This window comes from Zingiber officinale, chromosome 1A (genome assembly GCF_018446385.1).
Source record: "Zingiber officinale cultivar Zhangliang chromosome 1A, Zo_v1.1, whole genome shotgun sequence".
Classification (NCBI taxonomy): domain Eukaryota; kingdom Viridiplantae; phylum Streptophyta; class Magnoliopsida; order Zingiberales; family Zingiberaceae; genus Zingiber; species Zingiber officinale.
The window spans coordinates 41094012-41166100 of record NC_055987.1 but is presented as its reverse complement, the minus strand read 5'-3'; the positions used below and the strand labels follow the sequence as shown (position 1 = coordinate 41166100).

At 37.3% G+C, this 72089-nt stretch overlaps 3 protein-coding genes and 1 long non-coding RNA gene across 6 annotated transcripts; 1 reads left to right on the top strand and 3 right to left on the bottom strand.

Moving 5' to 3' along the window:
* Positions 1–24308: 24308 nt before the first annotated feature.
* On the bottom strand, positions 24309–25692 carry LOC122002613 (expansin-A16-like). Its single transcript, XM_042557843.1, has 3 exons — positions 25444–25692; positions 25021–25357; positions 24309–24796 (listed from the first exon to the last, which is right to left on the bottom strand). The coding sequence occupies exons 1-3, from the start codon at positions 25595–25597 to the stop codon at positions 24481–24483; spliced, it is 807 nt and encodes a 268-aa protein (XP_042413777.1). The 5' UTR covers positions 25598–25692; the 3' UTR covers positions 24309–24480.
* Positions 25693–26965: 1273 nt separating this feature from the next.
* LOC122023591 (RNA polymerase I-specific transcription initiation factor RRN3-like) lies at positions 26966–32646 on the bottom strand. 3 transcript variants are annotated; one of them, XM_042581792.1, is made up of 16 exons: positions 32434–32646; positions 32073–32216; positions 31477–31581; positions 31324–31395; positions 31160–31231; positions 30840–31079; positions 30664–30774; positions 30478–30579; positions 30277–30393; positions 29614–29682; positions 29385–29491; positions 28972–29055; positions 28798–28894; positions 28100–28222; positions 27652–27836; positions 26966–27530 (listed from the first exon to the last, which is right to left on the bottom strand). In XM_042581792.1, the coding sequence occupies exons 2-16, from the start codon at positions 32184–32186 to the stop codon at positions 27194–27196; spliced, it is 1935 nt and encodes a 644-aa protein (XP_042437726.1). In that variant the 5' UTR covers positions 32187–32216; positions 32434–32646; the 3' UTR covers positions 26966–27193. The 3 variants fall into 3 exon arrangements, with proteins under 3 accessions (XP_042437726.1, XP_042437717.1, XP_042437735.1); XM_042581783.1 differs by having other exon boundaries at positions 32073–32312; positions 32434–32628; XM_042581801.1 differs by lacking the exon at positions 32073–32216.
* Positions 32647–34767: 2121 nt separating this feature from the next.
* Positions 34768–37374, bottom strand: LOC121997664 (CMP-sialic acid transporter 2-like). The gene is made up of 10 exons (XM_042552203.1): positions 37315–37374; positions 36878–36930; positions 36188–36259; positions 36060–36108; positions 35919–35960; positions 35621–35742; positions 35458–35517; positions 35332–35380; positions 34987–35081; positions 34768–34825 (listed from the first exon to the last, which is right to left on the bottom strand). The coding sequence occupies exons 1-10, from the start codon at positions 37372–37374 to the stop codon at positions 34768–34770; spliced, it is 660 nt and encodes a 219-aa protein (XP_042408137.1).
* A 10128-nt stretch (positions 37375–47502) lies between these two features.
* LOC122002598 lies at positions 47503–48515 on the top strand. The gene is made up of 3 exons (XR_006117685.1): positions 47503–48086; positions 48186–48252; positions 48450–48515. It is a non-coding gene; the product is annotated as an uncharacterized LOC122002598 (long non-coding RNA).
* Positions 48516–72089: the final 23574 nt, after the last annotated feature.

The window sequence follows — 72089 nt, the reverse complement described above, 5'->3', positions numbered from 1 at the left end:
GTTGATTATAGAAGGAAACTGTGTCCTAGAGATACTAGGTTGATAATGTCCTCAAGAGGAGCTCATAAGGATTGTCATGTTAAACCCTGCAGATGGACTTAGTCCGACATGATAATAAAGATGAGTGGTACTACTCTTGGACTAAGATATTAATTAAATGAGTTGTCAGTAACTCACTTAATTAGTGGACATTCGATATCTTAAACACAGGGAGACTAACATGCTCATAATAAGAAGGAGCCCAAAAATGTAATTTGGGATTGGTGCGGTAGTTCAATAATAGTTCTCTAGTGGAATGAATTATTATTGATAAAATTAAGTTGTGTGTTCACGGGATGCTTAATTTTATCGGGAGACCAAAACCAATTCCTCCTCTCGGTCCCTATCGTAGCCTCTTATTTATAGAGTTCTATACCCACCTATACCCACCTTCTATACCCACACAATAGGGGCCGGCCAAGCTAGCTTGGGAACAAGCTAGGGCCGGCCTAGGTATAAAATTGGGTGGCCGGCCCTAGCTTGAACCCAAGCTAGTGGGGGCCGGCCAAATTAAATTTAAAAGGGATTTTAATTTTAGTTTTTATTATGTGGAAGAATTAATTTATTAAAGAGAATTAAAATTAAAATATCTCTCTTGTAAAAGATCTACAAAAGATTAAAGAAAGAGATTAGATCTCTTTCCTTATTTGTAGATTGGAGAGTTATTTTATTTTCTCTTTAAAAATTATCCACATGTTGATAAAATTAAAATTATAGAAATTTCTTTTTATCAACCATGAAGAGATTTTTAAAGAGAAATTTTATTTTTAAAATTTCCGGAAACAAATTAGGAAGTTTTAATTGTTGATTAAAACTTGTCCAATTTGCTCTCCAATGATGTGGCCGGCCATTGAAGTTTAATTTGGAAAATTTGTTTTATTTTTCTAAATTAAATCATGTCAAGGAAATTGAGGAAATTTTATTGTAATTAAATTTCCTAATTTGCCTAGGCCAAGGAATATAAAAGAAGGGGTGAGGGTGCCTTCATGAGATACAACCTCTATTATTTTCTCTCCCTCTTTTGGTTCCTTGGTGTGGCCGGCCATCCTTTCCCTCTCTTCTTCTTGTGGTGGCCGAACCCTTCTCTTTCCTTGGAGCTCTTGTGGTGGCCGGATACTACTTGAAGAAGAAGAAGAAGAAGGAGAGGAAGCGAGCATCTCTTGGAGCTTGGTTAGTGTTTTGATTTTTTTCCTTGGTGAAGCTTTTTCTTTTGTGGCCGAACCTAGCTAGGAGGAGAAGAAGGTGGTTGGTGGTTTCTCATCTCGGAAGATCATTGCCCACACAACGTCCGAGGTTAGAAGAGGAATACGGTAGAAGATCAAGAGGTTTTTCTTAAAGGTATAACTAGTAATTTTTCTTTCCGCATCATACTAGTTATTTTTGGAAATAATACTAAATACAAGAGGCATATGATTCTAGAGTTTCGAATTTGTTTTCGATATAGTGTTCTTTTGTTTTTCTTTTCCTTATGATTTGATTGTTCTTTTCGGTTAACCTAAAGTTATTTTAGGAAATTAAATATTAGCTTTCTATAAAAGGTTTTGTCTAGTCGGTGGTGGTTGCTCCCATATCCAAGAAGGTCATGTGCCTCGCCACATCAGTACTGGGAACCGATTATGGAAATTAATATTTAATGGAATTAATAACTTAAGGTGACTTGGGTCGAACGTGTTAAGTTCCGTAGGAGATCCAAGTCAAAACCTAAAAGAACAAATAGATTAAGTTTTGGATCAAACGTGTTAAGTTCTGCAGGCGATCCAAAATTTAATTTAAAAGAACACATGGTAGCTAGGAAAAGGTTCAGACCTTTGTACAAAATTTTTGTACAGTGGAACCTCTAGGTTTTCCGAGTAGCATCCAACAATTGGTATCAAAGCTAGGGTTTTGCCTCTGTGTATTTGGTATTAGTTTAATTATGCACATGTCATACATAATTTAGGCAGGATAATAATAGGATGTGCTAACTTTGTGGATGCAGGATCCAACTATTATGGCTTATAGTTTTATGTGTGTGATTGGACCCTTGGACATGTCAAGGGCATTTATATGTGTGCATGATTGTATTATAAAATACAGCAGGAGCTGTATTTAGTTTTATTAGGATTTTATTTTTGATCTAGATACATGTACATTCCTTTTATGGAATATAGAATCAAAATTGTAAAATTCTATTTATGTCGCGGATCGAATCTTGCAAAGTGTGGAACCTTCTAAGGACTAGAGGCGCAGCGAAACAAGGAGCAAGATGGATGCGACAGCTAGACCCGGTGGCGGTGGCCAAATATGGCAGCAGCTTGGGATGACAACACACGAAGGACAACTAGAGATAAAAGCCATAATAGTTGAAAATTAGATTTTCTATTTATTGCTTTTATATTGTGCTGTTAGTTTACAAGTTTAGTAGGCTAGCATAGTTAAAATTCCTCATTAATAAATAACTAAGTGGGAGAGGGATTTTAAGTAAATCCCATGGTCTCCATTACTGGTTTGTAAGTGATGCAAACAAGCTTGCGCGTTGGCTCTGAGTGCCTTCCTCCATAACGGATGAGCTAGTTTGCAGATCACTAGAACAGACTTCCATTTTTGGATGACTATAGGAAGTTAATTAAGAGCGTGTGATCTTCCCCAACGGAAGGGGCATAATCTTATTAATGGACTTAGTGTCAAGTAATGGTATACACTTAGACACATCTAATAGTATCCTCCCATCGGAGTCATTATTATTTGTGTGACCAAATGAAACCAACTATTAATTTGTCATAAAACTAGGTTGACAAGATAATAAAATTAAAGGGTTAAAACCCCTCTTACAAATGATTGATTTTGTATACGTCCACACTAACGTGGCATACAAAATTAACGGTGTTTGAGATAATTTTATTTGTCATAAAGTTACGTTGACAAGATAGTTAATGTGTAAGACCCTCCTCTTACAAATGTTGATTTTGTATACGTCCACACTAACGTGGCATGCAAAATTTACAGTGTTTTGAGGTGTTGGTAAATTTAAATAGTATTGTTAGAGGAATCAATATTATTTTAAATTTAGAAGTCTTGACCAAATATTTGATTAAAGATAGACCAACTATTAATTTTATTCGTCATAAAGTAAGGTTGACGAGATAATAAAATTAAAATTTCCTCTTTGAATTTGTATACGTCCACACTAATGTGGCATACAAAATTCATGGGGATTTTTAAGGAGTTGGTCTTAAGCAAATATTTTTGTGATTCTTAGGATGATGGTCAATCCCTAGCTGATATACTTTAGGATAGACTTATTGGTCTCAATTATAATTGATTGGAAATAGGACTTGGACATTAAGGTAGACTGTCTTCTTAGAACTAAGAACAATTTAGGTGTATTTAATTCATTAGTTGAAACATGTCTAGTGGTGTTATCTACCAGAACCTGGAGTGTAGATACAAGATGCCATTAATTATGTCTGCAATTCATTGCAGGGTTCTAGGAAACCCGACAACTAAATGAAAGGTAAATCACCGTCCACATGGGCACTACTGTAAAAGTGGTAGCTGTTGCAGTGGGAGATGTTTATCTTTTGATAAGAATAAAATATGGATTTTAAGTAATTGTCTTTACGTACCAAGTTTAGAAAGAACCTGATTTCAGTTTCTAAACTATTATAGATATTGTGTCTATTTTGATAACAAAGTTGTTATCAAGAAAAATAGGAAAGTTATCTATTCTGGTATGATGGTTGACAATTTATAATCCAAAAACTCCCACAATGCAACAAATGGAAATTAGTAACACATTTTCTAATTTTAAGAGAAAGCAACCTTCGGAAATGAATCAATTATATCTTTGGCATCTAAAGCTAGGTTATACTTGAGTAGGATTCATTGGTAGCTGATGAACTTTTGGGTTCATTGGTAGTGGAAATCTTTCCAACCTGCGAGTCTTACTTGGAAGAAAAATAACCAAGAAGTTTTTAAGTCCAAGGGGTATGGAGTCAAAGATATGTTGAAATCGGTTCATTCTGATTTGTGTGATCCTATGACTATCCAGACAAGAGGTAGTATTGAATATTTTGTCTAATTTATAGACAACTATTCAAGATAAAAATAAATTTACTTAATGTACCACAAGACTAAGTACTTTGATTAGTTCAAAGAGTACAAGGTTGATGCGGAGGAATAAAGTAAAAAGTCACTATGGAAGATCGTAGTGGCAAGTACCTCTTGAGAGATTTTAGGAGTCACTTATCAGAAGTTGGATTTCAATCCCAACTAACTGCATCTGGTACACCCCAATAGAATGGTGTAGTAGAAAGAAGATAAAGGACTCTTATGGAATAATTAGATAGATGATGAATTATTCAGAAAATTACCAAATTTATTTTAAGGATAAACTCTAAAAAACGAAAGTGAACATAGTGTCTTCCAAGTCATAACTCTCTACTCATATAGAATTGTTGAATAGGCATAAGCCTATTTTGAAGCATATTCGGATTCGGGTAATCCAGCACATATGTTAAAGAGAGATAATGATAAGTTGGATAGGAGTTCACTTGTTTGTAAGTTATCCTAGATAAACAAAAGTAGGTTTATAGTCTTAAAAATCAAAAGGTCATTGATAGCATCAATGACTGATTTTTAGAAAAGGACTATATAATGAACCACGTGCTCATAAGAAAATTTGTTCTTAAGGAAATAATAAAAGACATGTCTAATCTAGTACCAACTGTACAAGATGAGATACCACAAGAAAACTGCATCACGTATCACAAATGATACACAATTGCAGATAGTGCCTCGTCGTAGTGGGAGGGTTGTTAGGCAACCTTAAAAGATTCATGTTTTAGGAGAGTTTATGGACTCGATCCCTGGAGGACATGAACCTGATCTCCGGACATATGACGAAGCACTCCAAGATAAAGATGCAGCATCTTGGCAAAGAGTAATGAATAAAAGAATTAGAATATATGTATTCTAATAAAATCTGGAAGCTTATAGAACCACCAAATGGTATAAAAGCCTTTGGGTGTAAAAAGGTCTATATTAGGAAAAGAGGGATAGACAGGAAGGTAGAAACTCTCAAAGCAAGGCTAGATGAAAAAGGAAACTTTTTCACTGGTAGTCATGCTTAAGTCTATCCGGATTCTTTTATCTATTTGGCAAGTGGATGTCAAGACAGCATTCCTTAATGGAAGTCTTGAAGAAAACATCCATATAAAGCAACCAGAAGGGTTCATTGCAAAGGGCTAAGAGCATCTTGTGTGTAAGCTTAATCAGTCTATGGACTGAGGCAAAGCTTCAAGGTTTTGGAACATCCGGTTTATCAAAGTAATCCAGATCTATGGATTTAGTAACCGGATAAGTCTTGTGTATACAAAAGTTGTGATGGAAACGTGGTGGTATTTCTTGTACTATACTTAGATAACATTTTTGGTAGTTGGAAACAATATCAAAATGTTGTCAGAAGTAAGGGTATGGTTGTCCAAACAATTCGATATAAAGGACTTGGGAGAATGTATATATTCTTGAGATCAAAGTAATAAGGGATCGCAAGAAAAGAATATTTTACTTATCCCAAGCTTCATACATCGGAAAAATCCTTGCTCGTTTTAAGCATACAAAACTCCAAGAAAGGTTTCTTACCTTTTCAGGATGGAGTAACTTTATCTAAAGATATGTCTCTGTAGACATCAAAGGAGATAAAGGAAATAAAGGCGGTTCTTCTACTACTGTTGGAAGCCTAATGTATGCTATGCACGAGATCAGAAATCTGTTTTGCCAAGGGCATAGTTAGCAGATATCAAAGTAACCCTGGACAAGGACAGTGGACTACAGTAAAGCATATATTGTAGTACCTTAGAGGCACTAGAGATTATATGCTAGCTTACAAGGCAGTTAATTTAGTCCTTGTGGGTTGCACGGATTTTGACTTCCAATCGGATAAGGACAATAATAAGTCAACCTCAGGGTTTTGTGTTTACTTTAGGAGGTAAAGTCATAACTATGGAAGAGTGATAAGCATAGGTGTTTTTTCTGGACTCCACCATAGAAGCTTAGTATATGGCAAGCCTCTGAGGAAGCCATAAAAGCTGAATGACTTAATTATCTCAAGATAGACTTAGATATGATTTCTGGTTTGTCCAAAGATTATTACAATTTATTGTAATAATATTGGAGCAGTAGCAAACTCGAAGAAACCATAAGTCTATAAAGGCAAGTAAACACAATAGAGCGCAAGTACCACCCAATACGAGAAATCGTATAAATGAGGAGAAGTTGTTGCTACCTAGATTGCATCAGGTGATGACCTATAGATCCTTCCACCGAGGTCCTTAAGGCAAGAGCTTTTGATGGACATGTTGAAGGGTTAGGAATCAGATGTATGGCAGCAGATATAGCAGCTTAGTCTTTTAGTATAAGTGGGAGATTGTTAGAGTGTATACTAAAAGCCTAGCTTTTGGTATAAACATTTATCTAGAAATAAGAATCACATTGGTCAAATGTCTACATTTATGATAAATATAGTTGTTCAATTAATTTATATTGTAGATAACATGGTGTGTGGTGTCACACACAGAGGATCATGTTATCAGTATCTTATAAATTATAAACAGTAGCTCACGACCATAATAGAAAGGAACAAACCATTGGAAGGTCGTAGTGTAATTAGGTATCAGTTTATCTTGACTGTATAATTGCACAAGTACACTCAGAGTGTATTGAGTAGGATCATTTGAGGTCGTTTCTTTTATACTGACTTTATAAAGAAACAAAGACCTCGGTTATTATGGAAGTGTGTGCTCTTAATCCTAATATAATAACAAGCACATATATTTGATATTTATTTCTTTAATTTATCAATGGGTGAGATTTAGTTCGATAAATCAATAAGCCCTATAAGTTGGGAAATGGTATCACTTATAGTGTGTGTTGTTGATTATAGAAGGAAACTGTGTCCTAGAGATACTAGGTTGATAATGTCCTCAAGAGGAGCTCATAAGGATTGTCATGTTAAACCCTGCAGGTGGACTTAGTCCGACATGATAATAAGGATGAGTGGTACTACTCTTGGACTAAGATATTAATTAAATGAGTTGTCAGTAACTCACTTAATTAGTGGACATTCGATATCTTAAACACAGGGAGACTAACATGCTCATAATAAGAAGGAGCCCAAAAATGTAATTTGGAATTGGTGCGGTAGTTCAATAATAGTTCTCTAGTGGAATGAATTATTATTGATAAAATTAAGTTGTGTGTTCGGGGCGAACACGGGATGCTTAATTTTATCGGGAGACCAAAACCAATTCCTCCTCTCGGTCCCTATCGTAGCCTCTTATTTATAGAGTTCTATACCCACCTATACCCACCTTCTATACCCACCAATAAGGGGCCGGCCAAGCTAGCTTGGGAACCAAGCTAGGGCCGTCCTAGGTATAAAATTGGGTGGCCGGCCCTAGCTTGAACCCAAGCTAGTGGGGGCCGGCCAAATTAAATTTAAAAGGGATTTTAATTTTAGTTTTTATTATGTGGAAGAATTAATTTATCAAAGAGAATTAAAATTAAAATATCTCTCTTGTAAAAGATCTACAAAAGATTAAAGAAAGAGATTATATCTCTTTCCTTATTTGTAGATTGGAGAGTTATTTTATTTTCTCTTTAAAAATTATCCACATGTTGATAAAATTAAAATTATAGAAATTTCTTTTTATCAACCATGAAGAGATTTTTAAAGAGAAATTTTATTTTTAAAATTTCCGGAAACAAATTAGGAAGTTTTAATTGTTGATTAAAACTTGTCCAATTTGCTCTCCAATGATGTGGCCGGCCATTGAAGTTTAATTTGGAAAATTTGTTTTATTTTTCTAAATTAAATCATGTTAAGGAAATTGAGGAAATTTTATTGTAATTAAATTTCCTAATTTGCCTAGGCCAAGGAATATAAAAGAATGGGTGAGGGTGCCTTCATGAGATACAACCTCTATTATTTTCTCTCCCTCTTTTGGTTCCTTGGTGTGGCCGGCCATCCTTTCCCTCTCTTCTTCTTGTGGTGGCCGAACCCTTCTCTTTCCTTGGAGCTCTTGTGGTGGCCGGATACTACTTGAAGAAGAAGAAGAAGAAGAAGAAGGAGAGGAAGCGAGCATCTCTTGGAGCTTGGTTAGTGTTTTGATTTTCTTCCTTGGTGAAGCTTTTTCTTTTGTGGCCGAACCTAGCTAGGAGGAGAAGAAGGTGGTTGGTGGTTTCTCATCTCGGAAGATCGTTGCCCACACAACGTCCGAGGTTAGAAGAGGAATACGGTAGAAGATCAAGAGGTTTTTCTTAAAGGTATAACTAGTAATTTTTCTTTCCGCATCATACTAGTTATTTTTGGAAATAATACTAAATACAAGAGGCATATGATTCTAGAGTTTCGAATTTGTTTTCGATATAGTGTTCTTTTGTTTTTCTTTTCCTTGTGATTTGATTGTTCTTTTCGGTTAACATAAAGTTATTTTAGGAAATTAAATATTAGCTTTCTATAAAAGGTTTTGTCTAGTCGGTGGTGGTTGCTCCCATATCCAAGAAGGTCATGTGTCTCGCCACGTCAGTACTGGGAACCGATTATGGAAATTAATATTTAATGGAATTAATAACTTAAGGTGACTTGGGTCGAACGTGTTAAGTTCCGCAGGAGATCCAAGTCAAAACCTAAAAGAACAAATAGATTAAGTTTTGGATCAAACGTGTTAAGTTCCGCAGGCGATCCAAAATTTAATTTAAAAGAACACATGGTAGCTAGGAAAAGGTTTAGACCTTTGTACAAAATTTTTGTACAGTGGAACCTCTAGGTTTTCCGAGTAGCATCCAACACAGGTGGTAGTTTTGAGAGCATGAAACAACAATTAAATAAAGCGGTAACCACTCACATTGATCTCCCGAAGAAGTCGTCGAAGAACCGCCGAAGACGTCGCTACTATTGTCGCCGAGAAGATCACCTCACGGAACCTTCTCGAACTCTTCCACGAACCAAATCCCAGCCTCTGGGTGTTCCCTCTGCTCGCCGATCTCCTCACAAAGCTCTCTGATCACCTCCACAGCGCTCGCTCGCTCTTCTCCCCGATGCGCTCCACACACTGATCACGATTGCTCTTGGACGTCATCTTATATAGCTAGCAAAACATCGGTTACCAACCGATGCTTTGATGGCTAGCTTTCAATGGAGGAAGATGAAGGATCGGCACCCCTTCATCTTCCCGACGTTGCAACTGATGCAACATCTAACATCTCCCACTCGTCCAAGTCAATCCATATGGTCACATAGACCATGTCAGTCACATAGACTACAAGGTGATCATGTCACGAAGACTAGAGCGAAATTAGTCACAAAGACTAAATAAGTCATGTAGACTTTATGAGGATCAAGTCACGAAGACCAGAGCAAAATTTAGTCACAAAGACCAAATAAGTCACAAAGACTTTATGAGGATCAAGTCACGAAGACCAGAGCAAAATTTAGTCACAAAGACCAAATAAGAACATCCATTCCATACATTAGGAAAAATGGTTCGTGCGACAGCAAGCACAGTGAGCATTCAATTGCTAAGAAGATTGTCACACTTTACTTAGCTGCTCCATAGAACAAATCAGAGACATAAATGTCCATAGAATGAATCAAAGACATAAATGGCTTGCCTTTACCCCAGATTAAATTATTTACATCATCATGAACATCTCTAATCCCTCATATTGACCATATGTCAAGAGCATGTTCAACATCTCCAATCAAACAAATTATTCACAATTACATTTTATGTATTGAACTAAAAACGTAACTGGTACCAGTGAATAAATGTCACAGATGTAAATCAATCTTAATATTCCTTTTTAGCTAGAATCCATTCATTCTAATCAGTCGCTTTCCTAGTTATGCTCCATAAACCGAATCATCCATAGCTAATAGGAAACATGCTAAAGTAGCAGACACTGATCAGAACTTCAAGTAGACAGCTAAATAGTCACTTAGGGTAAAATCGAGATTAACTTATAATCTCAAGGGTCTCACATAGTAGAGAAGCAGAGATCCATTCTCCTACTACCCTTCTTGTCGCCATAGCACATGTGGTATGAATCACATGCTACGATATTATTCTCTTTTCCAAAAAGAGCGCATGTTTTTTCCAAAATTTAACATCGTACAGATTTCGATCTAAACATTCCCAATGTCTAATCCTGAATTCAACATATGAATTCTAATATAGCCTCAAGCAGATTCAGTAAATGGTGGGTGCATTTACTTCAATTATTACACAAATGATCTCATCCTGACACAAATATCAAGGCGACATTAACTTATAGGTATGTCTCTATTCACAGGTACATAAGCTGTCCCATAAGCAACGGTCTTACCCCTATTTGTACTTAAAAATAGAGATGATTGTCCATGTAAGTAGACCAATCTTAATCTGCCAACATGCTTATCGAGACTTTTATTCGAATGTAACAAAGACATATACACTGAATAAATCATGGCCTTTTTCATTTATCAAAATGTCTTTACAATTGTTACATTCTTCGAAGTCCCAAAGACTTCATATGCCTATGAAATGACTCTTTAGTCAATGGCTTAGTAAAAGGATCAGCAGCATATTCCGTGTAGGGATGTACTCAAGAATAACCTTTTTCTTGTCAACAAATCCCTTACAAAATTATACTTAATTTCTATATGCTTGCCTTTGCTGTGATATTTGAGATCCTTGGAAAAAACTATTGCAGCTTGACTGCCACAGTACACTGTAACAGGACTCTCACTATCCTCAGCAATCTTCAGATGCTTCAGGAATCTTCTCAGCCAGACAGTCTCTTGCACAGCCGCTGCACAAGCCACATACTCAGCTTCCATTGTAGACAAAGCTACACAAGCCTGCTTCTTGTTGTTTCATGAGATGACGCCATCATTTAGCAAGAAGACATAGCCAGATGTGGATTTTCTGTCATCAAGATCCCCTGCCCAATCTACATCTGAGTAGCCACTTAGGCTCATATCTGATCCTTGGAAACAGAGGCAATAATCAGCTGTTCCTTTAAGATATCTGAATATCCTCTTCACCGCTTTCCAGTGTCTCGATCCTGGGTTTGACTGGAAACAACTAATTAAGCCAACAACATAGCTTATATCGGGACGAGTACATAACATAGTGTACATCAAACTACCAACAACACTAGCATATGGTTTCTTCTTCATTTCGGTTATTTCCTCAGGAGTCTTAGGATACATACTTTTGCTCAAGACAGTACCTTTCGCAATAGGCGTTTGTTCAATGTTACAATCTGACATATTGAAGTGTTGTAGCATCTTAGTCATATAAGCTTCTTGGGACAAACCCAAAAGCCTTTTTGATCGGTCTCTAACGATCTTCACTCCTAAGATGTACTCTGCTTCTCCCATATCTATTATGTCAAATTGTGATGAAAGCCAACTTTTGACTTCTATCACACACTTTATGTCGCTTCCAGATATTAGCATATCATCAACATATAATAATAAAATGGCAAGCTTTCCTTTTTCCTTTCTTAGGTAAACACAATGATCCTCATTGATCATTTCGAAACCATAAGATAATATTACTTCATTAAATCTTATGTTCCATTATCTTGATGCTTGCTTTAGCCCATATATAAACTTCTGAAGTCTACATACTTTTTTCTCTTGGCCTTCAGCAACATAACTTTCTGGTTGTACCATATAGATTTCTTCGTCAAGATTATCATTAAAGAAAGTCATTTTTTACATCCATCTGATGTAATTCCATGTCATATTGTGCTACTATAGCTAGGATAACACGTATTGACACAAACTTTACAACTGGAGAGAATGTCTCTTCAAAGTCAATACCCTCCATTTGGGTATATCCTATTGGTGCAGCGGAGACCGGCAAGAGGGGGGGAATTGCCTGAAACTAAAAGTAACCCTCCTCAAAGCTTTTCAACTCTTAAAATAAAGCAACAATAATAAAACTAATAGCAGAAATAAAAGGAGACAGCAATTAACCTGGTTACAACCAAGAGGGTTGTTAATCCAGGGCAGTAAGAAAGGCGCAGTAAGAAACTCCTTCTTTGAAGGCGGAGAAGCCTTGTACACTTTGAGAGCACAGAAGTTGCTTAAACAGTAATTACAGAGTTGAATCTCGTATCAATTCGTTGATATCTAAAGCTGCCCGAGACCCTCTTTATATAGGGGTTCTCGAGCTTATCAGATCATCTGATCCTTCGGGATCAGGTTTGACTCGAGAGGGATCGGTCGACCGAACCTGCTGTACCTGCCCAGTCTTCCGTCAGGTGCAGTCTCTGAGGATGAGCTTTTGTTCGGTCGACCGATCCTTATGTTCGGTCGACCAATCGGCCAACGGTCTTCCAACTGAGTTGGCCCGATCATCTTGCTCGACTAAGTCTCTAGATTTACTTCGGTTCGGTCGACCGATCAGGAGGTTCGGTCGACCGATCAGCTTCACCAACGGTCAGCTTCTGACGTGGCATTCGACGTGTCTGCTGCAGTTGGCTTCGGTTAATGAAGGGTTCGGTCGATTGATCAATAGGTTCGGTCGACCGAACCGTTGACAAGTCAACTTCCAGTTGACTTGCTCCGGTTCGGCTCCTTAGGTGATTGCGGCCATCCGGAATAGGGCTCACCCGAACCCAGTTCCCGGCCTTCTCCTCGAGCAGGCTTCCGTCCGGCTTCTAAACCCTCGAACGTCGCGCACATTCTTCTCGCTCCACCGGAGTAATCTTCCACAGCTCTCTCGTCCTTCGGACGCACTGAGCCCATCGGCTCTCTTCCCATGTCGTCCTTCTCGCTAGTTGCGTCTTTCGCTCGATTTCCGCTCGACTTCCTGCGCTCCTAAGTTCCTGCACACTCAGACACAGGGTTCAGACAAAACGCAGGACATAACTAACTTGGTTGATCACATCAAAACTACGACGGGGTCCAACATATCCTTTTACAACCAATCGAGCTTTGTATCGATTAATCAATCCATATGCTTTCCTCTTTACTTTGAGAATCCACTTATTCCCAATAGCCCTTCGACTCGGAGGAAGATCGACTAAATCCCAAACTTGATTCTTTCTCATTTACTCCATTTCTTCATACATTGCAATTTTCCATTCTTTTCTAACTGAGCTTCCTCAACTGTTCGAGGTTCCTCATCGTCAACTGGGAGAACCATCAATGCCTCATTCTTAATATCAAACCTTCTCCGAGGAATAATCTGATGACTACTTCTTCGAAGGTTAGACTGTTGAGAAACTGACTCATTCAGTGGCAAATTACTCCCACTCGGTTGACTAGATTCAGGTATCTCCTGATCTGTTGATAAAGGAACATTATCCTCCTCCTCTATCTCATATAGAGGAATTATCTTATCAACTTCACCTCGTGTTGGGAACTCAGTTTCTAGAAAAGTAGCATTTCTTGACACTATTTCAGAGATGGTTCCATCTTGTCGCTCACCAATAAAAACATAACCCTTAGAAGTCTCAGAGTACCTTATAAAGATACACTTCTTACCTCTGTGTCATAATTTTCCATATTCGTGAGTTTTATCATGAACGTAGGCAGCTGACCCCCAAGGTCTCAGATTACTCAAATCCAACTTTCTGTCTGTCCAACGTTCATGTGGGGTAGATGGAACTGACTTCGAAGGCACTTTGTTAAGTATATAGGCCGCAACTAATAATGTATCTCCTCAATAGGAGATTGGCAAATTAGCCTGCGCCATCATAGACCTAACCATTTCAAGAAGAGTCATATTTCTTCTTTCAGCAATCCCATTTTGCTGTGGAGTTCCAGGGACAGTTAACTGTCTAATAATCTCTTTCTCATTACACATTATCTTGAACTGATCAGACAAGTATTCTCCTCCACGGTCAGTGCGCAAGGTTTTAACCTTACGTTCCAATTGATTCTCAACTTCGTTCAAGTAACGAATAAAGCAATCTAATGCTTCAGATTTGTGAAAAATCAAATACACATGACCAAAACGTGTGAAGTCATCGATAAATGTAATGAAATAAGAACTCCCATTTCTAGCCTTCATATTCATTGGATCACAAATATCCGAATGAATTAATTGCAATGGTGATTCAGCCCTAATAGCCTTACCAAATGGTTTTCTAGTCGTCTTTCCCGCAAGACAATGCTCACATATAGACAAGTTAATCTTAGCATGAGTGCCTAATAGGCCCTCCTTAGCTAATCTATTCATTCGTTCTTCTCCTATATGTCCCAATCTAGCATGTCAAATTTCATCATTAACATCAACATTACTAGTAAGAGCAATATTTGAAAAATAACCATCATTATTATTTGGTTCTACATCAAGAACCATAAAATCATTTGTTACAAAATCATACCCAATTAACACAGAGTTAATTCGAAGTTCCACACAACGGCTATAAAAATTTACATTGTAACCTAAATCAAGAAGACAAATAATGGAAACCAGATTCCGTCAAATCTCAGGAGCGTACAGGACATCATGTAGAAACAAGGTGCCTCCACCACATAGGTTGAGCTTACAAGTATCAATTCCTTTGACTTCAATTCTTGCATTGTTTCCTACATATATTCATTTGTTGCTAGCTGGTACCCGACGGTACTCCACATATATAGCTCGATCACGAGCTACGTGGTTCGTTGCTCCTGAATCTACAATCCACAAAGGATACAAATCAGCTAACAACACTGTACTTGCAACATATTGCTCGTGGAAAGAAGACAAAAATGGATCTACCTTTTTAGACTCAGTACAATCCCGAGCAAAATGGTCCTTCTTGCCACAGTTGAAGTAAGTCAACCTGCTCTTAGGTTTTTGTCCATATTTCTTTCCTTTCTTCTTGATTTGTTTTTTCGCAACAACAGCATTAGCCTCCTTTCCTTTCCCCTTTCCTTTCTTAAACCACTTGTTCTTATTCTTGGAACCAGAACCTTCAGCTACAAAAGCTTGACCCGAAATCCTTGCAAATTCAATCCTCTCCGCCTCAAGTTCCACATGGCGTGAGACATCAGTGAAAGTCTTGATACTCTCACTATGGGTCAGGTTCTGTTTCATCGTTTTCCAAGAATCAAGAAGGGAACGGATAACTGCCTGAACCTGTTGTTCATCGGTCAACATATAACCAGCAGTCTTAAGCTCTCGAATCATGTTACTCATCTCCCTGAGATGTTGGGCCATGGTAACATTCGAGCGCTTTTTACAACTATCAAACTTGATAGTTAGCTGACGGAGCTTACTCAGACTGACTCCACTGTACTTCTCTCTAAGGGCTACCCAGACTGCATGAGCCGATGGTAATGGCTCATATTCAAACACCAGGTCATCCACCATTGAACTAATCAATATTCCCTTAGCAATGGAGTCCTTCCTTTTCCATGCCTTATAGGCATCAAGGTCACGTCTGTGCTGTGCTGTAGAACCATCAACCGGTTCCTCCAAGAATTGATTTACAGCCTCTAGAACTTCTTGTTCCTCAAGAACATATTATATCTTGAGGTGCTAGATTTTGTAGTTATCCCCATATAATTTCTCACCCTTATTGAGTTCATCTATGATGTTTTTAGTTGCCATGATCTACATAAATAAAAAAATTATTTATTATTTCAGTGTAATTCATATATGTGAAACTATTTATTGACTCGGTGTAAATTAGAGTTACTTTACAAAATCAAGTGATAACATTGTTTCCACTCATCATTTGTATGTTCTAATCTAATCAACACTGATCAATTATATTACACATATCCCAACTAATAAACGAATCATTTAATATGAATGAATTATATTTATATGAACTAATTATATCATGAAATGAACTAATCATATCATGAAATGAATTAATCATTTCCAAGTTAGTTAACATATAACATAACTTTTCATTATTTAATTCTGTTCGTACAAAGCGACAAAAATTATTACATGACTCAAAAACCAGACAAGCTGACACTGTTCGTACATAACGACAGTAAACAGAACACTAATAAACTAGATATGCCAGCACTGCTCCCACTAGGACAAATACTAGTGTAGCAGTCAACACTGTCCCTATTAACCTGGACTTATTTAGGATAATCTCAGATGGGGCAGCTTCAGGATTCTCTATCAGATTCATTTCTGGATCTTCCTCGAGCATCTCCTGGTCATCTTCAGACTCTTCAGGCTCTTCTTCACCCATATGGTGAAGTAGTTCCTTACACAGTATTGAATATGTGGCACGTCCTTCATGACGCCCCCATACATAGTCTGCTATTATCCTGGGATACTCTGGTAATGAATGCATTAATGCCCAGATCCTATAACTGTCCAGGACTGGAAACTCTTCTTGCTCAAGTTTCCAAAATAGTCTATCCAGCCGTTTAACATGTCCGTCGACTCCATAAGCAGACTTATACTCTATCTCCTGAATCTCCTCTCGGAAATGGTTTCGTCACACTTCGCGACGAGTCAATGTGGTAATCGTCCGTGCCATCTGAAAAATTGAATTTAAATAAGTTAGTACAAAATCGACTAACCAGTACAAAACCAGTTTAATTCAATTTATACAGGCATACCATCATTATAAATTAAGAAAAATAAATCTTCTCGATTTTCAGGAGTTTAAGTCGACTGACCCATTAGACCGGTCAATCAGGAGTCCGGATGTTAAATTTAGTCTATTGTCCTTATTAGAATTAATCTAATTGGACCTATGTTCTGTTATCATTTAAGTCAATTTGAGTCAACCTCAGACTTATTGATCAAACTTAGATTCGTTTGATTCGTCCAATTGCCCATTGGATTAAGTCTGACTCATTAGAACAAATCTAATATTTCTGATCAAATGTGACACAACGGAACTAATTCGATCATATTTGATCAACCCAACTTCTGTAATCAAGATCACCCTAATTAATTCAATAATAAACCGAGCTAATTAAACCAACAAATAATTTGAACCAGCTTTAGGTATCATTGAATCAATTTGATCTGCTTAAATCAATTAATAATTTAAACCATACATGAATTTGATCGGCCAAATTGGTCTGGTTCCATTTTTAATAAATTGAACTATAAATTAATGAAATATTTTTTATTAATTAATAAAACATTTCTATATGTATTTAATTAATTAATAAAAATATTTAATTAAATTTTTGTTAGGCCACTACATGTTAATTAAACTTTAAACATGCAAGTGGTGTATAACATGCAAGCAACCACGTGTAGAGAAAAAAAACTACATGTACTATACTTCACTGTTCATTCCTTTTTTTTTTCAAATCTTGAATTGATTCAGCGAGTTTTTTCTTACTGTGATTCGAAAAAAAATGGGCATACTGTGCACTACGATTTTGAATCAATTGAAATTCATTTCAATCGATTCAATTAAATCGAATCGATTAATGAATCGATTCATGCACAGTGTTGAATCGATTCAACACTGTGCTTCGTCAAAAACGCTGATCATCTCGCCATTTTGAATCGATTGGATTACAATTTCAATCGATTCAATCCAATTGAATCGATTAGTTAATCGATTCAATTGATGAACAATATCATCTTCTTCGCGACAGAAGAAGAAAAAAGCGAGTTTTTTTACGTCGATTTCCATGCTTTCAAACTCACATTGATCTCCCGAAGAAATCGTTGAAGAACCGCCGGAGACGTCGCTACTGCTGTCGCCGAGAAGATCACCTCACGTAACCTTCTCGAACTCTTCCACGAACCAAATCCCAGCCTCTGGGTGTTCCCTCTGCTCGCCGATCTCCTCGCAAAGCTCTCTGATCACCTCCACAGCGCTCACTCGCTCTTCTCCCCGATGCGCTCCACACACTAATCACGATTGCTCTTGGACGCCATCTTATATAGCTAGCAAAACATCGATTACCAACCGATGCTTTGATGGCTAGCTTTCAATGGAGAAAGATGAAGGATCGACACCCCTTCATCTTCCCGACGTTGCTGTTAAAAGAAGAAGAGGTAGAGAGCGAGAGCGAGAAATAACATGAGAACAATAAAATCTATTGTTCATTGATATTTGCCCTAAGGACAATACAATATATAGGGTTTAAACAAGTACTCGGTCAATTAACCAATTAGCAAATAATAGAATAATTCTAAAAATTATTCTGAGAATTATTCTATTATTAGAATAATCCTAATACTTAATTTGATTTGATTTGGTAATTTGATTCGGTTAAGCTAGGTAATTTCTCTTTTATCTCTATTACCCCCCGACAAACTTAACGGGAGATCTTTAACGTTGAGTTTGCTTGCTAACTTGTTGAAACGGTGTCTGGATAATGGCTTAGTAAATATATCAGCAATTTGATCTTCAGCAGAGATATAAGAGACAGATAACTGTTGAGTTGCCACACGTTCACGAACAAAATGAAAGTCAATTTCTACATGTTTTGTACGAGCATGGAAGACCGGATTTGCTGAGAGATATGTTGCTCCAATATTATCACACCAAATTTTTGGTGGAATATTTGATGTAAGATGAAGTTCAGAGAGAAGTGATTGAAGCCAAATAATCTCAGACGTTGTATTTGCTATAGCTTTATATTCTGCCTCAATGCTTGGACGAGATACCGTAGGTTGCTTTTTCGAATTCCATGAGATAAGATTTCATCCAAGAAATATCGCATATTCACTAGTAGAGCGTCTATCTTCAGGAGAACTAGCCCAATCCGCATCACTATAAGCATGTAAATCTCGAGACGATTGGCGATGTAGAAGAAGACCATGTAGAATAGTACATTTGAGATAACGAAGTATTCTTTTTACATTATCCCAATTTTGTTCAGTTGGAGCATGCATGAATTGACAAGCACGATTTACTGCAAAAGTAATATCAGGGCGTGTGATAGTGACATATTGTAAGACTCCAACAATGCTTCGATAAATCTGTGGATCAGACAGAGCAGGAGAAGATGAAGATAGAGAGTTGTTTACAGCAATTGGTGTAGAGACCGGACGTGCCCCATCCATTTTAGCTCTTTGAAGAAGTCCAGTAATGTATTTGCTCTGAGAGAGAAGATAGTCATCCTCATGTGGAATAAGCTCAATGCCAAGAAAAAAACGAGCAAAGCCCAAATCTCGAGTAGGAAATTCTTGATTGAGTAGACTTAATAAAATTGTGATACCCTTGTGATTATTACCGGTTATCAGAATGTCATCCACATAAATAAGAAAAAATATCATAAATCCATCATTATTTTTGTAAAATAAAGACGAGTCAGTCTTCGATCCAGTAAATCCTTGAGTTTGTAAGCAATTAGATAATCGATGAAACCATGCACGAGGAGCTTGTCGAAGACCGTATAATGATTTCTTAAGTTGACAAACATGAGATGGCAATTGTGGATGAATAAACCTAGGTGGTTGCTCCATAAAGACAGTTTCCTCAAGATGACCATGGAGAAACGCATTTGAAATGTCTAATTGTCGTACGGGCCAATTAGAACTAAAAGCTATTGATAATAATAGTCTGACAGATATAATTTTGATGACTGAGATAAAAGTGTCATTGAAGTCAATACCTAGTTGTTGACTAAATCCTTTGGCTACGAGTCGAGCTTTGTGTCGTTCAAGAGAACCATCAGCTCGATGCTTAAGACGAAATACCCATTTAGAGCCCACCACATTCATGGAGGGAGTACGCGAAACTAGGTTCCATGTTCCATTGCGAAGAAGTGCATCAAATTCTATAGCCATTGCATTATGCCAATTTGGATCCTTGTTTGCCTGTGTAAAACAAGTCGGTTCAATAGACTTTGAAGAAACCAATAAAGCTCGAGGAAGAGGATGTCGAGTTGTTATTTGAGGGCATCGTGCATATATGTCACTTAAGGGAAGCATGCGACGAGGACGGCCATCATATGAATCACTTGTTGACGAGGAAGAGGAAGTAGTTTGGCATGGTGATTCCGATGATGGACTTGTATTACTTGACGATCCAGAGCTAGAGAGTATATTATCCATAACTGGCGAGGCTTCCGAGATTGGACATGGAATAGGTTCCACAGCATTATTCCTCTCATCAGTATGCCCTGGTCTCAATGGAGTAGCCACTCGGGTCAATTCTGGTGATCTAGGAGAATTTGTAGAGAATTCTGGAGCAGAACCCAGGATGCCATCTCTTCTCACATTTCCAGTGTGTTTAATTGGACGAGCAACCTGTGGTAATTCAGACGGGATATTAGGTGGTGGTAAGAAGGTACCACTGGTTGAGGATGGAGTTGTTGTTGTGGCTGCAAAAGGAAACAGAGATTCATCAAAAATAACATGCCGAGATATATATATGTGCCCTGTCGGTATATGTAGGCAACGGTACCCATGGTGCAAATTACTATAACCAAGGAAAACACACTGTTGAGAACGAGGATCAAGTTTATGTTTGGAGTAAGGTCGTAACCATGGATAACATGCACAACCGAAGATACGTAAGAAGGTATAGTCAGGAGACTGATTATGGAGTTTTTCCATAGGGCATTTATGGTGAAGCAATGGAGTAGGTAGACGATTAATAAGATAAACAGCAGTTTGAACCGCGTCATCCAAAAATTTGAGTGGAACTGATGCATGATTGAAAAGAGCTAAGGCAGTTTCGATTATATGACGATGTTTCATTTCTGCAGAGCCATTTTATTCGGGAGTGTGAGGACATGAGACTCGATGAAGAATGCCCAAAGAGCCCAGATAACGATGAAGCGCTTGATATTCTCCACCCCAATCAGAGTGTAGAGAAAGTATTTTTCGGTCAAAGAAACGTTCTACGTGTCTTTGGAATTGACAAAAGATATCAAAAAGATCAGATTTCCATTTCATGAAAAATATCCAAGTAAACTTGCTAAAGTCATCAATAAAAATCACATAATAAAGGAAACCTTGATTTGAAAAAATAGGAGTAGGGCCCCAAACATCAGAGTAAATAAGTTCTAAAGGAAAACTAGACATATGAGAAGAAGAAACAAAGGGCAATTTATGACTTTTTGCTTTCAAACATGCTTCACAAGAATGAGATGAGGATGATAAAGATGTCGGTAGGCCAAACCGATTGATGATTTCTTGAACAAGACGTAGAGATGGATGACCAAGTCATGCATGCCATGAGGTTTTATTTGTGCGTTCTCCAACTAGAGCTTTGGCGGATGTAGGTTGAAGATAGTAAAGACCATCTCTAATTTCTCCTCTAAGCAGGGTGGTTTTGGTTGTGGGATCCTTCACAAGACAATAGTGAGGGTGAAATTTAAAAAACACATTATTATCAAGAGCAAATTGACGGACTGAAAGTAAATTTTTAGTGATGGAAGGAACATGAAGTGTATTGCGCATGGAAAAGAGTCGACCAGATGAATGAAAAAATATGTTTCCAAGGTGAGCAATTTGCAAACCTGAACCGTTGCCTACTTGTACAGTATCAGGACCATGATAGGAGGAGGCCTCTGTAAGAATGTCATAATCTGATGTAACGTGATGAGTTACTCCAAAATCTGGATGTCATCCTGAGACTGAAGAATTTGTCGTAGGTACATAAGGGTTGCTTGCAAGAGAAAATTCCCCTGGGTGATATAATGAAGTTGAGGTTGATGCTTGAGATGTGGATGCAAAACCTCCAGTAAAATTTGGATCATATCTCTTATAACATTGATGAGCAAAGTGACCAATCTTGAAACAAATCTGACAACGTCCTCGTCCTCGGCCTTGACCTCGTCCTTGTCCTCGACTTTGTCCTCGTCCTTGTCCTTGTCCTTGTCCTCGACCTCCTTGATTTCCTTGGTGGATAGTACTATCAGTCTTGCATGCCGTAAGAGCAATAGAATCTAAAACCCTTTGAGATTGTAATTGTAGAAGTATCTCATGTGAAGAGAGCAAGCCATGAAGGGTATCAAGTGACACTTGATCGATGCGAGTAGTTATGCTAGGAATAAAGCTATCATATTGAGGCCCCAATCCTGCAAGAACATGTATTAATAAATCTGGATCTGAAATTGGATTGCTAATCGCAGCTAAATTATTGACAATGGTTTTGATTGATTGCATATATACATTGATGGATTTGTCTCCTCGGTGCACCGATTGTAACTGCATGCGAAGTTGAAGAACACGTGCTTAAGACTGTGAAGCAAAGGTTCGAGCAAGAGTTTCCCATATTTGGCGAGAGCTAACAAGCCCTACAATCGCAGGAACTATAGGATCACTAATTGTTGAAATCAGCCATGTCATAATTAGTTGATCCTTCTTATTCCATATAGTATAGCCTGAATCATCTTCTTGCGGTTTAAGAGAAGTGCCGTCAATAATTCCGAGTAAATCATGAACACGAAGTAGCGAAATAAATTGCATCTTCCAAAGCATATAATTATCATTGGTGAGTTTGATGGGTAAATAAGACATGACATTTAGGGGTAAGGAAGAGAATTGTGTCGCAAAATTTGTTTCTGTGGTGGAAGATGGAGAAGAAAGTTCTGACATTATAAAAGGAATGAGCTATGTAATGCAAACTTATCTGTGGTGAAGAAGAGAACAAATATGCGTTGTGACCAATGTGAACAGCCGGAGCTTCTTGTGGCAGAAAACCAGGACAAGCAGCAAATAGATAGCCGGAGCTTCTCTTCTGGGATGGTGGATGATGGACACTCCAGAGATTGGCAGAAACTCCAGAGATCAACAGCTTGAGGAGGAGCGAAATCACATCACCTCTGGGATGTGGCTGTTGCTGGCTTGTTGGGATCCGCGGCGTTCGACGACATGGTTCTTGGCATGAACAGCACGCTGGATTGTTGTTGAAGAATAAAAGCGGCAGCAGCTTCTCTAATGGATTGCTGTTGAAAACCAAAATCGGCGGCAGCAGAAAAACAAAGAAGGATAATAGAGATTCTAGGTGTTTGTGCCAGAGAAAAGCTAATAAAGGAAAGAAGGCGAATACGTGGTATGCTTTTGTGGAGAGAGAAAACAAAGGTTAAGATAAAAAAAAAAGGTTGGTTTTAGATCTCTGTTTGAGAGGAGGGAAAAAGATAGGGCTCTGATACCATGTTAAAAGAAGAAGAGGTAGAGAGCGAGAAATAACATGAGAACAATAAAATCTATTATTCATTGATATTTGCCCTAAGGACAATACAATATATAGGGTTTAAACAAGTATTCAGTCAATTAACCAATTAACAAATAATAGAATAATTCTAAAAATTATTCTGAGAATTATTCTAATAATTATAACAGAATTATTAGAATAATCTTAATACTTAATTTGATTTGATTTGGTAATTTGATCCGGTTAATTTAGGTAATTTCTCTTTTATCTCTATTAGTTGCAACTGATGCAACATCTAATAGTGGCCACTGAGATATTGGAATAGAGGATGGCGTTAGAGGTTCTTTGTCGCTGATAGATGAGTCGATAGTAGCTCTTCTTGCTTTATTCGAAAATATGGTTAATGGTTGAGGAGCTAAAAATAAAAAAGGCAGAGAAGACATCCCAAATTGGTTGTTCATAGCTGACCAATATTGGCGTGAATACATACCAAATGGTGTTGGGGGTGTTACTCTGAACGAAAAATTTTAAGAACTTTAGAAATTTGAAAATTTTGAAGACCTTGTGTGGCATAAGAAATATTTTAAAAATTTGAATAATATTTCGTGTGAGAGAAAAATTAAGGATATTAGACATCATGATTTGAAAGAATGCGAATACTTTGCGAAGATATATTTTCTTTTGTATTTGAAGAATTTAAAAAATTTGTAAAAAAAATATTAAAATTTTCGTCCATCTCGAATATAAATAGAGAGTGAAAAGATGAAATAAATAAAGAAGAAAGAGATGAATAAAAAAAATAAGAATTCGTGATGTATTTATAGAATTTTTTAATTAAAAAAAATTGAACATTTAACAACGATTATCAAATTAGCCGTGTTTAACTTCTTATTTTCTTTAACGTTCAATACCTTCTTCAACATATCTCTCATGCCACATCACCAATGGGAATTCTAACTGGAGATGTTCTACGGAGTAGCTTCGTAAACATGGAGCCACTCCTTCGTTAAAATCAAAGAGCTCCCTTGGGAGCTCATTCCTTCGTTACCATGTTAAAATGGGAGTTTCCTTCGTTACAATGTTAAAATGGGAGTTTCACTGTTAAAAGGGAAAAAGATGGAGTGAGACACATATTTAATAATAATTTTAAAAAAATATCATTGACTATTCTAATAAAAAAATGCATTTTTAATTTTTGCCCAAAAGAATTCTTCACAAGTTTATTACTCCAAATATTCCAGAGCAAACTCTGTTGTGATTGAATCCTTCAAAGGTTGTAAATCTGTTAGAATTTCATACATATTCAAGCTCCAAGAACACAAATAGGAGGGGAAGTCAAAAAAGGTCAAAAAGCACTCTTCGAGGATACGTTACAATTCTATCTTCACTTGTTCTCAGACTCATGCTCTTGTTTCAGTGTTCCTCAAACTGCTTCCCTTCAAACATCTGCCCGAATTGCCAGTTCGACGGAGCGACATTGTACGAGGTTACCGTTCCTCCGCCGCCGCTACTAGTCACCTCGAAAGACAACGGCTGGCCTCGTAGGTCGGCATCGCACTGCCAGTTCTGCCCCCAGTTTCTTCCCATGGGTATCCATCCAGTTCTCGAACCTTTCACCTTAACTGCTGCAATCTGACCATCTGACCCCACATTGGTGATGAGGACTTGGAAGAAGTAGGCCTTCCCTGCCATTGTGAACCTCATCCTTCCAGTTCTCTCGCATCGCACCCTGCACCATGGCCATGGTTCCGGCTAATTGACTCGATTGACTGGTGTGATCGACTAATTCAATGGTCCCGAGCCATTGAATGCGTATTATGATTTAAAGGATGAAATAAATTGTGTTTTGAAATTGGTGGTCATTGAGTTCATCATCAAACTCTCGTGATTTCAGATGACGTTGTTGATCTACGAGTTTAGGAGAAATTCAATGAGGGAGTTGAGAATTCTAACCTTCTGTACTGGACTGGTATCACATCGGAATTCCTCCTCGCAATCTGTAGAAAGGCGGCCTCCGCCATCTCGAAGTGCTCCCGGGGGAAGTTACACCAGCCGCCGTCGTCGCCGGGGAGCCCGAAGTTGGGGGCGCAGAAATCCGCGGCGGTGACGACGACCGAGGGACTCCCATTGAGGCACCAGAGGATGTGGTTCACGCACCGCAACTCGAAGCACCCGCCGCAGGCGATCCCTCTCTCGAACAGGGCGCTGCTCACGGCGGCGGCGGCGGCGCCGCGCGTCCCGTAGCCCCAGTCGCCGAGATCCCCAAATCCACAAGCACCGCCTCCTCGTTCTGCGAACAAAGGCGAGACCTTTATTAGGGTTTTGGGGTCAGTTCAAAGCTAATTAGGGATCTGACTTGGTCGACGGTGGTATTACCGGCGGAAGTCGATGTGCCTCTGGTGTAGGTCGCCGTGGCCAATCTCCACCCGCCGTGGTCGCCGTATCTTCCGCTGCTGATGTCGGTAAACGCAACCGCCATGGAGGAGAAGAAGGAGAAGAGAAGGAGTGCGCGGTGAGGCGTGGTGTTCATGGCTGGTCGGGGAGGAGGACGATGCTCTTCGAGGCTTTTGAGCTCGATTGGTAAAAAAAAAAGCTCCCTTTTTCGGATAAGCAAAGCGCGAAGCAGGAGACGATGGAAAGGATTATAAAAGAGTTTAATTTCATTTTGAGCCCTGCAATTTCATATTTCATTTTTTTCTTTCTTATTTCTAAAATTTATTTATTCTCCTAATTTCCCCTTAATAATAACAAATAATAATAATATTAACTTTGGGATTTTTTTAATAGTGGTAGATTTGGATGTGAAATGATAAAGGAATAAAAATGTGAGGGTGAAAATATAAATAATCCATGAAGTGAGGGACAAAGTGGCTCTTCTTTTGCAGCGTTTTTGGGGATTGTAATCAAACCCGGTTCAACTTTAATTTTGCCTGGACGGCGATGCCATCATTAAGTAACCGGTTTTTTTAAAATAGATTTTAATTAATCTTAAATTTTATATATTTTTTAATAAAATAATTTAATTGAAATAGTAAGGTCTATTTATAACTCAATTAATGAAACATTAACTCCACCTCCTTACTACCGATCAATTTAAAATAAAATATTTAAAAGAAAATAGTAAATAAAAAATTAGATACGTGTCCTTTTACATTTAACAAACTTCCATCAATACCATCAGTAGAAATTAAATAATGGAATTGCTATTATTATTATTATTATTATTATTATTATTTAATAAATTTTAAATTTTATTGATAAGCCTGTAAACCCACATGAAAATCCTTTTAAAAGGCTAAGAAATCTCATGCATATCTAAAATCAAGTTAAAAAGAGAAATATTTCAAAATCTAAAGAAGAAATGTTTTAATAGCCCTTGATCATCAAAATGTTGAAAACTTAAAAATACAATTTCATTAAAGAAGTATAATATATACTAAAGATTTACATTTTAAATGTTAATAAATGATTTTTCAAAGGCATTATAATATGTATTAATTAAGGTTCATATTGTCCAAATTAATTTCTTATTACTATTTTAAAACAATAAGCATTTACAGAATTAAAATCTAAAGTATAATGTAAATTGCTATTTTATTTCTATTACATCAGACCAACATATCATTTTATGTAACATGAATAAGATCAATTTGTTTCAATCATTAATATATATATTTTTTGTACCCTTTTAAAAAACATAATAATTAAACATTCTATAATGCACAAAAGAAAAATATCAAGAGAGTCCAGAGTGTTCTTATTGGCAGTGTTAGTGAGTATTATTGTCCTAAATTTTGTATAATGACCTTGTAATAAATTTTATAAATCCTAGACGGCCTAAATAGAGCTGTAAATTTTTTTCATTGAGTATAACAAAAATTTAAATCTACAAGAAATATAACATAAAAGCGTGTTTTTAAAATTCATAAACTTAAATACAATGACAAAATTGTCAAAACTAACTTCACCAAAAAGGGACAAAATTCAGTATTAGTTCCACTCTACATGGACCTCCTCCCTAAGCTCGAACCCAGACAAAAAAGCTCTTTAGCAATCACCAAAACCAAACTAAGATTACAACAATGAGCTTGAGATACGAGACTTTTAATTTTGGTCAAAATGATTCCTAAATCTTTTGATCGTCTAACCTTTCTTCTTTCTTTGTATATAAAAACCCATGACGAGGAGATGGAGGACTCTGAGATGGCCTTATTCTCGCCGGCATCTGTGAAGACTGATCGAAGTTGGTGGCTATTTGGTGAAGGAAGCTGGGGTTCGGGGTAATTGACATCTTGTCGATTTTTAGGTCGAGATCATCTTCGTCGTCGTTATCCTTGGGGAAATTGGAAGGACCAAGGTCCTTGAGTTCGTCCTCTCCCTCACTGTCCTCTCCCTCGCTGCTGTCGTAGTCACTGTAGGTTGTCTTCACCATGTCCCAGAACTCGAAATTGGGTCGCATGAATCTGCAAAAGCATAAAAAACAATGACTTGCTTCTGAATCCAAATACTGCTCTTACCCTGGTTTTCTCGGAGAACAAGTCTTGATTGAAGTAGATCAGATGTGTCATGAGGAACGAGTTTTACCTATCAGATTCTTTTAGAAGATATGGATCAAATGGGAAGAACATGTCCAAGCGCTGAATTCCTCCAAAAGCCTTTGAGAACTCAGATTCCAACGAGTTGTCGTAAGAATGAGCCATGGGTTTCTTAAACAACCGGGCAGTCTGTGCCTGCCTCAGGAACTCCTGAACGATCAAGGGCAAACACACCTGCATAATGTACAAGAAATTGATACCATGCCAATCCAAACTAATTCATAATGTTTCAGAAACCCGCATCTAGTGAAGAACGAAATATCAGGAACATCAGCCGGACAACAATTTATCATTTCCCACTTATATAAGTCAGTTTTTGTTGTTAGCATGTCATTCTCTCTTCCTCAACTCTCTTCGTTCTTCTGTTCTCTAATTTGACATGATTTTCAGCTTATCTACTTAGCTTATAGTGAAAAAGTTAGGAAATTTTTACATACCTTAAGAGGATCCAAGACAGGATGATGCAAAATTGAATCAACAGGCAGGTGGAAAAGTAGCTGCTTCAGTTGAGGGACATCGCAGATGGATCGCAATCGAAAGCAAAGGATGTACATCACAGCCTATAAAAGAAATAAAATAAAATAAAACTCCATGAACATCAAAAAGAAATAGAAAAATTATATTATTTTCTGCCAACCTATTTGCATCTTCAATGGAACAAAAATATTATAATGATCAAATAAATATATGTCAGCTGCAAATTATTTGTAATTGGGAAAAAAACCGTCAAACATAATAAGGATCTAACAAAACTGAATAAATTAGCTGGTATTTCTCAAAACCAAACAGGTCAATTCCATCTAATTTAGGCCCTCCTTGTTACGAAACAACTATGGAAAAAAATAGAGAATACAAAAATCATTAAAAAATGGAATATTGAAACATTTTAAAACATTATTTGTCAGAAAATAAAAAAATAAAAATACATATAAAAGTAAAAATAGATTAAAAAAATTATGGCACGGATTTAAGCTCCATTCATGCAAATGTGAGTTTTTCATCTAAAGCAATAAAAAAATTTGAGGAAAGATTTCCCTAATCTTTTTCTTCACTCTCGCTTTTCCATCAACGAAAGGGAAGAAAATTTCCACATAGAAAATGAGCATATGAGACCATCAAAGAGACTAAGATGTACCTGACATCCAGAATAAAATACTCGGTCAGCTTGAGGACTGATTTTGTTTACCCAACTATCTTGCAATTGACAATACTCAAAACACCAATCTACCAATCTGAACCACGATCCATAATTTAAGTAAAATAGATACAAAAAGCTACACAGAAGAAAAAACAAGAAAACTAAAAGAACCTCTTAAGTATGCTTGCAACAAGGGAAGAAGGAATAAACTTAGCCCGGGCCAAATAACTTGCAAGATATGCAATAGCCTTCATTCTGCATAAAGAAGAAGAATAAAGTGACAGGCATTCATCAAGATATATACGCAAATAACTTTACTGAATAAGTAGATTCAATGATTTCATAAGATCCGATAATAATAAAAACAATATTAATTGCTCAAGTAAAATGCCAACATGGCCAATTGGCCATGATCTAATTTTGCAATTAACACAATAGCACATGGAGTATACTGCTCAATAATAATTATGCAATCAAGCCAAAATTCCAATGATGTCCACACTTGTAAAATAACAATACATGCACATTAATTATCGCTTAGTACAGTAGTTAATGATATTTCCAGTTTAAAATGTCAAAAATACCTGGAATCCGGATCCTCATCCTTCGAAATAAAAATATCTGTAAGCATTATAGCAAATTTCAAACCACACGTGTCAGGATCCAATGAACAGGCATAAAACATCAGGAACTGCACCAAAAAGTAATTAGATGAGTTCACACAAATATCATTTACAGAATAATGAGACAAAGATGCAAACAAAATCTCAAAAACATAAAAAAGAGATGTGAAGAAACAAAAAACAAAACTACCTGAGTAAACTTTGACTTATGAAGTTTTAACATGGCCCTCTGGAAGATTTCTGACAGTCTTTCAAACACCTATTTCCCAGAATACAAATGTGAAAAGAGGAGCAAAACTATTTGCAAAGTGCCCAAAAACAGTAATTTCAAGACATTCAACATGCCGATAACATTTATTTGTAGGATTGAGCGTTCATGTTTGTTAGAATATGCAATACTTCAGGCAATGCCAATTCAATCTCACCTTGAAGAAAAGAAGTATAAAGCCACCTAACAAATGACTCTTGTTCATATTTTATGCTAAATATCTGAACAGAAAACTGACCCAGGTCATTAAACATCAAATTCACTATTAAATGATCTGAAACTGCAGATCTCTTTACATATTTCTTATTCTTACTTCCTGATTCATGTTACGCATGTTCATTTTGCTGTCACCCTTTAACTTTCTTTGTGAGTGTCTACAACAAAATAAAAGTTCCATTTCCAATAATCAGCAGGGGAAATCCTAAAACCAGCTTCTTAAGTGAGAAGCTTCTTTACTTTCTAAACAAATCACATTATTCATCATTCATTTTTGAAGAAACCAACATAGTATAGAATTTATCTAACTACCACACCAGTTAAATACTAAGAGATTTGTAAAAACAAAGAGGTTTCAAAGAAGCATACCTCTAATAAATGGCCACTCTCTGAACATGATTTAAGATGTTCACATGCCACCACCATCAAACCATCCAATTTGTCAGCAAAAGTGTTCTTCACTAAACCCAGAGTGTCCATATTAGGCTACAAAAGTGAGACATGCATTTAAGTCTCCAATGAAAATTTTGAGAAGAGAATTGGAATAAAATATGCTGGTAGATCATGTACTATAGTAGTATATTCATCATCTTCATTACACTCTCCAAGTTCAATTGCAAATATGCCTTTGTTTGGTTCTTCCTGAAGAATGTCTTCCCAGGGTATGTTTACCTGTCACACAACAAGATGAGAATTTCACACCATTCAGTTAATCTAGAAAAAATAATTCAGAAACCAAACAAACCATATACTCACATCCAAGTCTATCAACAAATCCACCACTCTAGCCAACACTGTGCTTCCAAGGAATTTTCCAATTTCATTTCTTTCTAGTCCAAGTATGCCTTCAACATATGTCATCAAAACCTGCAAATGGTGTCAATTGAGTCTTTGCTTGATATATTGTTTCATTTCTATGTTTCATGACTTACATATTTGTCTTCAGTGAATCTAGGCATACATTTTTCAATTAAAATCTTCAGTCGTGCTGGAGCAAGAGGTACTAAAGTATTAATACAATTTAATGCCAAATAAACTTCACGACGAACTTCTTCCTTTCTCATGAGCCATCTTTTTGATTGATTAAAGGGTGCCTTTAACCGACTGGGTGGCCGAAGGTTGTGCAAAAGTGTATACAAACAATTGTCAAGAAATTTGTCAGGTACAGTGGCCTGTTGTCAGAAGATCCAATGGATGGCATCAGCAAATTTCATACATAAAGTGAGCAACAAAAAAATCATTAGATGCATACCAATGTAGTGATCAATTCAAGCAATGCATTTCTCGCATCCAACCCATAATCCCAAATGGAGGACATAAAAATCTAATAAACATATGGAAGCCAATTGTAAGTAAAAAAAATGAAACATTGAGAAAGAGTGAGCATATGCATTCTAGGAGAGTGCATGAACATACATTATTTAGTAGGGAACCATGGTATACAGCATCTAGCCTGAAAACAGCTCTTGATAGTGCCTTCAATGCTGTCTGTAGAATCAAGAGAGAAAGAATGTTAAATTTCTAAAATCTTAATCATGAATAGGTTTCAGTTTACATATGACCACCAACCGCCATCAAAGCTTCATCATCTTGACCAATTCTCTTGCCTGGGTTCACCACAGTTACAAGGTAATCATACTGCTCCTTATTGCTCTGAGGTACTAAAGATGGAGCCTGAAAAAAAAATAGAAGAGTTAAATGATGTTGTAAGTATCATCCAAATTAACTTAATGCTTACAAAAACAACAAATTACTGCTCCATATCAAAGTTTACTTCACAACACCAGTGTTCTTCTATCAATTAAATTGACCTTAACTTGATGCCAAATGGAAAAAATAATGCATCTCTACAAGTACAAATGCAAATGGAGAGTGTATCAAATGTCATATCAATTATTCCCAACCATATGCATGAAACAATAAACTCCACAGTGAAAGGGGGAAGAAGTATTTCCTGAAGCCTCAATTTTACATTAAAAGATAATCAATCTTAAGTAAAGTGAAGAGCATAAATATTGAAAGAAAAAAACTATATTCATAAATAAGAATTTTTCATCAAAGTACTTACCTCCATTTTTGTTATTTCAATACCACAAGGTGGCATTTCAATTATTAAGAAGTATTATAACAAAAGATTACGTAAAAAGGTCAATATGGCTTCTCACCATCCGAACACCATTGATAACGTTTATAACAGAAGCAAAAGCCTCCGAATCACTGAGGTAGCCGTCCTCCACCACACCAACAGGAAAGTCATACCCTTGCAGTTCCACCCCCATCGTCGGATAACGAAGTTCTTGCTCAGGCAGCTGATAGTACGAACAATATAAAAGTCTCCGAATATTATTTTGTGTTTAAGCTTCAAGGAGCTTAGTGAAACGAAACTCGCTGATCCCCTAGCACAACTACAAACATCGTAAAAAGTGACTCCTTACTCAAATTAAGGACTCAAGAAGTTAAACGACCAACAAAAGAAATAAAAAAAAAAATAATCATTTTATGAATGGAGAAGAGATGTAGGATTACAGAGCGTGCAGGAGCGTATCTCTCGGCGCCGCGCCGATGATCGTGAATTCCGCAGGCGAACCGAACTCGGCGAGGCGCCGAGGAGGAGGCAGCGGCTACGACGAGGAGGCGCGAGGGGAGAAGGGTTATTAGGGTTCCAGGAGCAGACGACTGGGTGCACACGCCTTTTAAACGGATGAGATAAATCACGCGGTGAGAAGATTTCGAAACTCTTAACAGAATTAGTTGGTTGTACATACAAATGACAGCAATTTATAAAAGACTACCTAAAGTTTGTAATTGACCAGAAACGTCCTAAACTTTAAGAATAATTAAAGATGAGTTTTTTTTTAATTTTATCTCATTGCCAAATCTGACTTTTTCTCTTTATTTTTTTTCTTCTCTTTCCTCTTATGCAAAATCTCTTCTCCCCTCTGCTCTTTTTGCATACATACCATAATTATTATGGTACTAATTTTTATATTATTTATATTATCATTTCCTATGAAGAATCTGAAACGTCAGTATTACAGGCCTAATTTTCTAGAGATCACGATGATATTCTAGCTAATTTTTCTAATAATAATTTAATACTTTCGAAGAAATCTAAATAAGTAATAGAGGGTACTGTTAAATTTTTTACCGTCTGAGAAATCTACAGAACCTGAAATGAATCCAATTGGACATCCCTAGGTCCAACAATGAATTTTGATCGAAATCCACTTATAGACAAGTCCGATTATACTCATTTATGTCATGTGAATTTTTGAGATCGGAAAGAGTCCAATAGTATCCTCCATTGCATATTTCAACTTATCTGAAAATGCTAAAATGTTATTAGAAAAATAAACTAGCATTGGCCTAATATGAATTTTATATCGGACTCAATTCATATAAAGCTCATGTTATGCCTGATATATATTTTGGGCCTTATATGTTCATATCATGTCCAACACTAGTTGATTTTTCTAATAACATTTTAACGTTTCCGGAGAAGTTGAAAAAGTAATGAAGGGCACTATTAGGCATTTTACGACCTCAGAAATCCACAAAATCTGAAATGAGTTCAATCAAACCTATCTATGTTCATCAGTGAGTTTCGACCAAAACTCATTGATGAACCTAGACATGTTCGATTGGATCTATTTCAAGTCCTATGGATTTCTGAAACCGCAAGAAGTTTAATGGTGCCCTCTATTACTTATTTCAATTTCTCTGAAGGTATTAAAATGTTATTGAAAGAATTAACTAGAATACGATCTTGATCTCTAGGAAATCAGACCCGTGGCAGTACCGATTCAAATCCTCAGGAGAAAAAAATAATGTAATTAAGCTGTGATACTAATTTCTAAAAATCAGTATCATAATAATTATGCATGGTGGTTAAAAGATGACTATACTCACCCTATACATATATACAAAAGAGAGAGAGGAGAGGAAAGAGAGGTGAGAAAAGATGTTACATGCATGGGAGAGAGAAAAAGGAAGAGAGAGAGAAAGAAAAAAAAGTTAAATTTAGCGGGCAAAACATAAAAAATGTATGCCTTTCAAGCATTTTCAAAGTTATGTATGGTATTAAAGTGTTAAAATATTATTGGAAAAATCAGTTAGAACATGTTCCTAGTCTTATTAAGAGATATAACAAGTGATAATATATATACATAGCACCCTACAAGTATAGTCGATTTGGTATTCAAACAAGACTTACCACTAGAGACGCTTCGAATTCCCAACAAGTACAAATATTATTTCAGATTATCTCATGTTCCTGTGAAGATGGCTCGACTAAGGCTAAATAAATCCTCATAATTTATTCCCTTTCAAAATATATGGAGTCACTATGAAAAAACTACTAAGGTGACGCCTTTACCTTTTACATCATAGAATATATATACATGACAAATTTAGAGGCCATAAAGTTAAGCTATTCCAGACTAACTCATCTTGACAAGCTAGTTAGAGTTCAACCAATTTTAACTTGGGCAATTAAACAACTCCGGTTCAATTGAACTCGAACTACTTTAGATAAATGACACTCAATTAAGCATAAAATCAAAGTCGAGGTGGATATGCTAGTAAACCCCACCATAAGCAACAACCTTTAACAATCTATCAAAAGCTCCATCTTTACAACGTTTTAGTTATAAGGAAAATGAATATACAAGATTGACTAACCACTCAATTAACAATGTGTCAAATGTCAAAGGAGCATACTTCTCAGTGATGTCTCTCCAATGATGCAAGTTCATCTCACTACCAAATTTTTCCCACAAGAATTTGGAATTAGAGTTCTGATGCACAAAACTAGGAAGATGGAGTTTGTTTCAACTTCTTGACGTTCTCCCAGCAAAAGCTTCACTTTTGCAGTTGTAGTTTCCCAATTGAATGCAAGTACACAGAGACGGAAACAACCCTAAAAAAAACAACCAATGAATTCCGATGCATATGCAAGAATACATGTAGGCCTGGACTTGATCATGGTGTAGGAAATCAGCAACATAGTTGACTTTTGGCCTCATCGGTTTGTCAATTAAAAATTGAAGCAAAGTGTTGCAGAGAGAAATGGATGCTTACGTGGAGCCGAGGAAGAAGGCGAGTGACAGATGAAAGCGAAAAAGGAACACTGACACAATGGCCGTTAGAAGCATTGCGACTGAAGTGGAATATACCTGCAAATGTTGGGTGTCAAAACAAACAGGGAAACACTTGTGCTGGCTAGTTATAGCGGGGTAGGGCATAGTCAACTCCCAAATTTGTTTTGCATCACTAACAACTTAGGCACAGAATATCCAAATTTTCTCTTGAAAACGAGTTTTATCTCATATATTAATTAATGATATGGATGTTGTGCTTATCGTTCAAACTACTACTTTTATAAGGCTTAATACATGTCATCACGAAAGGTAGAGGTGCTTTTACCTTTACAATGTTATCAGCATATTTCATAACCATTGAAATTGCAATCCCACTGCAATGGAAACGCCAGATTCAGTCAAGTGCAGAAAAAGATATCAGATAACTAAACTTGAATCATAGAGTATCTACCTGAGTGCATGATTCAAAATCATACAAACTGTAATGAAGGAATAACCATTAAAGAATCCTCTGCAAAGAAACAAATTGCCCAATCAAGTCATAGATGACGGTTCTAGATCAGATAATTGGATGGTGACATTGAGGAAATGGAAATAAAAAATCTGTATATTACTTGCTCATAACTTCATCATAGTCCTGGACGCAAATTGCAATTAGATTAAAAACCATCCCGAATATGTATAACCAGAAATTCTGCACATTAATATTTCTTGAAGGGCGTTTCTTAATAATAGCCTGCAAGTAGAAAACAGAGAGAATTCTTGTTGCTTAGCATTGATAGATCATGTTTACCACAAACATGAGTGAAGATGCAGAGCACAAACATATGATACCATAGCCATAACACATAGAGGTTCACATTTAATTGGGGTCATATGCTAACATTGCACAACTGATCAGACAGAATATACCTCTGTGTACACCCCAGCAAAGCCACTTAGAAGTGTCATAACCTGGAAGATAAATTTCATATGCTGAAATCAGACTGGAGTCAGGAACAACGCTTAGCAGGGAAAGGTAGACACAAACAGAATGGTTAGTTTAAGACTCACAATGGCCATCAGCCAACCTTGGATTGGAGTTTGAAGAACCTGATCAGAACTGCACAAAAGATGGCATTAAAATGCAAATTGGGACCAACAAGGCAAAAGTTAGCAATGGTCAAGTATATTATTCCTACTTGGAATTCAGCTGAGCCGTTGTGCATCCTGCACATAACAAAATAAAAGCTGCCCACTGAATTTCACTTAACCTGAAAAAAAGAATTACCATACTTAAGCAACAATCACCGAATTTTTCATACATATTCATGTTTGATTGTGAAGATGGGGACAAATACAATATTCATGTTTGATTGTGAATCTTGGAAACAATCTCTTGTAAAGCAGGATAAGGCTGCATACAATAGATTCTTCCCCAGGATCCCACATTGGTGGGAGATTCATGCACTGGGCTACCTTTTTAATTAAAATGTCAATTAATAAAGGGGAGCCTTGCGCAACGGTAAAGTTGTTGTCATGTGACCTAGAGTCTAGGTCACATATTCGAATCTCAAAAACAATCTCTTGCAAAGCAAGGTAAAGCCGCATACAATAGATCTTTCCCTGGGACCCCGCATTGGTGGGAGCTTCATGTATCGGGCTACCCTTTAATAACTCTATGGATGTCATAAAGAACATAATTTAGGAACTAAAAAAAAATGTTACAAGAAATTAGTCACAAAAGTTGCATAGTATACCACAGTTGCAAAATATAGATGATTAATGTATAGAAAACGGAGTCAAAACAGTTGTAATTGTCCATCTAATGAAGAAGATGAACTTTTATGGGAGATGATTAGATGGTAACTTTTACCAAATATATTTCTTACTTCTTCTTCAAAATGATACGGTATAAAATACCAGTGCTGATGATATTTAGGTTCTTAATATTTGATTTTTTAATTACTAAATGTTATTGTGATATGCTTTAGTAAGGTGAAAATAGGCCAGAACGGATGGCAGGAAAACACTTGGAACAAGGTATCATCAGTAACATTTATAGTTTAAAATGTTATATTAATTATGGCTGAAAGACTAGAAAAAGCTATAAAGGATTGGTATCAAAATTCAAGAGTAGCGGATCTAGAATACCTGGACTTAGCAACAGAAGTAAGACTTAAGGACATCTCTCATAATATAGACGTAGTCTATGATCGTTTGATATTGCATTCCAGAATTTCTCGAAGTGAATATAGAACCTTACTTAAGGTCATCAATGAGAATCAAGCTGAGTTACTAAATTCTCTGGAAACAACATCTAAGGTACAGCAAAGGTTGCAAAAGGCTGTGTTTGAACTCCAAAAGGAAATCCTATTCTATAAGCCATTAACAGTCAAAGATGTTAGAGAATTAATTCTCGAAAAGCAACCTAAATTAATTGAAGAACAGACGGTGATTGTATTGCAAAATCTACAAACTCAAGTTAGACAGTTACAAGAGGTGATAAAGGAAATCAAGAAACAGTTTGCATGAATTTACCTCAGATAGCTTCTACAAAAGCATACTTAGAAGCTTTAGAAAATACAGAAATAGTAAGTAATCCTGCTATCGGATTTATATTTGCTAAATAAGCTTCAGTGAAAGATATTAATAGACAAAATAATACAATCATTGAACTGTTATTGTCTATTAATGCAAAGCTTGATCAATTACTGATAAAGCCTGTTGATACCTCTAATCAAGTTACTGATATAGTAAAGCAGTTAGAAGGACTAAGCCTGGGGAAAACAAAATCAAAGAAGGAGGAACCCTTTTTCGTGTACAAAGATCAATTGAAAATTCTAAAGGAGGAAAGGGAAAAAGCAAAAAGCCATGACGAGCAGAACCAGGCCTAATATTACTGAAGTCACTACAGCAACAGAAACTTCACAACCCGCTGTATCAACCCAAGAAGATCAAATCTGAAGTTATAGAAGAATGGCCAGGCTGAGGTATGAAGCACAAAGAAGATTATCTCGAAGACAAGGAACTAGCAGAACATTAGAAAGCCAGCTGAATCCAGAAGCAGAGCTAGAATTGTCTCAACAACGAAGAGCATCTTTAGTACCAGCAGAAACACTATATACAACACATTGGTCTGAACCTAGACATCGAGTATATTAACACTACTCAGAAACAAGAGTTTTGGTAACTGAAGGCCAGCAGAATCTACCTCTTATAAATGCAGAGAGTCATGGTATTCTCAGAAGGGAAGGTATGCAATCAATACATTTGTGATTAGTTATGATACGCATACATGCACTCCATAGAAGAAATGCAGGAACAAATGCGTTGAAAGTCCTAAGGGATACCAGATGGAATGATGATAGATCTATAATCGGAACCATGGAGGTTGATTTATCTGAAGGTACCCAGCTTGTTTACATAGCACCAAATCTCTTAATCAGTGTAGAAGATTTTTATCATCATATTGAAATTGCTATACAAACACACGGGTACGAACAATGGAATTCTGCAGAAAGTAATCTTTTAATTACCAGAGGTCTGATTGGTAGATTAACAAATACCAGTCATGCAGGATTCAGATATAATATACAAAATGTTGCTGACTACTTGGCAAGTACAGGTATTAATGCAGTACCAGCAACACCAAGAACAACTGCGGAACTTCAAGGAATGCGATGGATACTACAACCACCAAATACACCCCAAATACGAAACCCGCAAGCAGTAAGAATAGCAACACTATTAGACGGATCAATTTCATTGGCCTTCTCTGGATATCGATCAACAGGAAATCCAAGGCCAAGTAACTATAATGAAAGGGATACGGAAGATATACATGAAGAATTTGCTGGTGTATTTCTCCAGGAACTTGGTATGCCAGATACAAATGACCGATGTGATACTCTGGGAGAACCTACAGGAAGGTATAATTTTTATGTAAACTATGCTGCACCTCCTCCTGTTCCTTTTATTCCTCCTACTAAACCCTGTTGGGATGATGATGATAATGATGATGATGATGAGGATAAAACAACATAAGAAGTAGTCTGTCCAAGTATTTGGGAAGATACTCCCTGGGAAGAGGATCCAGAGTTTGATTCAAATGAGTTAGCAGTAACTCAAGAAGATGATCCAGAAGACGATGATCCAGAATCTTATTATTTAGGACTTCAAAATCAGGAGTTGGACTATCCAGTACTAGCACCTATTCAGGAAGAGACAGACCATATTTCACAAAGTGAAGAATCAGAACAATATTGGCAGCAAGTAGTTCAACATATGGAGCAAATTGAAGATCAACTACCTACGCAAAATGGGTGGCATAACCCAATACCACTTGATTATTCTTTTGAAGACTTTATTGACCGAATTCCTGAAGGAATATCTCCAGGAGTTTAGTATGAAATATATGAAAATCCAGAGCAAGCAGATTTTGAAGTTTATGATGTGCCTGAAGGAATTCATAATGAGGTAACAAGTGTGGAACAATTAGCTAACAATGTCTCAGTTCTTAATTTGCAACAGGAGCATGAAGTAGTACATGTCAACACAGAACATTTGGAACATCCAATGTTCAAACAACTGGAGAAAGCCCTAGCTTCAACTTCTGAATCCGCGATTTCCAATTACAAACAGCCGAATGAGCCTCTGATGGGACAAATTAATTACCCACCAGCACAGGGAACGACTCCTCAGTTTAATGATAATGGGCAATTCAAAGGAAGGTTTAAAGGCAAAGCATTGGAACATAATGCTTGGGTATTACCATCTGCTCAACAAAATACTGGTGTCATGCTAGTATTACCAGAAGATATAGGTCAGTACCATGATGTTATTTCACGTTGGGAGTCTATTACTAATAACTTAGTAAATGACCGAACATGGTTAGACAATAAACAAAAGGTGCAATTTATTGAAAACCTATTGGGGGAAAATGAAAAGAAAATGTGGATACAATGGCGTATGATGTATGCATAGGAATATGAAGAATTCATTCAGATGGCAGGAGAAACTCAGAATGTGTTATCGGCCATCAGACGATTTATCTTACTCGAAGATCCATACCAAGGTACGACTGTAGAACAAGATCAAGCATACATAGATTTAGAGCGATTAACATGCTCTAGTATGAAAGATGTCTTAAGCTTTTTAAATGATTACAAAGTATTAGCTGCTAAATCTGGTAGGATGTTTATAAATTCAGAACTATCAGATAAGTTATTCAGAAAATTGCCACCATTGATCTCCAATGATATTGAAGCAGCTTATAAATTGAGACATGTAGGAAACCAAATTGGTGTTATGCCACGTATTCATTTTATTTATCAATATTTGGCTGAATTATGCAAAAAGGCAGCAATACAACGCAGTGTAAAAGATTTGGCATTCTGCAACAAAATACCAATCCCAGGTTATTATGAAGGCAAACAAAAGAAATTTGGTCTCAGAAAATCAAAAACTTATAAAGGAAAGTCTCATGACACACATGTTCGGGTTTTTAAGAAGAAGAAGGCTGAGCAACAGCATAAGTGCAAATGTTTCATTTGTGGGGAACTTGGTCACTTTGCTCGAGATTGCAAAAGAAAGACTGGCAATATTGCAAGGGCAGCCATCATGGATCAATTAGATTTACCATCTGATTATGATATTCTTTCAGTTGATCTAAATGAACCTGACTCTGATGCAATTTGTAGTTTATCTGAGGGAGAAGGAGGACCTATAAATTATGCAAGATATGCTTTGGAAGATTTACAGTGGGAAACAACATTCATGATGGGAGATGAGCAATGTCGATGGCGATCCCAAGTCTTTGTAGGAGAGACTATGAAGAACTGCTCACATAATTGGGAAGAAAATTCCATTATGCCAGAAGCTAAGTACCTTTATTGCACATTTTGCAAAATGATTACAACATATGCTATGAGGTTACATTGTTTAACTTGTAAAATGACAACTTGCCCATCATGTGCTAAATATTATCTGCATAAAACAATCCATATGAAGGAAAAATCATTTATACCTCCTTATCAGAAACAGGATGAAATAATTCAGGAGTTACTTGACTATACACAGCATTTACAAGCAGCTCTTGACAAGCAAAAGGGTAAGTCCATCTTATTAGATGATGCAGATAATTCGGAGAATGATAGTTTTCCTTTTTTCGCGGGTGGAAGACAGAATACAGTTACTTTTGAATTTTTAAAGGTTAAGCGGTTAACACCAATAGCAAGAATCCCTGAAAGGAGATCAGAAGGAGCGGCAGGGTATGATTTATTTCTTGATCAAAATATCACAATACCTGCGCATGACAGAATGATTATTTCAACTGGCATAAGTATGGAATTTCCTGATAATTGTTATGCAAGATTAACGTCTAGATCTGGCGCAACGGCAAAATGAAGAATTGATATTGGAGCTGGAGTCATTGATGCTGATTATAGAGGTGCGATTAAACTGTTAGTACTTAACAATTCTAACGAATTAATCTCACTCCAAGCAGGAGAAATCATTGCCCAATTCATATTGGAGAAAATTATGACCCCTCCAATAGAAGCCGTAGATTCATTATCCCATACTGAAAGAGGAGCAGGAGCCTTTGGTTCAACAGAAGAGGAATTAACATTTTCAGCACCAACAAAATCCCTTCTAAACAGATTATACAGCATGGAAATTACTTTTCACATTCCAGGAATTCCTGATACCAAGGTACAAGCTATACTTGAGACTGGTGCCACTAAATGTTGTATTTGCCAGGATGCATTACCAAGGGAAGCTTTTGAAGAAATAAATTACAAGGTGATATTTTCCGGAATAAATTCTCAACAGGAAACAAAGAAGAAGGTAAAGGAAGGTATGATGACAATCTCAAATCATAAATTCAGAATTCCGTTTACTTATTAGTTACAGATGAACCTCAAAGATGGTATACGAATGTTGCTGGGATGTAATTTCATCAGAACTGTTGCTGGAGGATTGCGTATAGAAGGCTCAGAAATTACTTTCTATAGAAGTATTACTACTATCAACACAACACCAGAGGTAAATACTTCAGCTTATGCAATTCCTGAATTAAAAATGGAAGCAGAAAAGTATCAAGAATTCCTGGAATGTGAAAAGTAATTTCCATGTTGTATAATCTGTTTAGAAGGGATTTTGTTGGTGCTGAAAATGCTAATTCCTCTTCTGTTGAACCAAAGGCTCCTGCTCCTCTTTCAGTATGGGATAATGAATCTACGGCTTCTATTAGAGGGGTCATAATTTTCTCCAATATGAATTGGGCAATGCTTTCTCCTACTTGGAGTGAGATTAATTCGTTAGAATTGTTAAGTACTAATAGTTTAATCTCACCTCTATAATCAGCATCAATGACTCCAGCTCCAATATCAATTCTTCGTTTTGCCGCTGTGCCAGATCTAGACATTAATCTTGCATAACAATTATCAGGAAATTCCATACTTATGCCAGTTGAAACAATCATTCTGTCATGCGCAGGTATTGTGATATTTTGATCAAGAAATAAATCATACCCTGCCGCTCCTTCTGATCTCCTTTCAAGGATTCTTGCTGTTGGTGTTAACCGCTTAACCTCCAGTGAAAGGCTTCCCATATTGACTCTCCATATCGGTCTGCGGTTTACCATCGTAATCTTCCTGCAAGTTACCAAATCATGTAGGTCAGTAGATTAAAGGAGAAGCCATTGAGAATAACCATCAAATTTAATCGGCGAAATCAAGTTGAGAATCCCTAATCTAATAAGAGCAAATGCGCAAAACCAAAAGGCGTGCGTTTTGTTCTGGGGAAATCACGGAACCAACCACCGCATTTCGGATCCAGTAAAAGCATCATCTCAAACACAGAAAAGCAAACAAAGATCGGCCATTCCTCCAATGAAACCCTTCCTTTTCTGTTAATTCTGTAGGGTTCCGAAGAGATCTAGAGCAGTCGACGCCAGATTAACTTACCCAAATGCACTTACCTGGTCCTTGATTCTTCTATACTCCATCTCCGAACGAAGAACGAGCGCTGCGAGCAGATCGGCTGGCTTTCTGTTTGGCTCAGTGATGGTTCTGTCATTCACTCTCCGGCGCGCTGGCTTCCCCCGTCACCGACTCTTATTTATCGGATGGTATTTCACATGACGACCCAATTTTTCACTTTTCCACCCTTTATATTGATCTCTTCTCAAAATATCCTCAAAAATGTTAGATCTTATTAAGTTTTTAAATTATCTTTATTTCACCTATAAAAATTAATATTATTAGTCATATCATTTTTTTTATAAATAAAATAACAATATTGATTATTAGATAATGAAATAATATTAGTTTGAATGCATTAATAGTTTGCCACCGATTTTAAAATATAAGATGAATTGTCGGTGAAACAAATATTAATTTAAATATAATTAGTGAAACCTAAATTTTTGAAAACCATGATTACCCTATAAATCTATTTTTGGAGAATCAATTATACTTCCCTAAATTATTTCTTTCATATATAAGTTCCATGATAACAAGTTTTTCTAAATAAGTCTACATAATCTCGCTTTAGATTAGCATATCACACATATGACGTGTTCCAAACTCTTAAAATAAATGATTTGACTTCTCGAGTGCCAAAGTCAATAGGTGAACCCTATCAGCTATTGAGCTTAGTTCTTTAAGTTCTATATTTGGCTTGGTTCCTTGAGGTTTATATTCAAAGTTGTTTCATAAGCCTCAATTTAACTCCCCATAGTTAGAGTTATCTCTCTGGCTCTCCATCGAGTTTGGTTCCTCACACTCTATTTTTTGAACCTAATAGGTTACCTTCACGTTTATTTCATACTATTAGGATAAAGTAAGTACTGAGTAGATCATCGTATGAAAGAGTATTTTCGTTACTTTCATCAAGATTCCTAAGGGCAATAGATGCACTATCCATGTAGCCATGGGCATAGGCCATCTAATTGAATATTCAACTATAGAAGGATATGTTTTGGGAACTATCAAATTATATTTTTTTAATCTAGGTATTAAACTCTTCCTCGATTCGATAAAAGCTCGCTTGAGTTCATTTAATGAGGCTCGTTAAGATAAACAAACCAAGCTCAAGCTTTACAATATTCGGCTCGTTAGCCCGTGAACATGTTCGTTAAACTTATGAATCAATTTTTAAATAAAAAAAAAATAATTTTGATATTGAATTTATAGATTTTACACTTTACTTATAAAAAATATAGACAAATATATTAAATTTATTTATTAGAATAAAATTATAAATTTTAATAAGAATATTATAATTTTCTCTAAATATATAAATGAATATTTAAATTTATAATTTATATTTATTAAAATCATTTAGGCTCGATAAAAACTTGAATAAGCTCATGAGCCATGAATATATTCAGTAAATAAAACTCGAGCTCAACTCGATTATAAACGAAAGTTCGACTCAACTCGACTCGATTACACTCCTGACCAAGAGTTATCATCCCACTAAAGGAAAATTTTTATAATACATCACAGCTAAAATTAGACCCTTAAATATCTAATTAATAATTTAGAGGGTCTAACTACTGCACAATTACACTGAAAGCAACTACCAAACCATTTTATTTCATGCATTCTGTTCATTTTTAATGAATCATTTGTATCAAAATGGCACTTCATCTTAATAGCGTTGTTTGTTATCCCATTGTGCATTTTTAATGAATCATTTGTATCAAAATGACACTTCATTTGAATACCGTTGTTTGTTATTCCGTTGGGAAGTTCCTTGAAACTTTATATTGCTTGAAGAGCTTGAGAGAGGGGAAAATGGGAGATGGAACTGGAAGTCATGGTATGGACATGAGTGAAGCTTGGACAACCCTTTTTTATTTACGTTTGAGAGTTTTCAGGGTGTAAATGAACCAATCTGCTCGTGAGTTATTCGAAGCTCGATCCGATAAAAGTTCATTTGAGCTCGTTTAATGAGACTCGTTAAGATAAATAAATCAAACTCAAGTTTCATAATACTTAACTCGTTAGCTCGTGAACAAGTTCGTTAAGCCCATGAATCAACTTTTAAATAAAAAAAGTAATAGTTTTGATATTAAATTTATATATTTTACACTCTACTTATGAAACATATAGACAAATATATTAAATTTATTTATTAAAATAAAATTATAAATTTTAATAAGAATATTATAATTTTCTCTAAATATATAATTTAATTTTTAATAAATATTTACATTTATAATTTATATTTATGAAACTCGTTTAAGCTCGATAAAAGCTCGAATAACCTCATGAGCCATCAATATATTCGGTAAATAAAACTCGAGCTCGGCTCGATTATAAACGAGTCAAGCTCAACTACTCAAAAGTTCAATTCAATTCGACTCGATTACACCCCTAAAAATTTCTAGGGTTCTATATTATCGATTCTCTCATGTATTGTGTTCTATGTGCCATTCTTTATCTTAAGCAAATGCGTAGATGCTATCCTCCCAAAGCTGCTGACCGTCTAGGAGTCCACTGTCCGCTCTACAATCACAAGTAATTGTTGTTGCTGCTATTTCGATTAGAATTCCTATCACGATCTTCGGTCTTTTGTTTTGTTTTATATTCATTTGCTTGAATTTATTTTCTAAATTAGAGGACAAAGACGGAGCCGAGTTGACTGTAGTCAACACAAAAAAATTCTCTACACAAACTGAAACCTTGAACTAAGGTTAATTTTTTTCTTCTTTTGGTAGTATCATTATTTAGATTTTGAGCCAATAGTGTATGATGTTTTAGAATTTCTTTTGATTACTACTTGCTTGAATGAAATCTAGGACGAAAAGATTATTTATTTCATATTCATAGCTTTAGGATTTTTAGTATTTAAGTTTGGATTGTTAATTCATTTCATATTTATTTTTATTAAAAATTATTATATCTATAATACATAGATTTTTTTTTAAAGAAAAGATCGAGAATCTGATGAACAAAATATTGGAGATGTTAGAATTAAAGAATTTGATTTTTCATAAGTACTGACATATCTCGGATTAAGGACTCCAATTTTTACTTTTAATTCTAATATTAGGGATTAAGTTCGAACGACCTATTTAAAAAAAATCTATGTCAACCTTCAAGCTATGAATTCCTAAAATGAAAATTTAAAGTAAGTAAATTTAGACGGTTCAATCCTTCATGATTTAAAGAATTTGATGATTGGTTAAAATATAATATAGGTATTGTTTGTATTGCTATCGCTTCAAGATAACTAAGGGAAAACAAACATGAGCGGAGGCTTTTATTAGGGAGGAATTCACAAATTAAAAGGGTAAAAATAGATTAAATATTCATATTGGTCAATATGATAGTGAACATCATAAAGTTTGAATAAATTGTGAAACTTTGATAAATCAAGATAAGCGCATTCAATTAATGTTGCACAAACATTCAACACAAAAATGAAATGATTATTGTATCTGTCTCAATGCTTTTATTGATTATATCAGAGTTTTTTTTTTATGATAAGGGAATTCATTTTAAGGTCATGACAAAACTGAAGATTTTCTTAATCTAAATAATTTTCTATGGAGTTGGTAGGGGTTCATAATAAAAATATTAATAATGTATTATTGAAAATGCTCATATAATATTTAAAAGAATACAATGAGTACCTGTACAATTAAAATGATTAATATTATTATCAACGATATTGATGATTCTTGTTTTTATTTTAATTGATGAATTTTGTAATATGTCAACAAAATAATAAATATCAGTTGTTCTACGTTATATGAATAATAATGAGCATATAAATGAGTATTTTAATTAAAATGATTAATATTATTATCAACGATATTGATGATTCTTGTTTTTATTTTAATTGATGAATTTTGTAATATGTCAACAAAATAATAAATATCAGTTGTTCTACGTTATATGAATAATAATGAGCATATAAATGAGTATTTTATTAGAATCGAACATGTTATCGCTACTACAATACTCTTGCTTTAAGTTGTCTCCTGCTAAATTTTTAACAGGTTTATAAAATTAAAAAGGCTCAACTAAAAAGTTTCAGTCATTGTGAAAAGTGAGGTTTGAATTTTTTATTTAGAGAAAACTAAACTTATTTTTTTCTCTAAGATATGGAGCCAATGATTAATGATAAAATGTTGTTGCATGTTTGACTTTTAAAAACAACTTTATTTAACTTGTGAATTATTTTAGCAATAAAGATAATTTTATAAAGTATTTAATTATAATATTTTATTTCTAATTAGTAGTAATTTGTAAAATAAGACATCCAAATAAAAAAATAAAATAAAATAATAAGTTATATGAGGAATAACCTTAATGAAATTTTTAAAAATTTTTAAAAAGTTTTTGAAAATTAATTGGAGCTCATATGACGAGTTTACAGAGATGAATAAGTAGGCTTGGGAAAAGTCTCTTTAGGATACCTAATTAAGATAGGAGTTGATAAGGAAATAATTTAAGCTTTAATAGAATGGAACCTAAGTTTTCTAATTTGATTAAAGTTTCCTTTTATTTCTTCTCCTTTTTTCCTTCTTTTTTTCCCTATTTCTCTACCCGAGCCCTATTTCTTCCCTCGCAAAACCTTCCTCCCCTCTTCTCATCGCCGATTCTCTTCGTCGAGCTCGTGTCGTTGCCTCCTATTGATTTCCTCTTCCTCATCATCTCCCCCTCTGCTTCCTTCAACGAGGAGCGGTGTCGGCGTCCCTTTGCCCTAGCCAAGCCAGTCGTCTGAGAGCCGCCATCACTCCTCTCCTTCTCCCGAGTGCAGCCGTGGCCGAGTGTAGTCGTCGCCGGAAAGAGGGATCATCACCAGCCCTCGTGTCTTTGCCCTAGAGCGCCGACAGCCTCCTCTCTACCCTCTTCCGATCCTGAGGTTGCTTTCGTGCTGGCACAGATCCACCATCGCTGTGCCCTAGCTCCGCTCCTCCATTTTCCTGAGTTCTCTCCTCTCACGCGGTCCGTGTAGAAGGAAGCATCCACTGCTTGGTGTCGCCGTCCCCGTCGCCGTCGCTGGGAGGGTGGAGTTGACGAAGGGGTTGAGGGCAAACTTTTCCCCTTGCTTGCGGATCTGAGTAGAGCTGTAATGGTAAGGTCCATTGCTTTCTCTTCATCGGAGTTGAAGTATATTTACCTCATCGGCATTGAGCTGCTACTGACCCTTCCGATTTCCTTCGACCTTGAACAGTGCCCTAAGTCGAATCAGTGGTTGCTCTACCTGGCTGTGGATCAACAGCGGTGGCTGTGAGATTGCGGTAAGGAGTAAAGAATGATATCTTTGTTGTAGATTAGGGTTAAGGAAAACTAACCCTAGTTGTCCGATGAATTATAATTAGTTAGGGTTAATGGTTATATTGATTAGGATTTTCCCTAACTAGTTTTTGGAGATTTTATTTAGCTATTTAATTCATATGAATTTAGCTAAATAAAATATATATATTGATTGATCCAGGACTTTGATTCGAGACGAGCATCTCGACTTGGGTTTTATCGGATACGACATTCTTTTGAGGCGGGTACTTTTAACTTATCTCTTTGATAAAGTCATTTTAGATATGCATAATAGTTTATAGCTAGTAGTAATTTTTATGTTTGCATTTGCTTTGGTATGTCACTATTTGGTTTCTTGTAGTATGACTATATCTTTATCTGTTATACATTCATGCTTATACCATCTTGATTGTTGCCATGTGTACTCCTGTTCTTAGAAATAGTGACATACATTGACCTACTGTGTAGTAAACTCGTTATTTGTCATATCTGATTTGTGTACTTAGATTTACTATTCCTAGATCATTGTATGATATATTTCCTTTTTGGTGCATTTTATATGGAGATGTATACTGTTAGTATCTACATGTTTAGTGTCATGCACCATCTTGTATGATTGCATGCTGTGCGATTGTCGGCTCCATTATTATTGAGCACATCGCCATTTACATGGATCTGTACACACAACCACTCATGGATTAGTGGTATATCAGGCAGGGTGTGTTGCAATAGGTTGCTCTGTCAAGGGCTCCGTTGGCCCGCTCATGGGTAGTAGTGACGTAGCATGGTAGCAGGGCAGGGATCCCTCCACTGGACCGTCTTAGGGAGATGAGAGCATTGGACTCCCCCACTTATGATTTACGGTAGGAGGATAGGTATACTCCGACAATATCCTGTCCACTCGATCACTCAGGAGCAGTGATGGTAACGTGTACAGTTGTCATAGCCCTACCCACTCGGTCTTACCATCATGTGTGAGATGACTGACTAGTGTTAGGGGCAACCATGTCATTTTTACATCATATGCATGGATTACATTTATTATTTGCGATTGCTGCATTTTGGATGCTGCATTTGTTTGGGTTGCATATGTTTGACATGCATACAGGTGACATTTTGTATCTGGTCTGATGACCCTTATATTCAGATAGGAGGTTCTGGTGAGTACAGTTTTCTTCAGCCTTTTCAGTTGCACTTCCTTTTTATTGTTCAGAAAACTGTATCGCATCATTATTACTGTTAGTTATAACTTATTATGCATGTCTATCTAGTATCCGCTGAGTTGTTGAACTCACACCGTTGCTTTATATTTTTATTTCAGGTTGATGCCGTTAGGAGGTTCCAGTTGCTAGTCCCCTTGCCGCAAGAACTTTCGATTTGGTCTTTTGGTTTCTAGTTATTTGCTTAGAGCCATGTTCCAGACTTGTATTGGTTTTGCACTCTAAATTTTATGTGATTTGTCTTTAAGTATTGTACTGGTTGTTTTTTTTGCTTGCTTGGTGGATTTATATTTGTTATATTTTGCTACGCGCCTGTTGATCGGCAGAAGAGTTAAGTTTAAATGTTGTTTTTTTTTTTTATTTCCTTTTGTATTTTGGTGACAGCCGGAGGCTGTTTTGATATAAACTGCGTGGTTTGTTTAGTATTTTTATTGTTATTATTCTGGCCGTGTTGGCCGAGGTTAGTGTGGCCCGGAGGGCTTGTAGTAATGTCTTATATTGTCACCGGTATAGGGGAGATGTTGCCGAAATTTCTTCTGGCAGGGACTACCTGGGGCGTGATAATTTATTTGGTATCAGAGCTGTTGGTTGCTACTCGGAAAGCCTAATGGTTCCACTGTACAAAAATTTTATACAAAGGTCTAAACCTTTCCTAGCTACCATGTGTTCTTTTAAATTAAACTTGGATCGCCTGAGAAACTTAACACGTTTGATCCCAGGTTTAACTTATATATTCTTTAAGGTTTAAACTTGGATCTCCTGCGGAACTTAACACGTTCGATCCAAATCACCTAGGTCACAAAGTTAATTAAATATTAATTTCCAAATTTGGCTTCCAGGACTGCATGGCGAGGCACATGACCTTCTTGGATATGGGAACAACCACCACCGCCTAGACAAAGCCTTTTAAGGAAAGTTAATATTTAATTTCCTTAAATAACTTTAGATTAACCAAAAAGAATAATCGAAGCAAAAGTTCGAAAAGAAAACAAAAGAACACAACATCGAAAACTAATTTGAAATCTTGAATCACATGCCTCTTGTATTTGATATTTTTACAAAGAAATAAAACTAGTATGATGCGGAAATTAAATACTAGTGTACCTTCTCTTTTGCAAGCAAAAAACCTCTAGGTCTTCTACCGTATTCCTCTTCTAACCTCGGACGTTGTGTGGGCAACGATCTTCCGAGATGAGAAACCACCAAAGCACCTTCTTCTCCTCCTTGCAAGGTTCGGCCACAAAAAGAGCACCTCCAAGGATGAAGAGATTCAACCACCACCAATGCTCCAAGGGATGCTATAAAAGAGACTTCTTTTCTCTCCTTCTTCTCCTTCTTAGATCCGGCCACCAAAGCTATCTCCACCAAGAGAAGGTTTCGGCCACACAAAGGAGAGGAGAGGAAAAAGAAGGGTCGGCCACACCCAAGGAGAAAAGAGAGGAAAAATAGAATAGAGATGTTAGCTATGAAGGCACTTCTACCCCCTCTTTTATAATCCTTGGTCTTGGCAAATAAGGAAATTTAATAAAAAATGTCCTTAATTCTTTTGCCATGAAAAATAAAAATTATTTAATTAAAAATAATTTTCTTTTCTTAATAACAATGGCCGGCCACCTCAAGCCCTAAATCAAGGAAAGTTTTAATTAAAATAAGAATTAAAACTTCCTAATTTGTTTCCGGAAATTTATAAAAATTTCTCCAATAATTTTAATCCCTTCATGATTGGTTAATAAAAAGGAAATTCTATAAATTAAAATCTTTCTTTTAAACATGTGGATAAAAAAAAAGTTATCTCTAAAAATTAAAATCTCTTTTAATCTACAAATAAGGAAAGATATCAAATCTTTTCTTAATCTTATAAAAGAGAATATTTAATTTTTAAACTCTCTTTTAAAACATGAACATGGTTAAAAAGGAAAGTTTTCTTAAAATTTAAAATCCACCTTTTAATCAACAAATAAGGAAAGATTTCAAATTTTAAACTCTCTTTTAAACATATAGATGATTTACAAATAAGGAAAGTTTTTACCAAAAATTAAAACCATCCTTTTAATCTACAAATAAGGAAAGAGATTAATCTCTTCTCTTAATCTTTTGTAGAAAGCTATAAAAGGAAATTTTTTATTTTTTAAACTCTCTTTTAAAACCATGATATCCATATAAGAAACAATTTTAATAAAAATTATTTTTAATATTTTAGTGGCCGGCCACCTAAGCTTGGGACCCAAGCTTTGGCCGGCCACCAACTTGGCTCATCCACTTGGTCTTGGCCGGCCCTAGCTTGGGTTCCAAGCTAGCTTGGACGGCCCCATTGGATGGGTAAGAAGGTGGGTATGTGGTGGGTATAAATCTCTATATACAAGAGGCTACGATAGGGACCGAGAGGAGGAATTGGTTTTGGTCTCCCGATGAAATTAAGCATCCCGTGTTCGCCCCGAACACACAACTTAATTTCATCAATAATAATTCATTCCACTAAAGAACTATTATTGAACTACCGCACCAATCCTAAATTACATTTTGGGCTCATTCTTATTATGAGTGTGTTAGTCTCCCTATGTTTAAGATAACAAATGTCCACTAATTAAGTAAGTTACTGACAACTCACTTAATTAATATCTAGCTCCAAGAGTAGTACCACTCAAGTTCATCTTCATGTCGGACTAAGTCCACCTGCAGGGTTTAACATGACAATTCTTATGAGCTCCTCTTGGGGACATTCTCAACCTAGATTACTAGGACACAGTTTCCTTCTATAATCAACAACACACACTATAAGTGATATTATTTCACAACTTATCGAGCTTATTGATTTATCGAACTAAATCTCACCCATTGATAAATTAAAGAAATAAATATCAAATATATGTGCTTGTTATTATATTAGGATTAAGAGCTCACACTTCCATAATAACTGAGGTCTTTGTTCCTTTATAAAGTCAGTATAAAAAGAAACGACCTCTAATGGTTCTACTCAATACACTCTGAGTGTACTAGTGTAATTATATAGTTAAGATAAACTAATACCTAATTACACTACGACATTCCAATGGTTTGTTCATTTCCATCTTGGTTATGAGCTACTGTTTATAATTTATAATGTACTGATAACATGATCTTCTGTGTGTGACACCACATACCATGTTATCTACAATATAAATTAATTGAACAACTACATTTATCATAAATGTAGACATTTGACCAATGTGATTCTTATTTCTAGATAAATGTTTATACCAAAAGCTAGACTTTTAGTATACATCCTAACAAGAGCGAGTTTACAATGCTTGTTTTTCATGTTCTGGATTTTCGAGTTAATCTGATACTAATTTATTTGGTATCAGAGCCCAAGTTTTGCGAGTCAATCTGGGTAATTTTTAGATTTGTACGGATTTCCGCTATCTTCATGTTTCGGAATTCTATTTCGGATTTGTACGGATTTTCGTCGATTTTCTCATTTCGAAACTCCAAGGTATTATTTAACCTCGTCAAGGAAAGACCATAAATGGGGGCTTAGTAGTGACGGAACATCTCCAGACGACAAATAAGTATGGTGATTATTTTAGTAATTGTATTAATACCTGGGTAATTAATTTAACATATATGAGGTGAAGTACACTTGTTTCCGTGCCGAGACGTGGTGCAGGACAGTCACGCAAGAGGGCATTGGAATCTCTGGTGACGGAGTCGCCAGAGAGGTAAGCTAGGATAGAGCCTGTCGGTCAGGGACAGACTCCTCATGGTACTGTGGATGCGTCGAGTTCTCGGATGCCGATGGTCCCTTCTCCAGAGTTACCCACCCATGCAATATTCACTGTACCACCAGCAGTACTACCTGCGTACCCGACACCCCCTCCAGCCGGGCCAACTGTGTACTCGACACCACTGCCACCTATGTATGCTACAGCATATTCGACACCTCCTCCAGCCATGCCTACAACGTATCCGGCACCTCCTCCAGTAGTGCCTGCTGCTGCGTACCTGGCATCCGCACCAGCAGCACCAGTTACACCTACTATTCCTCCAGTCGCTCCTGCCTATATTAACCCTGCAGTGCCACCAGCGATACCTGCCCCGGCTTATGCAACAACACTAGGAGTACCTCCCCGGCCTATCCAGCGGTACCACTTGTAGTACCAGCTCCAGAGGTTCTACCAGTTTCCGCGACGATCCCTGCTCACCCTACTGGTATAATTGGGCACGAGCTCGGATCCCAGCTTTGTCAGAGTCAATGAAAAGCTGATTCATTTTATTCCATGGAGAGACCAATCCGAGTATGGCTCAGTCTTTGATAGAGATCTTAGAGCGGACTTTCTTCTATATGGCTTGCTCTGAGTGGGAGAAGGCAGAGCTGACTGCTTAACATTTACGGGACGAGGTCGATATCTCGTGGGATATACATCGCACGATCATAGGTGAGCAGCACATCACCTAGGCGCGATTTAAAGAGGCTTTTGAGAGCCAGTGCTTTCCACGGTTATATCAGATGACACGTCGTCAGGATTTTCTAAGTGTTTGGCAGAACAACCGCACGATGATAGAATATAATGCCGAATTTAATCGGTTAGCCAGATTTTGTCCAGAGTTAGTTGCTGAGGACATGTCTCATATGCTTTAGTTTGTTCAGGGACTGGATGGACATCTGCAAGTAAAGATTGCAGGTTTTGGTAATTCATCTTACATAGAGGCATTGGACAGAGCCCTTATAATTGAGTCGACTCAGTAGAGAGTGTATTCGGACAAGAAAAGGAAGTAGACTGATCGGACTTCAGGGCAGATCCAGCAGCTGCAGGCTATCGGACAACAGCAGAGTGGGCGCAGTCAGTCCGGTCAGGGTACTTCTGGGGTATCTGGTCGACCTCAAAAGTCAGGGCGATCTTCATCAGGACATTTTCGACCTCCTTAGAAGAATCGGAAATAGCCCACCAGTGACATTCACTGCACTCAATGTGGGTCCAGGGATTACATCACATCAGCTTGCACCTTGGGACAGTAAGTTTGCTACTATTGCAAACTGCCTGGGCACATGAGCCGAGATTGTTCGCTGAAGGCTTAGCACATGGCTTCCGGAGTCTCTGTTTAGAGGACAGTTTGCTCAGGCAGGGACTCAGCAAGGGGGGCAGAAGGCCCAATCTTCGCATCGTCAGCAGTAGACAGCTCCCCTTGCAGTAGTTGCATATGACATGCATGGACAGGAGCACTCCAGTACTCTTATGGTATCCCAGAGCTCTGTTCCGGGACCCCAGTATCTGACGCAGGGGTAGTATCAGCTGCAGCCCCAGCCACTGGTTTAGTACCAGTCACAGCCTCAACCTTAGTGCAGTATCAACCGCAGCCTTAGCCACTGGTTCAGTACCAGTCACAGCATCAGCCCCTAGGGCAGTATCAGCCATAGCCTCAGCCACTGGTTCAGTACCCGTCGCAACCCCAACCTGTCACGCCCCAGAGGAGTCCCTGTCCGAGAAAATTTCGGCAGCATCTCCCCTGTACGGTGGACAATCTGAAACTTTTCTACATCTCACAAATACCTCAGCCACAGGCGGCTGGAATAATAACAACAAAATAAAACATCACCACGCAGTTATATATAATCTATTCAGCCTCTGGCTGTCACAACCACGCAGTTAAGATAATTAAACAGTAAAATAATACTCTGACTCGAAATCCACCCTACTCCACTACACTCGTAAAGCTCAAATCCGACGAACTCACCTCTTCTGCCGTCCAGGCAGGCATGTAGTAGAATAAAAACCAAATCCAAATCCATCGATATAATAAAATCTATACCATGTCCATAAGTAAATAAATCCAGAACATAACAAGTTCAAACAGTCTAGAACAGAAAAGGAAACCAAACGAAAAACCAATCACATCCTCGAGGTCTGCAGGGACCAGCAATTGGAACTCTCTCCTGACAGCATCAACCTGAAAATATCAACAATGGAGGCGGGGTGAGTCCAACACTCAGCAGGTACAACTGATATACAAAGTAGGGAAATAACACCTAGCACTAATCATGCGTACAGTCTCCTGATGTAAGAAAGATAAAAATGCATCTGAAGTAAACAAGAGAGAAACTGTATTAACCAGGACCTGGGTATAAGAACAAACAGTCCAAGTGATATGGAAATCCTGTATGCATGTCAAACATAGGTATCCAAACAATATGCAGCATATAAATGCAACAAACACAAACACAAGCAATAAATGCATCATGCATATGATGCCAATGATGCGTCCTGGTCACCCCTGATGCCAGTCGATCATCTCACACAATAGAGAGGCCGAGTGGGTAGGGCTATGACAACCGTGCACTCTGTCGTCACTACTCCTGATGAGTGACCGAGTGGACGGGATGCTGTCGGAGTACACCTATCCTCCTACCCCAAATCATAAATGGGGGAGCACAATGCTCTCATCTCCCGGTACACAGTGACGGGGAGGAATCCCTGCCGGATAACACGTTGTGTCACACTACCCATGAGCGGACCAACGGTGCCTAACAGAGTCCTTGCTGCAACACACTCTGCCTGATATCGACCACTAACCCATGAGTGGTGGTGTGTGCAGATCCATGTAACTGGCGATGTGCTCAACAATAATGGAGCGGACTATCACACAGCATGCAATCATGCAAATGATGCATGACACTAACCACAAAATATCCTGACCTAATCCACATGTATATAAAAGTGCATCATAGGTCAACGAATCAAAACAATCCAAAGTTACACAGAAGGTATAAAACCTAGGTCCTGAACATGGTCAAGCATGGTATATCACTACCCCTATAAGCATGTATAAACAGGTAAAGTATACATGAGATGCAAAACCAATCAATCAATCAAGCATATACCAAGATTTGGGCAGTGATTAACCGAAACAGATATGAAACACAATTAATGCAACATGTTAATTTCATTACTAAGCATATCAAAGACAAAAGTCAAAAGTACCCGCCTCCGAAAATAGAAAGGTCCAATCTGACTCCACGACGTCGAGATACTCGTCTCGCGTCAAAGTCCTGTATCAAACAATATACAAATATTTTATTTAGCTACTTCATAAGAACAGCTAAATAAAATCCCTAGGACTAAATTTAGGGTAAAACCCTAATCACATATCCTCAATTTACCTTTTTAAATCTAATAGTTAATTAGGGTTAGCAACTAAATCCCCAATCAACCCATTAGATTAAATCCAAACCTAATCAAATCTACCTATTCCAAACATAAACATAATCAATCTACTAAGTTCAATATCCTAAACCTTACCTCAAATTCACCGTCGTTACAAGAACCAATAGCCACTGTATGGAGTGACTGTCCAACCACAGCACAAAACTTCACCTCAAAGCTGGAATCACTGCTGAAATCAGACTGATCAGAAAAAGGATCAATCAGTGGAAATCACAGATCCTACACAACCCAACTCACCTTATCTGCTCGGATTTAGGATCAATCGGGATGTGGCCGACGGCGGTTTCGGGACTAAGGTACGCGGCTGAAGTTACCCAATCCAGGGTCGGCAGCAGCGCAGAGGAAAAGGAGAGCGGCAGTGTCGAAGAGGAGACCGGCTGGTGGCACTGTTTCGTGCGACGCCGGATACTAGCTAGGGCACAGCGAACAGAAGAGGGGATAGGCTCGGTGTCGGCAGTGCTCGGTCACAAGGGAAACACCGGCGGTGGTACTCAAGTGCCGGCGAGAAGGAAAACTAGGCCACGGTCGGCGCTGGGTCGAGAGGCGGCAGCGTCGGCAGGCATAGTGGTGGCAGTCGGCGTTGGCTAGGGGTGGCGGCGGCGCGTCGCTCAGTGAGGAGGAAGAGCACCGGCGGTGCTGTCGGGTGGAGAAGGCCGGCGTCGCGAGAGATGAGGGAAGGAGGGTTCGGCAAAGGAGAAGAAGTATAAGTGGAAGGGAAGAAGAAAACCACCGTGCGGTTAGGGCTTGGGTTCGCACGAGGAAGAAGAGCACGCGAGTTCGACGTCGGGGAAAACCAGAGGAAAAGAAAAAAAAAGAAAAAGAAAAGGAAAAGGAAAAATTAAAACTTTTCCTCCTTAAAACAGGGTATCCTAAACAGGCTTTTCCGGGCCCCATTTTTATCCCCGTTAACTCGTCCATACGAGCTCTGAAAAATTCCCGAAAAATTTCTAAAAATTCCAGAAAATTTCCTTATTAATATTTGCCTATTTTCGGTATTTTACACAACCACTGGTCTAGTATCAATCGCAGCCCTCATATCCATCTCTGGTTCAGTATCCAGCACCTCCTCAGTGGAAGGCTCAGGCTCAAACGCTGTAGCCTTTGGCAACACCACCACCTCCACCCATGCCAGAGATCGGACGAATTCATGCAGTTACCAAAGAGGATGCACAGCGAGCCGACAAATCCGTTTTCCGTGGTATGGTTTTACTTTATGCATTTTTCGCTGATATACTAATTGATACTAGTAGTTCTCATTCTTTTATTTCATGTGCATTTATGACGGAGATTGGTAGACTACCTATTCTTAGATCGCGTCGACTGAGCGTCACCCTACCGTTCGGTGAAACTTTGGACGTCACTCAAGAGGTCAGAGGATGTCCATTAGGATTTGGCAATATGATACTCATGGTTGATTTATTAGTACTGGCAATGGTCGAGTTTGACATTATCCTTATCATGGATTGGCTGTATGCATATCATAACACGGTTGATTGCCAAACGACGGTGGTCACCTTCCGACCTCCGAACCAACCCTCGTGGAATTTCACTAGAATCAGGGATGATGACATATTGATCATTTTTGCGATTCAGGCTCAGAAGTTGTTGTTGCAGGGCTGTCAGGGATTTCTTTTGTCTTTGATTAATACTAATGATAGTAGTAGTTCCCAGCTCTCAGACGTTCCAATGGTTCGAGAGTATCCGGATGTATTTCCAGATGAGCTACTAGGCTTGCCTGCTCGAAGGCAAGTGGAGTTTGCTATTGAGCTAATTCCAGGAATCGTACCGACATCGAAAGCTCCTTACTGTATGGCACCGAAAGAGTTGGACGAGCTAAAGGTCCAACTCCAGAAATTATTGGACAAGGGATTTATTCGCCCTAGTGTTTCTCCGTGGGGTTCTCCGATATTGTTTGTCAAGGAAAAGGATGATACTCTGAGGTTGTGCATCGATCACAAACAGCTGAATGCAGTGACCCCTTACCACGGATCGAGGATTTGTTTGATCAGCTCAGAGGTACATCAGTATATTCTAAGATTGATCTGTGGTCCAGATATCATCAGCTGAGAGTTAAAAAATCTGATATTCAGAAGACATCATTCTATACTGTTGGATCGTGAAAGTCGATAGAGGGGGGGGGGGGTGAATATCGATTTAAAAAATATAGTAAAGAAGATCGAGTACGCATTGGAAAAATCAAAATTGGAACAATGCTAACACAAGTATTTTTTTTACTTGGTTCGGAGCCTTGGTCGACTCCTATTCCAAGGCCCGTACTCGTTGAGTGCTTTCGTTGGACAATCCACTAGCAATTCGAAATATTACAAGTGAAAGTACAATTGCTTTAAAGGAAAAATATCGACAACAATAATGAATGAAAAAGAAGCGCATTGTCGGAGGAGCTTCGCAGTGTCGCAGGAGCACAGCACGACAGAGCAAGTATTGGAAGATCTTGTTCTTCCTTGTTGTTCGTTGTTCTTTGCTCCAGGGTGCATCCTCCTTATATAGGAGGCTCCGGGTGCCCGGATCCCTTCCAAGCGCCTGGAGTGTGACGTAGCCCGTCCAACCTGAGTGCTCCACGTGGCGTTGTCGCTTGGGGATAATTTTTGCACTCTGGGCGCCCGGACCTTTGTTTTTTTAACAACCTGCAAAAAACCTTAGTCCGAGGTAAAATGCAAAACAACCCTGCAAAACAAAGTATTAGCACAGTTAAGTTATAAGAGTAATAAAAGCAGTAATTAAATTTCGTCTCCTCGAAACTGGAATCTAGTTATGATCTCAACTTAGATTTTCGAAATGGATCTAAGTTGGATCGACGCCTAATATTCCCTTCCCGGGAACGCGTCCTCACAGTCACTCCCCTCCAGTGACTTACCTTAACTTACCTGCCAGACGTTCGGTCAGCCCTTCGACCCGTCTGGACTTCGTGCCAGACGTCCGGTCAGCCCTTCGACCCGTCTAGACTTCGTGCCAACTATCTGGTCAGCCCGTCGACCTAGTTGGACTTCGTGCCAGCTATCAGGCCAGCCCGTCGACCTAGCTGGACTTCGTGCCAGACGTCAGGTCAGCCCGTCGACCCGTCTGTGCTTCTCCTTCACACTTGGTCAAAGTGTTAGATCAATATGAAACTAACTTAGTCTACTTTGTCATTCATCAAAACTTGAGTTAGACCGTTAGTGCTAACTGTACCAACAATCTCCCCCTTTTTGATGCAATGACAATCTGGGTTAAGTTAGTGAAAAAGATGCAAGTAAAACAAGCAATTATAAGGTTTCTTAAGTTAGTCTTGTTTTTATATTTGGTATTTTGTTGTATTTCGTTGTTTAAACTAACTTAAACCACCTAACCCTCCCCCTTTGACATTCTTCAAAAAAATAACATAGAAAAATAAGTGATTTAGGGAAGTAAAAGAAATTCATCAAAGAATTAAAGTCAGATTGACTTGGGGGAGTCTAAAGTAGAAAACATAGAACATTTTACTTTCAACTTTAGCTTTTAGCTTTTTCAAAAAATAGCTAAGTTTAAGAGATCGTTAACTTAGAATAATAATTTTTGAAAGATAACTTTGTAAATTTTAGAGTAATTTTCAAGGATAAACTTTTGCAAAATTGATGTATTTTTCAATATAAGCTTTGCAGGTTTAAAACAATTTTTAAACACAATCTTTCAAAAATAACGATTATAAAGACTAATTTTCAAATATACCCTTTTTATAAATCCAAGTTTTAACTCAGTGGATAAAATTAATTTTTCAAGGTTAAGTTTGTAAAATTTAATTTTAAAAAATAAGTAAACTCTATTTTCAAAACTAATTTTGGAAAATCCAATTTTTAAAACTAATTTTCAAAACTAAGGAAAATTTAATTTCTAAAAGTTTGTAAAATCTAATTTTCAAATCATAATTTTAAAAATCAAGTTAAACTTCAATTTTCAAAGCTAATAAGATTCAATTTTAAAAGATTTAAAATATTTTTTAAGGAAAATATTTTTCAAAAACTAATTTCAAAATAAATATTAAAAATAATTATTTCTCCCCCCTGCACCTGACATAACAAAGACTGTCTAACCAATTAGCTACTTACTGTCTATCAAGGGATAGCAGCTTTCACTTGGTTAGTTAGGTTAAGTCAACTGTAATCAGTTAGTGTTTGGCTAAACTGAATAACTTAACCTGATTGATATGTATTTTGTATTTAACGCCTAGACTTATATCGATGCACTGAAATAAGCATCTTAAGTCTAGACAATCTGCTAATGCATCTCACCTCTTTCTATGTTCGACAATCACAAACAAGGTAGTCTTAGTGTGTTGGTGAGATGCTCAAATTCTAGTCCTATATGAACATGCTTTCTAAGGAATTGGCCTAGTTTAAGGCTAAAATTGATTTTTGAAATTCTAAAAATGGGAAGTTTTGAAAGTTTTATCCTAGAATTTAAAAGCACTATTTTTGAAAACAGATTTTGTAATTTAAAAATCCTAGTCTATTAAACAGATCAAGATAAGTCAATGTCGAAGTCGAGATATAACTAAGTCGAAGTAAATCAGAATAGCATAAGTCAATATCTGAGACAGAATATAACTCAGTCAAGTCATGATCAAGTACATATAGTAGTGATCTAGTCTATCGAGATGAGGAGGAGGGTGGTCCGGTCCCCAAGGAGCGTAATAACTCTATTAGCTCAGTATGTCGGGCCCGATCATCCTCTCGGGAGCTGGATAGGTCATGTAGAAGGTCGGAGATCTGTTGCACGTCTCATCGCAAATCGGAGACCTCCTGCCGCATCTCTCGTCGTAGGTCGGTGACCTCTTGCCGCATACCTCAATGAAAATCAGAGACCTCCTTATAGAGACCCGTCATAGATAGCTCAAGTCCGGTGACTCGGTCGCCTAGAGTGTGAGGAGCAGGACGTGGTGCTCGGGTTGGAGGTGGTGCCGGGGCTGGAGCGGCCTCGTCGAATAGCGCGACCATAAACTCATCCTGCTCTGCCTCCTCCTCGTGGGCATATGGATCAAGCTGGTGCTGTGTCCCCCTTCGCCAAGATAGAACACCCCCATCATCTATCTGGATACCTCCTAGAGAAAAGTTCCTAGATCCTAAGACGTTAAACTTAGTCAGAACTCGGATATCACCTCTGGTGACGTCAATACGTAGGGAGGCGATATATGCTGTCAAAATGCGACAGTACGACATATGAACTCGTGCGCTGGTGGTGACTCCAGTTGAGTAGATAATAGTCTGAAATATATGTCGGCTAATGTCTATATCTAATCTATGGCAAAGGGAATAAAGAAGAAAAGAATGAAAAGGACGCATCATCAGTTCATCGCGATGTCGCGAGTAGTCAATGGAAAAATGCAGGAGACTAAAATCTTATAGAGTACATAGTCGTGAACTCGAAGGGCTATTAACCTAAACATAGTAATAGTGGGTACTCGCTCTCCCTCCAAAAAATATGAATAAATCGTATCAAGAGTGTGCGAGCAAGGATCACCAAATGGTAGATTCCTAGGAGGGTAGCACTGAAAATCACACGTAGATGGTCGTAGGCCTAAAAAGGTCCGTATGATGGTAGGAAATAGCGTGATATCAGTACCAGCTACCCTAGTAGTATATGTAAGATCATCTACCCTGACTAAATTGTTGTAAAATTCAGCACACAGACCAATGTTTATTGAACTGGTACAGTAAACAAACTTCTGCAAGCTATAGTAGTCAATGACCTCTACGGCTGGAATGAAGGAGCGCATAAAGAACTGTCTATCCAAACACCTAGTCTAGATAGACATATAAATGGTAGACTCAAATCTAATCCTAAGTTCATCAGTATGGAACATAGGGTCGGTACTAGCAGTAGAGGGCCTAGTACCAGATCTAGAACGTTTCCTAAATTATTAAAGAAAAACTATACTAAGTATAAAATGAAACATTTAAAAAAACATAGGAAGAAAAAAGAATTTACCAAGGCATCATGTATAAGAATATTAGAAATGACGACCTCGGTTGACTAGCATCAGCGTAATAACCGAAGAAAGAGGAAAAATTTTAATTATCAATCCCTCTTGCGTTAAGGTTCGGAGAGAGTCTTTGCAAGAAATAGAAGGGAGAGGTGCAAGATAAGGGTAGCGCCTTGCCCCCCCCCTCTCTCTCTCTCTCTCTCTCTCTCTCTCTCTCTCTCTCTTATATAGGGCGGTCCGACCGCTCGGAGTGCCTTCCGGACACCCCGGAAGGCTATACCAGGGGCGCTCGCCCCTAGTTTTTGACCGAGATTTTTTTTATAAATTTATAAGTTACAAACATTTTAAAATAAATTTTTATGTTAAATAAATTTTAAGTTAATATAAATTTTAAGTTAAAAAAATAAAAAAAGGATTTTTAAAATAAATTTTAAGTTAAAATTATTTTAAATATAAATTTTAAGTTAAAATAATTTAATTTAATTTAATTTAATTTTAATTTAATTTAAATTTTATTTTTATTTTAATTTTATTTTAAATTAATTCCTTAGTCATCTCACCTAATCTAAATTTTCAATCAGGGAATCTTATAATTTTGTGAGATGAATTAGATTCAATTTCAGAGTTTGATTTAACTTTGTGTTAGATTCATGTTTAGCTTTGGGTTCAACAAATAGATATTCTTTGGATAAACTTCTGGACTATGGTGAGTTACTTGGACATCATTAGAATAACCATGCCTTCGAAGTTTTCCAAATAGTCCTATTCACTGAACTTAATACAAAACCTTGGTCTAACTGGTTAGGATCCGTAAATGATAGTTTCAGTTAGTTCCACTAAACCAAATGCACCAGGTCGAAGTCATATCTTCCTAGACATGCATAGACATAGTTTCCCTAACGTACTATCATCCAAAACTTCACCAGTATCGTAGGTCAAGTTAAACTATTGTCCCTTTGAACTAGTCCTAATTACCCTGTCAGGTAGGTTGATTTTGGTTACCCTGTCGGGTAGGTTAATTTTGGAGGTGCCAACTATTTTGGAGCCTCCTCCTGAATTATTAGCCTATATTTTTAAGTTTTAGTTCTAGGTTTATGTCTGTTATTTTTATAATTATATTTAACTTGATGATAATCTGATTTTTTATGGGTTCTAAAATTTTTCGATTTTGATTTTGTTGATCTAGGATTATGTTTTGATTTTTGATTTGGTTTATCAGATTTTATATAGTATATTTTATCTTTAGGTATGTAATATTAGTTAATTCCTATTTGCATGGTTAAGCACGCTTTCGGAACCCAAACTTTATTTTGTTGTTAATGTTGGGTTATTAATGATTTAAATATTTTATTTGAACTTGACTTGTAGCCAAGTCCGGTTTTATTATAGACTGCTTTTTGACTGTTTAAAATAAGATCTAAATTTTTAGATCTTGTTAAAAATTTTTCTAACATACTTTTTAATTTATTATTTTCTGTTTTTAGTGTTAAATTTTCCTCCTTAAGTGTTAGGTCTTGAGTTGGATTAGAATTTATGATTTGTTCCTTGAGGTTTTGGTTTTCCTCAAAGAGTAATTTATTTTCATTTTCTTTTACTATTAATTTTTTTTATTTAAACAAGCAATAATTTAAAAAAATTTCTTATTCAAATTGAAATTTACCTCTTCGGGACCTTCAGAAACGAGTACGGACTCGCGGCTCGATTCGGGTTCAGATCCGTCTTTCGATTCGTCTTCCGATTCTTCTTCGCGGGCCATCAACCCGAGATGACTCTTGTGATTCTGATCTTTGGGCTCTGATTCTTCTGAGGAAGAGTCATCCTAGGTCGCTTTGAGAGCCTTCTTTTTGGATGTCTTCGACTTGTTTCTCTTCAATCTCGGACACTCATTCTTGTAGTGGCCTTTCTTGTTGCACCCGAAGCAAGTCACGTTCCTTGGTTCAGATGGGGAGTTGATCTCCTACAAGTCCTTTTTGCTGAAGCTCTTCTTCCTCCTGGTGAACATCTTCCTTACCAAGTTCATTAGGTACTCTTCGTCTTCAGAATCTTGGTCGGACTCATCTTCAGGGGCAAGCTTGGTCTTTTTCCTTTCCTTAGAGGGACCTACAAACAAAGCAATACCTTTCTCGGACCAGGCGTTAGTCTGCTCGTGTGATTCAAGTTCGTAGAATAGTTTGTCTAGTTTCAATTTAGATAAGTTTTTAGAAATTTTGTAAGCATCCGCGATAGATGCCCACAATGTATTATGTGGAAAAACATTTAAAGTGTACCTTATTAAATATCTATTTTCCATTTGGTGCCCTATTGCGTGGAGTCCGTTGAGGATGTCTTTGATCCTCGCATGAAGTTGACTCGCTGTTTCTCCTTCTTGTATTTTAATATTAAATAATTTGTTTAATAAAAGGTCACGCTTAGTTACCTTTGCATCGCTTGTTCCTTCGTGTAGTTCGATCAACTTGTCCTATAACTCTTTCGCATTTTGGTGCGGTCCCACTTGATTCAGCTCTTTTTTTGTCAGCCCGCATTGCAGCGTGTTGAGAGCTTTGTAATCCTTCGAGGACTTCTTTCTCATGTCCGGAGTCCACTGTTCCGGGTCTAGTGGGTTTCCGGAGTTGTCGACTGGCACCTTGTATCCTCTGGTGACGCTGAACTATTGGTCGAAGTTGGGTTTTAAGTAAACCTCCATTCGCTTCTTCCAGTAGGGGAAGTCGTCCCCGTTGAATAGGGGAACAAATTGTGCTGAAGCCTTAGACTTGAGACATTTTTATCCCGCACAAAAATAAACAAAGAGACAAGAAATCCCAAGACTTGGTCTTGGATTAGCAGTGCGTAATAAAATTAAAGAAAAACTGAATTGGTGTTGCACTAATTCAGCTTAGTTACTGGTTTGTAAGTGATGCAAACAAATTTATGTGTTGGCTCTGAGTGCCTCCCTCCACAACGGATGAGTTTGCTTGCGGATCACTAGATCAAACTTCCTTTATAGATGGTTATAGGAAATTATTTAGGAGCGTGTGATCTTCTCCAACTGAAGGGGCACAATCCCATTTAATGGACTAAGAATCAAATAATGGTATACACTTAGGCACATTTAATAGTATCCTCCCCAACGGAGTCACTGCTATTATTTATGTGACCAAAGGAATACCAACTATTAATTTGTCATAAAGCTAGGTAAACCCCCCTCTTACAAATGTTTGAATTTGTATACGTCCACACTAACATGACATACAAAATTCATGGTATTTGAGGTGATTTAAGGTTGACAAGATAATTAATGGGTAAGACCCTCCTCTTACAAATGTCTAAATTTGTATACGTCCACGCTAACGTGGCATACAAAGATTCACGGTGTTTGAGGTGTTGGTGAATTTAAATGATATTGTTTTGAGGAATCAATATTATTTTAAATTCTAAAGTTTTGACCAAATATTTGATCGAAGACAGACCAACTATTAATTTTATTTGTCATAAAAATAGGTTGACAAGATAATAAAATTAATGGATAAAATCTCATCTTAATGTTTGAATTTATATACGTCCACACTAACGTGGCATACAAAATTCACGGGGATTTTAAGGTGTTGGTCTTGACCAAATATTTTTATGATTCTTAGGATTTCAAATGTTTTTCAATCGCCTAGCTGTTATACTATAGAATAGACTTAGTAGTCCCAATCTCCTTATAGTAACCCTAGGTTTAACCACTAAGAACAATCGAATCACAAGATTGAAAAACAAAAGAAACACAAAATTGAAACATAAAATCGATAGCCTAAAATCGATAGCCTCTCGTGTTTGGTATTTCAAGATCCATACAAAGAAAATTAGTATGATGCGAAATAAGACAACTAGTTATACCTTTCTTTGTAGCTAAAGACCTCTTGATCTTCTGTTGTATTCCTCACCTCCTCTTGGACGTCGTGTGGGCGACCATCTACCAAGATGAATTTCACCGAGACCACTTCTTCTTCTCAAAGACTCTTGAGCTATCAAGGGATGCCAAAATAGGAAATTTCCTTCTTCTTCTTCTCCTTCAAGCAACCGGCCACCAAGTGCTTCTCCTCTTCTTCTTCTTCTTCCTCTCCAAGCAACCGACCACAAGGATATAGCAACCCTTAATGCCGCCGGTACTAAGGAAGCAAAAGAGGTGACAAGATGAAGGTGGTGCCACCGACCACAAGAAAGAAGAAAGGAAAGGAGCATGTGTTGGTTGCTACTCGGAAAACCCAATGACTCTACTGTACAAAAATTTTGTATGTGATCTGAACCTTTCCTAGCTACCATGTGTTCTTTTAAGTTAAACTTGTATCTCCTGCGGAACTTAACACGTTTGATTCCAAGTTTAACTTATATGTTCTTTTAGGTTTAGATTTGGATCTCTTGCAGAACTTAACACGTTTGATCCAAATCACCTAGGTTATAAATTCAATTAAATATTAGTTTCCAAAATTGGCTTCCAATACTGCATGGCGAGACACTTGACCTTCTTGGATATGGGAGCAATCACCACCGACTAGACAAAGCCTTTTAAGGAAAGTTAATATTTAATTTCCTTATATAACTCTAGGTTAACCAAAAGGAACAATCAAATCACAAGGAAAAAAGAAAAAGAACACAACATCGAAATTAAATTCGAAAAGCAAGAATCGAATGCCTCTTGTATTTGGTATTTATACAAAGAAAAATTAACTAGTATGATGGGGAAATTAAATACTAGTTATACCTCTTCCTTGTATGCTAAAAACCTCGAGATCTTCTGCCGTATCCCTCGCCTCCTCTTGGATGTCGTGTGGGTGACGATCCTCCAAGACGAACACCACCCGGAAAGCTTCTCCTCCTTCTTTAGAATTCGACCACCACCACCACAAAGGAGCAAAAGAGAGCAAAGGGAAGAGAGGGAGAGGGGCCGGCCACTTGATGATCTCCAACAACACAATATCAATTGTTATGTTCTTCAAGGCCTCCCCTTCCCCCCTTTTTATATTAGTTTCCCAACGGAAAATTATGGAAAGAGTTTTATAAAAAATTAGACTCATTCCTATTTCCCTTTTTTTTTCTTTTTCTTTCCTTTTAATTAATCAATCCTAGATTGATTTATTAATTAAACAACTATTTATTGATGTTTAATTATTTGACCGGCCCCTTGCTTGGGCACCAAGTAAGGTGGCCGACCACTTATTAAAAGGAAAAGAAAATTTTTTTTTATAAAATTTTAAAAGAAGAAAACTTCTAATAAAATTTTACAAACTCTCTCTTTTTTTCTAATGTGGATATTAAAAGGAAAGTTTTAAAATTTAAAACCAAGTTTTAAAATTTAAAACATCTCTAATAATATTTATTTTTAAAAGAAAGTTTTATAAATTTTACAACTCTCTTTTAAAACCTTGTGGCCTAATTTAAATTAGGAAAATTTTATAAATTTTTAAAATCTCTCTTTTTACAAATTGTAAATATCTGAGGAAATTTAAAAATTCAAAAACAACCTTCCTAATTTAAATATTGCGGCCGACCCCCTTGCCCAAGGCAAGGGCCGACCATTTATAAAGAATATGTGGCCGACCATTGCTTGGTCACCAAGTAATGAACCGGCCCCTTCTTGGACACCAAGATAGGCTTTTCTTTGGATGGACTTGAGGCTTTATTGAGGCTACAACAGGGACCTAGAGGAGAAATTGGTTTTGGCCTTCCGATGAGCTTGAGTATCCCGTGCTCGCCCCGAACACACAACTCAAGTTCATCGATAATAACTCATTCCACTAGAGAGTTATTACCGCACTACCGTACCAATCCCAAATTACATTATGGGCTCCTTCTTATCATGAGTGTGTTAGTCTCCCTGTGTTTAAGATTACAAATGTCCACTAATTAAGTGAGTTACTGACAACTCATTTGTTGGTGCGGTTAGCACTAACGATTTAACCCAAGTTTTGATGAATGACAAATTAGGTTAAGTTAGTCTGTTGTTGTCTAACACTCTGATCGAGTGTGCAGGAGAAGTCCAGACAGGTCGATGGGCTGATCAGATGTCTGGCACGAAGCCCAGCTAGGTTGACGGGCTGACCGGATAGTTGGCGAGAAGTCCAAGCGGGTCGACGGGCTGACCGGACGCTTGGCGAGAAGTCCAGCTAGGTCGACGGGCTGATCGGATAGCTGGCGAGAAGTCCAGACGGGTTGAAGGGCTGACCGGACGTCTGGCAGGTAAGTAAGGTAAGTCACTGGAGTGGAGTGACTGCGAGGACGCGTTCCCGGGAAGGGAACATTAGGCATCGATCCGGCTTAGATCCATTTCAGATATCTAAGTCGAGATCGTGACTAGATTCCGGTCTTGGAAAGACGGAATCTAAGTCATACTCTTTTCTATTAATTTGTTGAACTTTAACTGTGCTAACAATCTGTTTTACAGGATATATATTTGCCTTGGACTAACTCTATTTTGCAGGAGAAGGAGTTCCTGGAAATAGGAGGTCCGGGCGACCGAAAGGGATCCGGGCGCCCGGAAGGGATCCGGGCGCCCGGAAGGGATCCGGGCGCCCGGAGGTAAGTTTTATCCAAACTCGCGTGTCGCCACGTGGAACTTGCTGGTTGGACCTGCCACGTCCCACCAGGGCGCCCGGAAGAGATCCCGAGCACCCCGAGCTTCATATAAAAGAAGGGTCAGAGGGGAGCTTCAGAACAACAACGAAAAGAAAGTCTTCTACTGCTTGCTCTACTGCTCTGCGCTCCAGCGACGCTGACAAAAGATCCGACAATACGCTCCTTTCCATTTGTTTAATTCTTGTCGGTATTTGTTTTATTTGCATTAGTATTTCTGTACTTTAAATTGTAATAATATTCGAACTGCTAGTGATTGTCCAACGAAAGTACTCAAGGAGTACGGGCCTTCGAGTAGGAGTCGTCACAGGCTCCAAACGAAGTAAAAAACATCATGTTCATCTATCTAAGCTGTTTTATTTCCACTGCGCTTAACTCTTTTATACTCGTTGTTTTTCGAATCGATATTCACCCCCCCTCTATTGACGTTTCACGATCCAACAAGTGGTATCAGAGCCGGTACCGCTCTGATTTGGTGCAACCACCAATCAGACAGGGGGTGAAAATATTTTTTTTTTCTTTTTTTGCTTTACGCTTAATTCTAAGTTGATATTATTATTAATTTAGAATTTTTTTTGTCTTCGCAATTAAATCTACATTGGTGCAACACTAATTTAGATACTGCTATAATCTTTTTCCGCACTGCTAATCCAAGACCAAGTCTTGGAATATTTTTTCCTTGTTTACTTGTGTGCAGGATGTCTCAACTAGAAGGCTTTAGCACAGTACGTCCTTCCCTATTCAACGGGGATGACTTCTCATACTGGAAGAAAAGAATGGAGGTGTACCTAAAGACAGACTATGATCAATGGTTCAGCGTTATAAAGGCGTACCGAACTCCAGTCGACAACTCCGGAAATCCACTAGACCCGGAACAGTGGACTCCGAACATGAGGAAAAAGGCATCAACAAAAAACAAGGCAATCAACACGCTACATTGCGGCCTAACACGAGAAGAGCTGAATCGCGTCGGACCACATCAGAATGCTAAAGAATTGTGGGACAAACTGATCGAGTTGCACGAAGGAACGAGCGACGCGAAGGTAACAAAAAGAGACCTACTTTTAAATAAAATATTTAATATAAAAATGCAGGAAGGGGAAACGACAAGTCAACTGCATGCAAGAATCAAGGATGTTCTCAACGGACTCCACGCGATAGGCCACCAGATGGAAAACAGAGATTTAATAAGGTACGCACTAAATGCTTTCCCTCATAATAGCTTGTGGGCATCAATCGTAGATGCCTACAAAATTTCGAAAAATTTATCTAAGTTAAAATTAGACGAGCTTTTCTGTGAGTTAGAATTACATGAACAAACTAATGTTGGAGCCGAGAAAGGTATTGCTTTATTTGCAGGCTCATCCAAAGAAAAGAAGAACAAGCCTGAATCTGAAGAAGATTCTGATCAAGATACCGAAGACGAAGAACACCTGGTGAACCTGGTAAGAAAAATGTTCACCAGGAGAAAAAGAAGCTTCAGCAAGAAGGACCTTCAAAAGATCAGTTCTCCCTCAGAACAAAAGAACATGACGTGCTTCGGATGCAACAAAAAGGGGCATTACAAGAACGAATGCCCAAGACTGAAGTTCGACAAACCGAAGCCAACCAAAAAGAAGGCCCTGAAAGCAACGTGGGACAACTCCTCGGACGAATCGGAAGCAGAAGAGCAGAAACACCAGAGCCATCTCGCGCTGATGGCCCGCGAAGCTGAAACGGAAGACGAGTCGGAAGATGAAGACGGGTCTGAACCCAAATCAAGCCACGAGTCCGGACTCGTTTCCGAAGGCCCTGATGAGGTACATTCTAAATTAAATAAAAAGTTTTTTAAAATTATTTCCTGCTTAAATAGTAAGTTAATTAAAATAGAAAATGAAAACAAATCACTCCTTGAGGAAAATCAAGGCCTCAAGGAACAAATAAAAAATTTAAATCCAACTCAAGATCTAATACTTGAAGAGAATTCATCATTAAAATCAGAAATTAATAACTTAAAAGAAATACTAGAGAAATTCACTACAAGATCAAAAAATCTAGACTTAATCCTGAATAATCAAAAAGCATGTTATAATAAAACCGGACTTGGATACAAGTCGAACTCAAATAAAACCTTTAAGTCATTAATAACCCAATACAAATCAACTAATCAAGCTTGGGTTCCGAAAGCGTGTTTGACCACGCAAGTAGGAATTAATCAATATTACATACCTAAAGAAAAAAATATATTATATAAACTCGAATAAACTAAATCAAAAACCAAAACACAAATCAAAGAAATCAAAATTTAAAAATATTAAAACTCAACAAAATATAAATTATCACCAAGTTAATTATAACTATAAAAGGAATCGACACAAACCTAAAATGAAAATTTAAATTAAAGGCCAATAATTCAGGGGGAGGCTCCAGAATAGCTGGCACCTCCAAAACTAACTAACCCGGCAGGGTAATTATGATTAGTTAAAAAGAGATCAAGTTTAACTTGAATCATGGTACTGATGAAATTTTTGGATGATAGTACGTTAGGGAAGCTTGGGCATCGCATGTCTAGAAAAATATGGTTTCGATCTGGTGCATTTGGCCAAGTGGAACTGACCGAAGCTACCCTTAAATGGATCCTAACTAGTTAGACCAAGATTTAGTACTAAGTTCCGTGGATAGGACTATTCGGAAAACCTCGAAAGGTTGGTTACTTCTAATGACGTCCAAGTGACTCATCAAGCTTAGAAGTTTATCCGAAGAATGCCTATTTGTAGAGACCAAAGCTAAACCTGAATCTAACACAAGTTAAACCAAACTCTGTAATAAAATCTAATTCATCTCACAAAATTATAAGATTCCCTGATTGATAATCT

Bases quoted from the DNA above. Each gene is read 5' to 3' on its own strand.
- LOC122002613 (XM_042557843.1), bottom strand. From the start codon at position 25,597: ATGAACACCACGCCTCACCGCGCACTCCTTCTCTTCTCCTTCTTCTCC. The intron at 25,358-25,443 runs GTAATACCACCG...CTTTGTTCGCAG, and splicing joins AGGCACATCGACTTCCGCCG to AACGAGGAGGCGGTGCTTGT. The intron at 24,797-25,020 runs GTTAGAATTCTC...GCCATGGTGCAG, and splicing joins ATACCAGTCCAGTACAGAAG to GGTGCGATGCGAGAGAACTG.
- LOC122023591 (XM_042581792.1), bottom strand. From the start codon at position 32,186: ATGGGGGTGGAACTGCAAGGGTATGACTTTCCTGTTGGTGTGGTGGAG. The intron at 28,223-28,797 runs GTACATCTTAGT...TTTCTTTTATAG, and splicing joins TATTTTATTCTGGATGTCAG to GCTGTGATGTACATCCTTTG. The intron at 27,531-27,651 runs GTAAAACTCGTT...ATGCTTTTGCAG, and splicing joins CTTCTAAAAGAATCTGATAG to ATTCATGCGACCCAATTTCG.
- LOC121997664 (XM_042552203.1), bottom strand. From the start codon at position 37,374: ATGGCTTATAGAATAGGATTTCCTTTTGGAGTTCAAACACAGCCTTTT. The intron at 35,743-35,918 runs GTATATTCTGTC...TTCTACTTGCAG, and splicing joins TTGCTGGGGTGTACACAGAG to GCTATTATTAAGAAACGCCC. The intron at 35,518-35,620 runs GTAATATACAGA...GTTTCTTTGCAG, and splicing joins TATGATGAAGTTATGAGCAA to AGGATTCTTTAATGGTTATT.